We start from the raw sequence: 64,014 nt of genomic DNA on the forward strand, positions 1-64,014 counted from the left end.
CTGGATAAAGCAATCTTGGCTGTAGGTCTTTGGATTTCATGACTTGGAATACTTCTTTCCAGCCCCTTCTTGCCTGTAAGGTCTCTTTTGAGAAATCCGCTGACAGTCTGATGGGTACTCCTTTGTAGGTGACTGTCCCCTTATCCCTTGATGCTTCTAGGATTCTCTTCTTCATTTTGGTCTTGGCTAATGTAATTATGATGTGCCTTGGTGTGTTCCTTCTTGGGTCCAACTTCTTTGGGACTCTCTGAGCTTCCTGGATTTCCTGGAAGTCTATTTCCTTTGCCAGACTGGGGAAGTTCTCCTTTATTATTTCTTCAAATAAGTTTTCCACTGGTGGCTGTTTCTTTCCCCCTTCTTGTACCCCTATAATCCGGATGTTGGAACGTTTAAAGATGTTCTGGAGGTTCCTAAGCCTCTCCTCATTTTTTTGAATTCTCATTTCTTCATTCCTTTTTGGTGGGATGTTTTGTTCTTCCTTCTGGTCCACCCCCTTGATTTGAGTCCCAGTTTCCTTTCCATCACTATTGGTTTCCTGTGCATCTCCCTTCATTTCAATTAGTGTAGCCTTCATATGTTCCTCTAATTTGTGACTATGTTCCTCTAATTTGTGACTATAATCTACCAGTTCTCTGAGCATCCTGATAAACAATGTTTTGAATTGTGCTTCTGAGGGTCTGGCAATTTCTTGGTCGCTTAGAGTTATTGGCTCTGGGACTTTGAGTTCTTCTTGCACCATCTTTTGGGCTGTTCATGGCTGTTCCATAGCAGGATCAGAGCCCTAACGTGTCCACTAGAACAGGGCAACTAAGTCGCTGGGTTGTGACATTGTATGTGGGGGCGGGGTCAAAGAGGGACAACGGCTTCCGGTCTGCCACCTGCCGCTGCAGCCCCGGCGCCGGAGCCACCACCGTCACCAGGCCCACGCGTTTCATTCCACTGCACGCGAGTGTGCCACCGCCGTCAGCCCTCCACCATTGGGTTCGCCCTCTGGGGCCTGTGTGGTCTGTCTCACTGTGCGCGAATGTGCGACCACAGTCAGTCTGCCCCATACCCCGACTGGTTCCGGGCTGCCTGCACGCCTAGGTCGGGGATCTGTCCTGCCCGACCCAGCTCCGCTGCTGGCTCCGCCTCTCTTACCGTCCCGTTGAACGGTTCATAGTTGTCGGACTTCCGTATAATTCCATTTTCTGGTCTTTGGGTGTGTCCTAGTTCTCCAGATCTTTGTTGTGTTCAAACTTGGTTGTAGGAGAAGGCACAGTGTTTCCACCTATGCCTCCATCTTGGTGGAAGTCCCCAGAACTCTTATCTTACAACCTTGTTAAACTCACTTATTTGTTTCAAGAGGTTTTATTTTTCATTTTTAGGCTCCCTGATATTTTTCTATATGGATAATAATAATACCTGTGAATAAAGACGGCTTTATTTTTTAAAAAAGGAATATCTACAGAGGGGCTTTGGGAAATGTTTTCTCTTTTAAAAAGATGTAGAGAAAAAGATGGGCTCTTTCTCTGCTGAGTCTTTTTAAGTCTGTTGAGGTTGATCCACAGATGGAAAAGACCCAGGTCCTGGACCCATGGGTTCTATGGATTGGGATATGCTACTAAATGAACCAGCCCTGGGACTTTTTGCTAGTTGCTAATTGTTGCAACAAATGTCCCTTCTTGTTCAGGTTCCCTTGAGTTACTTGTAGCCCAAGACTTCCTAATTGATTCTCTAACCTTCCTCCACCAAAGTCACTTTCTTTTGGGATCAAATTGATAGCTCTGCTACAGGAAAGGACTCAAATGTTTCTGGACCTTGGAATATCTAGTGAGAAGTGATTTAGTTCATTGCAGTGAAGGAAGTTTTACATGCCTGGCAAGTGACTATGGTTTACAATCCCAAGTTACTCCTTAACTATCTATTGCATATTTTTCTCTACAAACTTCAACGTTTTTGTTTACTACAAACTCCACTGGCCAAATGTTTTTGTAAATAATGTTTTATTGACACACAGTCACACTCATCACTTACGGATTGTCTGTGATACTTTCACACAGTAACAGCAGAGCTGAGGGGCAAAAGAGACCTCTAGCCCACAGAGTCTAAAATATTTACTAGCCAGCCCTTCATGGGAAACATTTGCCAACTTTTGGTATATTCCATCAAGCTTTCTTAAAGAAAAATACTGAGCAAAGGGAATATATAAATTACAAAGGAATGTATTTGCATATTCTTTTTTTACATATATAACTTGACTCTAATCCATTCTTCTTTTATTCAATACTATATCTAAAACAGCAGTGTAGTATTTCATCATATATGTAGCATAATTTCTTAAACAAATCACCAAGAAATGGACATTTCAGTTGGTTACTTCAGCATTATTCAAAGGGGAAGGATTTGACTTCCCACTCTATTCATCTGGGCTCTGGCACCTGGGTGGTAATTGTTTAGAATATGGTCTTTGCCTTGCACTGAAAGTCTCTGTGAGAAGTTGGGAGCATTAGATACAGATGCAGAAGCCTGCCTACTTGTGGTGGACATGGCCCCAAGCTACTTAGAGGCATTTGGGCTTATTGAGAGACATTATTGATAACAGCCAAGTTAGGAAACAGATCTGTCTCATGCAAAGACTTGTCCAGGCTGAACAGAGGACCTCTGTGAGATAGCGGTCAGCTGTCATTGAAAGGACAACTGGACAATGCAGGCACAATCTCCGCATTCTGTGGGTGGTCATGCCCATCCTGCAGCATTGAGAAACTCAACAGTAGATGATCTCCACTGGCATGGAGCAAAGGAAAAATACATGGGTCAGAAAGAATAGCTGAATCTTCAGTTTCCAGAGAAACACAAGGCTTTTCACCAGCAAGGACACTTCCTTCAGATCAGAGTCATGACTTAAGGCCCAGAAGCCCTGCCCAAACTTATTTCTCTACCTTCCCAATACTGTGAATTTTTAGAGCAATATTATTGAAGGGAAGTGTGCCAGTATTGGATCTTCTTTATCTGAGGGGGCATGCCATGAGAGGGTGGACCTGGAAGAGTACAGAGGTAGAAAGTGTCCCCTGTGGCACAGATATGAGAGCCCCTGGCTCCAGACAAAACCCACTCTCTCCCCATTTCTGTATCTCTACTCAAGACATATGGCTGCTCAGTCCTGAACTGGGCACTACCAGGATATCAAGAATAAAGCATGAGAATACCTTGCCATTCCTCAGAGAGAAGACACACTCAAAGAAAATCACAAAGCATCAGTCAACATGCTTTGAGCACTTTTTCTGAGCCAGGCACTGTTATGGGAAAAGAAACACAATGCAACTCCAAGCTCTCAACAAGTTCACATTCTGGAGGAGAGAAGAGATGTGCAAATACAGTGACATGATATATTCTGAGAGGTTAGAGTCTAAATTCACACCAGGCAAAAATGCAGTACAATTATCCCTACATTCATTTCCTATTGCTGCTGAAAAAAAAAACAGCATACATTTACTGGCTTAAATTGCAACGCGAATCTATTGTATTATACTTCTATAATTCAGAAATCTAAAACAGATCTCTGTGAGCTAAAATTGGAGTGTCTTCAGGGCTATAGTCCTTTTGAAGCTCTGGGGAAGAATCCATGTCCTTGCCTTCTTCAGCCTTGGAGGGGGCGCTGCTGGCACTTCTCAGTTTATGGATTCTTCCTCCATCTTCAAAGCCAACAATGATATTGTCCTGACTTGCTCCTATTGGCACACCTCCCTTTCTGACTCCCTCTCCCACTTATAATGAGCGTGTGATTACACTGAGTCCACCCAAATATTCAGGATATTTTTCCCATCTTAAAGTAGGCTGATTAGCAACCTAATTCCCCTATGCCATTAAATTTTAGATTGTTGTCCCTCAGTATTTATGGTGACTGGTTCCAGGACCTCACCCATTCCCAAGTCTGCCTATGCTCAAGTCCCTTATATAAAATGACACAGTATCTGCCTATAACCAATGGACACATCTCATTTACTTTGAAATCATCTCCAGATTATTTATAATACCTAATATAATGTAAATACTATGTAAATAGTTGTTATATTATACTGCTTAGGGGATAATGACAAGATAAATATTTGTACCTGTTCATTACAGACACAACCATCATATTCCTAACTACATAGTACATATCAGTAACAACAAAACATTTTTTCCTGAATATTAATCCATAGTTGGTTGAATCCGTGGATGCAGAACCTGTAAATATGGAAGACCAACTGTGTATTACAGGTTCTATGGATTGGGATGTACAATTTGGGGAAACCATTATCCTGCCTACCACATCATCTAATGCCTAAGACTGCCCGTGAAGTTCATCTGTACACAGCCTGTGCAGGACTTCATGTGAACACCAAAGTTTGGGCACTATCACAGAAAACAATGGCAAGTGTAAATGTAGGTTCATAATCAGTAACAGCTGAAGTTCCAGAGACCTCTGTGACATCCCTGAGGGGAAGAGTGAGGAGGAAAGGCTCCTAGCTGTGGGATTACTTCCATCCACCTTTAACATGAAGACTTTCACACATCTCACAGGAGTCAAAGAAGTGTAGTAACAGCTAAACACAAATTATCACATAAGTTAAATGTTTCTCTGGTACAAACAAAATGACCCAAACAGGTGAAGGGCACAGAAGGGACACCATGGTTTTAAGTAGTCCTGGGAGGGAGACTCCTCTCACAAGCAGGTGACTAGCATCTTGGGTTTGTTAGATAGACAAGAAAGAGTAAGGGCATTCCAGGTGCAGGGGCAGCCTGTGTAAAGGCCCTACCATAGAAAAGGCCCAGTTGTGCACGTACAAACAGAAACTTTGTACAGGCAGCACAAGGACAGGTGGCTGGAATGGCAGGCTGAGCCAGGTGGAATTGGCTCTGGGTGTGAACTCCCAGAAGCCAGCATGGAATTTTATGAAAATCACATTGGTGGCCACACCTTGGTGTGAACAGGAACAGGCAACCTGATAGGAAGCTGTTGGCAGAGCCCAACTAAGTATGGTGGAGGCCAGTTAAGTTTGTGAGAGGAACAAAGATAATGAACTCTACTTCAGGCCAGTGGTAGAGTGGAGTGGAGTGGATGGGACTTAGGACTCCCACTCCCTGCTGCCTACCAGTGTGGATTGGACAGGTTGTTTTACTGCTGCATCTACATTTGTTCACCTGCACCATCTCCCTGCAGCAAGAAGATGAGGTGAGATCATCTGCTGAGCTCCTACACAGCATCAGGCACAAAAAAGTGCTCAGAAGTATTACATGCTGTGGCTATTAGGCAGAAGGTGAGGGGAATCATCATGGCCCCAGCCTTCTGTCTGATAGCTTCCCACCGTGTCCTGAGAGCTTTTCCCATACCCCATATGATGAAGGTGAGCTCCCTGAGGTCCCATAGCTGTCCCTTTGTTTCCTAGGGTCACTACATTAGAAATTTCTTTCTTTTGAAAGATAGGGGTTAAGGACCAGACTGAATTTTATTTCTCACTTTGTAAAAGCAAAACTATAGGGGGAAAAAAACAGAAATCTCTTCACTTTTGCTTATAAGTAAAAGTGGAGGGAGAAGATGGCAGCCAAGTAGGTGGAAGCTGAGTCCACTTGCTCTTGCTACTAACTGGATTCTTGGCTGATCTTCCAACAAATATCCTGAACAATCAATGGAATCATAGCTGATATGAACTTTGGAAGCAAAGGAATACAGAAGACACTTCACAGTAGCCAGTAAGGAGATTTTATAGTATGAAGGAGAAATAACCCATGCAAGGGGCCTGCAACCTCAGAAAGTCTAGTCAGAAATGACACATTTGCACCTCCCTCCCAGGGCAGGGAACACCCAGACCCAGGCCAGTGGTGACTTGGGGGGATATACAGAGTCAGGGAGATCTAGGCTACACACACACAGGGGGCAGCACATGCATAGCTGCAGTGCTGAGTATTGAGATTAAGATGGTGACAGAGTAGCACAGAGGGAACCCAGCTCCCGTGCACCTGGTAGAAAATCCAGGCGGATCTATTGAAAAACGGTATAATCAACCAACAAGTCCCCATCATTTATGAAAATAAGAGACCAGAGAGTGTGACAGAGGAACCAGACAGCTGCAGGTCAGCGAGGACTCCAGAAGGCGAGTGAGGACAAAAGTGGCTGCACCCACGGCCTCCTCGGCGGCGGGCTGCGCCCAAGGCAGGCTGCACCTACGGCGGGAAACCTCCGGCTAGTGCGTGAGTACATACAAGAAGCAGCAGGCGATCTGGGCCTGCGGCATCAGTGGGAAACAGAGGCCCCATCTGGATCCAGTGCCGGGGCACCTGTGGCAGAGGGAACTCTCGAAGCCCGGCACCGGTGGGTCTGCAACAGACTCTGTGGGAGCCATGGGCCTGCTACAATGTCTGTGGGAGAGAACTGACTCCCCCCCTCCCCGTCTAGGCAAGGCTGGGTAATAACTGGCAGAGACCTGTGGGCTTAAGTTAACCTACAGGTGGCAGGGGCGGAGGGCCCTGTTCAACTGCAGACTCTGTGGTCGCCAGACCGCCAGCCCACCCGCCCACCAGCCTGGGGGATTTGAGAAGGACACTGTTGTGCCGGTCTTTTGGGATTGGGATGGTCTGGGAGGCAAGTTTTGAGGAGAAGTCTCTATTGGAAAGTGAACTGAGGTGTTCTGCGACAGCAACTTACCTCACGGCCCAACCACCCAGCAGCCATCCAGGGGAGGGGCGGGAACACCTGGGTCCCGACACGGGACTGAGAGGAGAGTGCCAGATACCGTGGGACCCAGGCAGCCTGCCAGGGGTGCGGGCACCCACCTGCATACCAGCCCAAAGAAAGGTCCTGTGGCAACCAGAAAAACCGGTTTGGACAGTTTGAAATCGACAAAGGAAGGGTTTTTTTTTTTTGTTCTGTTTTGTTTTTTTGCTTTCTCAACTTCTTTTATAAGTAATCTTATATCTTTTAAACTGTATTGTTGCTCTATCTTTCAATACTTTGTCCCTCATTATGTTTTCTTTTTGCCCGGTTTTAGTCCTTCCGTTCTTCCCAAACTTTCTGCTGATTCCTCCTTTCTCCTGACTTGCATGTGTGTGTATGTGTGTGTGTGTGTTGGACTGTTTGTTTGTTGTTTAGTTTTCTTTTCCGTGTATTATTATTTTTTGGAATTATTCTCACTTCTTTTTGTTATTTTAATAATATCTTTGTATTCCTCCTCTTTCTGTACACGTTTCTTAGTCCTGGCTGGGTATATTGTACTACCTGACAGGTTCCCACTGCTCCTTCCTCCACAGTGTATTGCTAATTTTCTGTACTTCGCACCACTTGCTTTCCTTTAGCATACTACCCAAGCTCTATAACCCTCATTCAGACAGATCACGTAGAGTCTGCCATACGATTGTTGCTCTAATATTATTGTAAATAATAGCTATTCTATACAACTGTAAATACTTTACAACACATCTCTCGGATCTCATACCACTTTACAGATTCCTGAATTCTATTACTGTACTGATTAACTCTATTTGCTCACAAGCTACACCTAGTTACTATTCTTTACTCTCACCTTACCTCAAAATCTGGCCGCCCACAACGTCAGTGCTTTTTAGATTCAACTCACAAGCCTTCCCTTCCCAACAAGAGACTTATCTTCTGTCCATGCTTTCTTAAAACTTGCAATTTGGGTTGAAGATTACAGTTAACCCTATATATAGCCTAAAGACTTTCTATTTCTTCTCTACCAACTGTAACTATAAATAACATAAAATACTTTTCTGCTGTCATAAACCATTTTGCCTCCCCCTCCAACTGATCACCAAAGCACACACACAAAAAAGGAGTAGGTGGAAGTGGAGAACATCAAGATGCCTGCAGGAGATGGCACCACTGAATTTCACAGGTATTGTACCACAGGGGTTCACACCATAAACCCAGGGAGTCAGAACAGATCAATTTAAGAAGCGGAGACTAACAAGAAGAGTCTCACAAACAACGGGAAGACAAGGAAATAATCCCCAAATGAAAGGAAACGTGGAAGTCTAAGAAAGAATATTAGATGAAATAAATGCAAATCAACTGCCAATATTGAATTCAATGCAATGGTTATCAGGAAATTCAAAGAGCTCACAACAAGCTACCAGAAACTAGAGGGAAGCTACAATGAACTCACCACAAACTATATCAACAAAAGGAAAAAGGAAATTATGAAAAAGGAAATAGAAACCATCAGCAAAGGCCAAGGGGAAATGAAGAATACAATTTTGGAACTGAAGAACACAGTAGAAGGTAGGAAAAGCAGGATTGATGAGGCAGAAGATCAGATCAATGAGTTGGAGGACAAAGTAGAAAGAATCTCCCAGAAAGAGCAAGAAAAGGAAAACAGGCTCAGAAAGAATGAGGAAGGATTAAGAGAAATGCAAGACAGTACGAAAGGTAATAATATCCGAATAATAGGAATACCAGAAGGAGAAGAAGAAGAACAAGGGATAGAAAACCTATTTAAAAGAGTAATGATGGAAAATTTCCCTAATTTGATGAGAGAAAAATACATGAATCCAAGAATCACAGAGTCCCAATCAAGAGGAACCCAAAGAGGCCCACTTCAAGACACATCATCATTAAAATGGCAAAATTCCAAGACAAAGAGAGAATCCTAAAGGCAGCAAGAGAGAAAAAGGAAGTAACATACAAGGCAGCCCCAACAAGGTTGGATACTGACTTCTCAATGGAAACACTCCAAGCAAGATGAGAATGGCAAGTAATATTCCAAGTAATGATAACCAGAGGCCTGCAACTAAGGCTACTTTACACAGCAAGGCTCTCAATCAACATAGAAGGCCAAATGAACAGCTTCCAAGAAAAAAGATGTCCAAAAGAATATGCCTCCACCAAACCAGCTCTACAAGAAATACTAAAAGGACTGCTTTAAGGAAAGGAAGGAAAAGAGAGAGACAGAGAGGAACTCTGGTACAAAAATGGCAATGAATAAGTACCTATCAATAATAATCTTAAATGTTAATGGATTAAATCAAAAGACATAGAATAGCTGAATGGATAAGAAAGCATGACCCACACATATGCTGCCTACAAGAGACCCACCTCAGGACAAAAGACCATCACAGACTAAAAGTGAAAGGCTGGAAACAAATTTTCCAAGCAAATGGTCAGGAAAAAAAAGCCAGGGTAGCAGTTCTAATATCAGACAAAATAGATTTCAAAAAAAGGGCCATAAATACAGACCCTGAAGGTCACTTCATAATACTCAAGGGAAGAATCCACCAACAAGACATTAACATAATAAATATATATGCACCCAACATAGGAGCACCCAAATATATAAGGAAAATCCTAGAGGACTTCAAGAAAGATATTGACAGCAACACAATTATAGTAGGGGATGTTAACACCCCACTGTCAAAGGAGGGCAGATCTTCCAAAGAAAATATCAACAAATATATAGCTGCACTAAACAACACATTAGATGAAATGGAGTTGACTGATATATATAGAGCCCTTCATCCCAAAGAAGCCAAATACACATTCTTTTCAAATGCACATGGAACATTTTCAAAGATAGACCACATGATAGAACACAAAACGAGACTCAACAAATTCAAGAGAATTGAAATCATACCAAGTATTTTCTCTGACCACAAGGGACTGATTAAAAACAACCCCAAAGAAAAAAAAACCCAAACACCCAAAATCATGGAGACTTAATGGTATGCTATTAAACAACAAATGGGTCAAAATTGAAATTAGGGAAGAAATCAAAAAGTTTCTGGAAAAAAAATGAAAATGAACTCATAACAACCCAAAACTTATGGGACACAGGGAAGGCAGTCCTGAGAGGGAAGTTCATAGCAATACAGGCTTACCTAAAGAAGATAGAAACATTTCAAGCAAAAAACCTAAGCCTATGCCTGCAAGAACTCAAACAACAACAACAAAGACAGCCCAGAGCAAGTAGAAGGAAGGAAATAACCAAGATCAGAGCAGAATTAAATGACATAGAGACTAAAAGCACAATTTTAAGGATCAATGAATCCAAGAGTTGATTTTTTGAAAAGATAAACAAAATAGACAAACCTTTAAGTAGGCTCATCAAGAAAAGAAGAGAGACGACCCAAATAAACACAATAAGAAATGAAAGAGGAGAAATTACAACTGATACCACAGAAATAAAAGGGATTGTAAGAAATTACTATGAAGAATTGTATGCCAAGAAATTTGAAAACCTAGGTGAAATGGACAAATTTCTAGAAAAATATAATCTTCCAAAACTCAATGAAGAAGAAGTAGAAAGCCTGAACAGACTGATAACAGCAGATGAAATTAAAGCAGTAATCAAAAAACTCCCATCACACTAAAGCCCCAGACCAGATGGTCTCACAGGATAATTCTACAAAGCATTTAAGGAAGAGCTAACCCCTATTCTTCACAGACTATTCCAAAAAATCCAAAGTGATTGGAAACTCCCAAATTCTTTTTATGAAGCCAGCATCATCCTAAATCCAACCCAGATAGAGACACAACAAAGAAAGAAAACTTTAGGCCAATATTGCTGATGAACATAGATGCTAAAATCCTCATCAAAATATTGGTAAATCAGATCCAACAATACATCAAAAAGATCATACACCACGACCAAGTGGGATTCATCCCAGGGATGCAAGGATGGTTCAATATCCACAAATCAGTAAATGTAATACACCACATAAACAAAAGCAAAGACAAAAACCACATGGTCATACCAATAGATGGGGGGAAAGCTTTTGATAAGGTACAACACCCATTTATGACAAAGGTACTCAGCAAAGTGGGAATAGAGGGAGCATTCCTCAATATAAGAAAGGCCATATATGAAAGACCTACAGCCAACATCATACTCAATGGGCAAAAATTAAAAGCTTTTCCACTAAGATCAGAAACAAGACAAGGTTGTCCACTTTCACCACTTCTATTCAATATAGTATTGGAAGTTCTAGCCACAGTGATCAGACAAGAAGAGGAAATAAAAGGCATCCAAATCAGAAAGGAGGAAACAAAACGGGCATTGTTCACAGAGGACATGATAGTGTACATGGAAAATCCTAAAGACTCTACCAAAAAACTGCTCAAACTAATAAATGAATTTGGCAAAACAGTGGGATAAAAAGTCAATATCCAGAAATCAAAGGCATTTTTGTATGTTAAAAATGAATCAGCATAAGCAGAAATCAAGAAAAAAATCCCATTCGATTTAGCAAAAACAAAAATAAAATACCTAGGAATAAACCTAACCAAGGAGGTAAAAGACCTGTATACAGAAAACTACACAACACTGTAGAAAGAAATGAAGGAAGACACAAACAAATGGAAACATATACTGTGTTCATGGATTGGAAGAATTAACATCATCAGAATGTCCATACTACCCAAAGCAATTTACAGATTTTATGCAATACCTACTAAAGTACCAATGGCATATTTCACAGACATAGAAGAAACACTTCAAAAATTTATATGGGATTGAGCACAGGCCGGCGAACCACACAATTGCATTTTGATTCCCAGTCAGGGCACATGCCTGGGTTGCAAGCCAGTTCCCAGTTCCCAGTTCCCGGCAGGGGTCGGATAAGAGGCAACCATACATTGATATTTCTCCCTCTCTCTCTCTCTCCTTCCCTTCCCCTCTAGGATAAATAAATAAAATCTTTAAAAAAAAAGAAAAATTTATATGGAACCATAAAAGACCCCGAATAGCAGCCGCAATTTTAAGAAAGAAGAACAAAGTAGGAGGGATCACAATACCTGATATCGAACTGTATTACAGGGCCACTGTAATAAAAACAGCCTTGTACTGGCATAAAAATAGGCACATAGACCCATGGAATAGAACAGAGAGCCCAGAAATAAACCAAAATCTGTACAGTCAATTAATATTTGACAAAGAGGGCAGTAACATAAAAAGGAGTAAAGATAGCCTTTTCTTTTTTCTTTTTTATATATTTTATTGATTATAAAATTACAGTTGTTTTATCCCCCCCCTTTCATTCCCCTCCACCCTGCGCACCCCCTCCCCCACCATTCCCCCCTTCAGTGTATGGCCACGTCTCAGGTTCTTTCGATTCTATATTTCCCCTATTCTTGCCCTCCCACCTATTTATTTTCTACCTACCACTCATGCTCCTTATTTTCTGCATCTTCTCCCCCCTTCTCCTCCTGCCACTCTTCTGTTGCTAACCCTCCAAGTGTTCTTCATTTCTATGGTTAAAGATAGCTTTTCAACAAATGGTCTTGGGAGAACTGGACAGCTACATGCAAAAAAATGAAACTCAAGCACCAACTTACACCATACTCCAAAATAAATTCAAAGTGGTTAAAAGACTTAAATATAAGCTGTGATACCATTAAAGTCCTAGAGGAGAACATTGGCAGCAAAATATCAGATATTTCATGCAGCAATATTGTTACTGATATGTCCCCTAGAGCAAGGGACATAAAAGAAAAAATAAACAAATGGGATCTCATCAAAATTAAAAGCTTCTGCATGGCCAAGGAAAACAGTATTAAGATAAAAAGAGAAGCAACTGTTTGGGAAAACATATTTGCCAACGATATCTCAGGAAAAGGTTTAATCTCCAAAATATACAAAGAACTCACAGACCTCCACTCTAAGAAGGCAAGCAACCCAATTAAAAAATGGGCAAAGGACTTGAACAGACACTTCTCCAAGGAGAACATACAGAGGATCCAGAGACACATGAAAAGATGTTCAACATTGCTAGCTATCAGAGAGATGCAAATTAAAACCACAATGAGATGCCACCTCACACTGGTCAGAATGGCCATCATAAACAAAGCAACGAACAACAAATGTTGGAGTGGTTATGGGGAAAAGGGGACCCTGGTTCACTGTTGGCATCACAGACTGGTACAACCACTATGGAAAACAGTATGGAATTTTCTAAGAAAACAAAATGATCATACCTTTTGACCCAGCAATTCCACTCTTAGGAGTATATTCTAAGAACCCTGAAACACCAATCCAAAAGAACCTCTGCACCCCGATGTTCATAGCAGCAAAATTTACAATAGCCAAGAGTTGGAAGCAACCTAGGTGCCCATTGGTAAATGACTGGGTCAAAAAACTATGGTACATTTACACAATGGAATTCTATGCTGCAGAAAGGAAGAAGGAGCTCCTACCCTTTGCAACATCATGGATGGAACTGGAAAGCATTATGCTGAGTGAAATAAGCCAGGCAGTGAAAGACAAATACTATATGATATCACCATTAACAGGAATCTAAACAACAAAACAAACAAGCAAGCAAAATGTGACCAAAGACACTGAAATACAGAATGTGCTGACAGGGTCCAGAGGGGAGAGGGGGGAGAATCACAGGGGAAAAGGGGAAGGACTCACATGAACAAGTATAAAGGACACATGGACAATAACTAAGGTGGGGAGCAGAAATGGGAGGGAGGTGGGGAGCACGGGGGGGCAGGGCTGGGAAAGAAGACAGAAAACTGTACTTGAAGAAGAATTAAATAAATTTAAATAAATAAATAAAACCACATTTCATGTCAGAAAAAAAAACAAATTCAAGAAAATTGAAATTATATCAAACATTTTCTTTGTCCACAGGGGCCTGACTAAAAACAACATCAAGAAAAAAACTCAAAAACTTTCAAATTAATTGAGAATGAATAGCATGTTATTAAGCAATGAATGAGTTAATAATGAGATCAAGGAAGAAATAAAAAACTTCTGAACACAAATGCAAATGAACAGACAACAGTCCAAAAAATATGGGACACAGTGAAGGCAGTTCTGAGAGGAAAGTTTATAGCAATACTGGCCTACCCAAAAGAAGATAAAAACATTTCAAATAAACAACCTAACCCCACATCTACAGGAACTGGAGGAAAACAACAAACAAAGCCCAGAGCAAGTGGAAGAAAGGAAATAACCAAGATCAGAGCAGAATTAAATGACAGAGAACAATTCAAAGGATCAATAAATCCAGGAGTTGGATCTTTGAAAAGACAAACAAAATTGAAAAGGCTTTAGCCCTGGCTGGTGTAGCTTAGTAGATTGAACACAAGCCTGCGAACCACACGATCGTGATTCGATTCCCAGCCAAGTCATATGCCTGGGTTGCAGGCAAGTTCCCAGCAGAGGATGCACTAGAGGCAACCATACATTGGTATTTCTCCCCCTCTCTCCTTCCCTTCCCCTCTAATGATAAATAAATAAAATCTTTTTTTTTAAATAATTTTTTAATTTAATTCTTCTTCAAGTACAGCTTTCTGTCTTATATTCCCAACCCTGCCCGCCCCCCGCTAAATAAATAAAATCTTAAAAAAAAGCAAATGCTTTAACCAGACTCATCAAGAAAAAAAGAGAGAGAACCAAGTTAAATAAAATCAGAAAGAGGATAGATTAAAACTGATACCACAGAAATACAAAAATTGTAAGAAATTGCTATGAAGAACTACATGCCAAGAAATTTGAAAACCTGGGTGAAATGGACACATTTCTAGAAACATACAATATTCCAACACTGAATCAAGAAGAAGCATATGAAAGGATGCTCAGCATCACTAGCCATCAGAGAGATGCAAATTAAAAGCACAATGAGATACCACTTCACATCAATAAGAATGGCCATCGTAAACAATTAAACAAACAACAAGTGCAGGAGAGGTTGTGGAGAAAAGGGGACCCTAATATACTGTTGATGGGAATGTAGACTGTGCAGACACTGTGGAAAACATTATGGAATTTCCTCAAAAACCTAAAAATCGAACTGCTTTTTCACCCAGCAATACCACTGCTGGGTTATTGCATCCCAAAATACCAATTCAAAAGAACCTATGCATCCCAATGTTCATAGCAGCACAATTCACAATAGCCAAGTGTTGCAGTCTAAGTGCCCATTAGTAAATGAGTGGATCAAAAAACTATGGTACATTTACACAATGGAATACTATGCAGCAGAAAGAATGAAGGACCTCCTACCCTTCAGGACAATGAAGAGAGCATTATGGAACTGGAGAGAATTATGCTAAGTGAAATAAGCCAGGCAGTGAAAGACAAATACTATATGATCTCACCTATAAGTGGAACCTAATCAACAAAACAAACAAGCAAGCAAAATAGAACCATAGACATTGGAATAAAGAACAGACTGACAGTGACTAGAGAAAAGGAGGGAGAGAGATAATGGGAGGGAATGGGAGAACATCCATCAAGGAACATGTAAAAGGGGCACATGGACAAAGACAAAGAGGATAGGTTTGAGGGTGGGAGGTAGGGATGGTTGGGGTGGAGGCCATGGTGGGGTGAAAATAGAGACAACTGTACTTGAACAATGATAAAAAACAATGGAAGCCCTCAATAAAACATAAATTAAGTATTTACCATATCATAATACTCAATAAATATGTTTGAATGAAAAAGAAGAAGTAGAAAGCCTGAATAGACCAATAACAACTAGTGAAATTGAATCAGTAATAAAAAAAACTCCCAGCACACAAAAGCCTTGGACTGGACAGTTTCACAGCTGGATTTCATAAAACATTTTAAAGAATAACTAACTCCTATCATTCTCAAACTATTCCAAAAAAATTCAAAAAGGAAAGATTCCCAAAAACTTTTTATGAGGCCAGTATCATCCTAATCCCAAAACTAGGTAAAGATACAACAAAGAAAGAACACTACAGGCCTGTATCTCTAATGAATATAGCTGTAAAAACCTCAACAAAATATTGACAATCCAGATCCAGAAATACATTAAAAAGATCATACACCATGATCAACTGGGATTCATCACAGGGATGTAAGGATGTACAATATTGACAAATCAATAAACTTAATACACCGCATTAAAAATGAAGGACAAAAATCACATGATTATATCAATAGATGCTGAAAAAGCATTTGGTAAAGTCTAACATATATTTGATAAAAACACTCAGCAAGTGTGAATAGAGGGAACACACCTTAACATAATAAACACCATATACCAGAAACTTACAGCCAACATTACACCCAGTGGGCTAAAATTAATAGCTTTCCCCTTAAGAGCAGGCACAAGACAAGGGTGTCTGTTTTCACCACTCTTATTCAACACAGTACTAGAAAGTCTAGCCACAGCAATCAGACAAGAAAAAGAATAAAAGGGATCCCAAGGGGAAAAGAGGAAGTAAAATTGGCATTATTCGCATATGACATGATAATAGACATAGAAAACCCTATAGTCTCTACCAAATAAGTACCCAACCTAACAACTGAATTGGGGGGGAAAAGCAGGTCACTATGTCAATATGCAGAAATCAATGGCATTTTAGTCCACCAATAATGAAATATCAGAAAAAGAAATTAGGGGGAAAACCCCATTTACTGTAGCAATAAGAAAATAAGGAACATAGAACTAAATTTAACCAAAGTGGTAAAAGACCTGGACTCGGAAAACTATAGAACACTGAAGAAGGAAATTAAGGATGATACAAATAAATGGAAGCTTATACCATGCTTATGGATGGAGAAAACTATGGGATAATTAAAATATCCATACTACAAAAAGCAATCTATATAGTCAACACAATTCCTAGTAAAATGCCAATGGAATATCTACAGATCTAGAACAAATATTTCAAAAATTTACATATAAGAAACAAAAAAAGACCCCAAATAGCCTCGGCAATCTTGAGAAAAAAAGAACAAAGTAGGAGGGATCATAATACCTGGTATCAAACTATACTACAAGGCCATTGTAATCAAAACTGTCTGGTACTGGCATAAAATTAGACACATAGTTCAATGGAACAGAATAGAAAGCCCAGGAATAAAACCATGTCTCTATGGTCAATTAATATTTGACAAAGGGGGCATGAGTATACAGTGGAGTAAAAATAACCTCTTCAATAATTGGTGTTTGGAGAACTGGACAGCTACGTGCAAAAAAAATGAAAGTAGACCTCCAACTTACACCATACACCAGAATAAACTCAAAATGGATAAAACAATTAAATATAAATTGTGACACCAAAACAGTTCTAGAAGAGAACATGGGCAGGAAACTTTCATATATCCCACATAGCAATAGTTTTGCCAGTGTATCTCCTAGGGCATAGGAAATAAAGGGAAAACTAAAGAAATGGGACTACAACCAATTAAAAAGCTTCTGCACTGCCAAAGAAAACATCAGCAAAATGAAAAGGAAATCAACCATATGGGAAAAAATATTTGCCAATGGTACTCAGACAAGGGTTTGATCTCTGAAATATATAAAGTACTCATATGATTCAACACCAGGAAGACAAAAAATCTAATTAAAAAATGGGCAAAGGACCTGAACAGACACTTCTCCAAGGAAGACATACAAATAGCCCACAGATATATGAAAAAATGCTCAACATCACTGGCCATCATAGATATGCAAATTAAAACCAAAATGAGCTATCACTTTACACTGTTCACAGTGGCCCTCATTAATAAATCAACAAACAAGTGCTGGTGAGGATACAGATAAAAGGTAAACCTTGCATACTATTGGTGGGAATGCAGGCTTGTGCAGCCACTATGGAAAACACTATGGAGACAACTCAGAAAGTAAAAATAGAACTGCTTTTTCACTCAGCAATTCCACTGCTGAGAATATACCCTCATAGAGACTTCCGCCAAGATGGAGGCATAGGTGGAAACACTGTGCCTTCTCCCACAACCAAGTTTGGATACAACAAAAGTTTTGGAGAACTAAGACACACCCAGAGACCAGAAAACCAAATTATACGGAAGTCCGACAGCTACGAACCATTCAACGGGGACAGTAAGAGAGGCAGAGCCAGCAGCAGAGCAGGGTCGGGAAGGACAGACCTAGGAGCACAGGCAGCCCGGACCTAGTCGGGGTGCGGGGCAGACTGACCAAGGTCGCACATTCGCGTGCAGTGAGACGGACCATGCAGGCCCCAGGGGGCGAACCCAATGGTGGAGGGCTGACAGCGGTGGCACACTCACCTGCAGTGGAGCGGGGCGTGTGGCCCTGGTGACGGTGGTGGCTGCGGTGCTGGTGGGGGTCACGGAGGCGGGCGCCGGAGGGAAGCCATTGTCCCTCTTTGACCCCGCCCCCACATACAACGTCACAACCCAGCGACTTAGTTGCCCTGCTCTGGTGAAAACCTAGGGCTCCGTTCCTGCTACTTAACAGGCACGAACAGCCCAAAAGATGGCACAAGAAGAACTCAAAGTCCCAGAGCCAATAACTCTAAGCAACCAACAGATTGCCAGCCTCTCAGAAGCCCAATTTAAAACACTATTTATCAGGATGCTCACAGAATTGGTAGAGTACAGTCACAAATTAGAGGAACATATGAAGGCTAAACTAATTGAAATGAAGGGAGATGTCCAGGAAACCAATAGCGATGGAAAGGAAACTGGGACTCAGATCAATGGAATGGACCAGAAGGAAGAACGAAACATCCCACCAAAAAGGAATGAAGAAATGAGAATTCAAAAAAATGAGGAGAGGCTTAGGAACCTCCAGAACATCTTTAAACGTTCCAACATCTGGATTATAGGGGTACCAGAAGGGGGAAAGAAACAGCCACCAGTGGAAAACTTATTTGAACAAATAATAAAGGAGAACTTCCCCAGTCTGGCAAAGGAAATAGACTTCCAGGAAATCCAGGAAGCTCAGAGAGTCCCAAAGAAGTTGGACCCAAGAAGGAACACACCAAAGCACATCATAATTACATTAGCCAAGACTAAAATGAAGGAGAGAATCCTAGAAGCAGCAAGGGATAAGGGGACAGTCACCTACAAAGGAGTACCCATCAGACTGTCAGAGGATTTCTCAAAAGAGACCTTACAGGCAAGAAGGGGCTGGAAAGAAGTATTCCAAGTCATGAAATCCAAAGACCTACAGCCAAGATTGCTTTATCCAGCAAAGCTTTCATTTAGAATGGAAGGACAGATAAAGTGTTTCTCAGACAAGGTCAAGTTCAAGTAGTTCATCATCAACAAGCCTTTATTATATGAAATGCTAAAGAGACTTACATAAGAAAGAGATGATGAAAAATATGAACAGTGAAAGGACAGCAAACTCACAGTTATTAACAGCCACACCTAAAACAAAAGCAAACCAAGAGGACTGCTAGATCAGGAGTGGAACCATAGAAATGAAGAACACATGGAGGGTTAGAAACAGGGGGGTGGGAGGAGGAGAAGGGGGGAGAAGGTACAGAAAATAGCATAGATGGTAGGTAGAAAATAGATAGGGGGGCAAGAATAGTGGGGGAAATATAGAATCTAAAGAAGTTGAGACACGTGGTTATAAACTAACGGGGGAGAAAGGTGGGGGAGGGAGTGTGCGGGTGGAAGGGAATGAAGGGGGGAATAGAACAACTGTAATGGTATAATCAATAAACTATATTTAAAAAAAAGAATATACCCTCATAATCTCAAAATACCAAATCAGAAGAACTTATACAGCCCTATGTTCATAGCAGCACTATTTAGAATAGCCAAGTGCTGGAAACAGCCCACCTGCCCATCAGTAGATGAGTGGCTCAAAAAACTATGGTACATTTACACAATGGAACACTATGCAGCAGAAAGAAGAAACTCTTATCTTTTGCGAAATCATGGATGGAATCAGAGAATATTATGCTAAGTGAAAAGAGACAGTTGGTGAAAGACAAGTACTATATAATCTCACCTATAAGAGAGGAAACTAATGAACAAAATAAACAACGAACAAAATAGAACCACAGACATGGAAACAGGGAACAGACTGACAGTGACCAGAGGGGAAGTGGGAGGGGGATGATATTTGAAAGAAGGGGAAGTGACTAGTCAAAGAACATGTATGAGTGACCCATGGACATGGATGACAATGTTGGAATTGCCTGTGGGAGCAGAGGTGGTGGCCTGGGCTGGGTGGAGAAGGGCTAAAGGGAAAATACTGGGACACCTGTAATAGAATAACAATTAAAAAATAATAATTACAATTGTCTGTATTTTCCCCACTCCTCCCTCCCACCCCTTCCAAACCTGCCTCAACTATAATTGAACAACAATAAAATAATTTAAATTTTTAAAAAGTACCTAACAGAGCAAACAAAAACAAACTTATAGACAGCAGTTACCAGAGGAGAAAGGGGGTGAAGAGAGGGCAATGTGTGGGAAAAGGGGGTCAAGTATATGATAATAGAAGAAAACTAGACTTCCATAGTTAGAACAGATGTTGAATTATAATCTTGTACCCCTGGAAATTATATAATGATGTTAATTGATGTTATCCCAATAAGTTTATTTAAAATAATAATAATAGTAATACAAGCCATACCTATAATGTAAAATTACCAAGTAGCCAAATTTAAAAAATGAAAGTAAATGGGTAATGGGTGGGAATAATTTTAATAATCTGTTTTATCCAAAATATTTTCATTTCAACATATAACCAGTACAAAGTTATCAATGGGATATTTTATGTTTTCTTTTTCATAGTAAGTCCCCCAAATCATCATATATGTTGTACTTATCACATTATGGCACATTTCAAGTGCTCAATATACTTTTCCTCTAAGACAGCTATTTTCATTGCCCCTACCCACTAAACAATACAATAGTACCATGTGCACACATCTCCTCTAAGACTAGTGCAAGCACTAATTCTCTGGTGCACCTAGGGGAAGGATGTCTTGCTCATACTCAAGCAGCCTGTGTTTGCCAGCTCCCTGCTGTATGGCCGTGCCCACACCATCTCCAGGAGGCACTAAGGTGTCACTGACTACCCAACCCTCTAACTTTTGGCATTACCCGCCACTCTAATATTTGTCAGTAGGATGATTGTAAAACGATGCTTCCTTGTTATTTTTTATTTTTATTTTGCTAATATCTAATCAGTTTCAGCTGTGCTGCATTTAAAAGAATTTTTCCAACCTAAATGAGCATCAAAAACAGATTAGCTAAATAAATTATGTTGCAACACTTAATGACCTTGTATAGAGCTGTTCCAAAAAAAAAGGAAAAAAAATAATGAAGTCCATGTGCAAAACCAACTAAGAGAAATCATTAAGTGGGTAAATCAAGGTGCAGAACAGAACAAATAGGGAGGTACCCTGACCCAGAAGTAAAGAGATAACTGCACATGTGCAGAACGTCCCTGGCTGCTAGAGTTACCATGCTGCAGGAGTTGTATTATAGGGCATTTTGCACTTACTAGTCCTATGCCTCAGTCGTTTCCATTCATTATGTGCACAGCTTTTAAATCAGAATAAAGAAATTAAGACACAGCATATACACCCTCTAATTACCAGTGCTCCATTAAAAAAAGTTTTCTGTCTCAAAAACAGGCCCACCCTAGTACCACCTCCTGCCCAATCTCACTCTGGCCCCCAGTTCAGTAAACTGGCACACACAGAGGGGCCTAGTAGCCATTCTCCCTGTCTGAGGCTGGGATTGCAACCTAGCAGGGAGCCCTGCTCTGAGGCAGAGGCAAATCAGGCAGGTCTGAGTGAGCAGGGTCTTTGGGTCACCAGTTCCCATCCCAGACCCCCAGACCCTAGCTGTGTAGCCTTGGGCACTTCTTCTCCTCTCTCCCAGCCTTGGAGTCCTTAGCTGGACAGTGACTAATAATTCCTACTTCACTTGCAAGGATATTAGAAAATTGAATGAGAGAATTGAACATGGAACTCCCCTTGGGGGATAGCATTCCCCAACATGCCAGAGTGAACTTGAGGGCTGATTCCAGTAGCAGCAGGGGCTCTTTCTGCCCACAACCCTCTGGGGCCACATCCAGTACCACCTCCACTCTGCCAGTAACTCACTATGAGACTCAAAACCTCTCTGTGTTTCAATTTCCCCATCTGCAAAAAAAAAGATAATAATAATATCTTTCTCATAGGATTTTTGTGAAGATCAAATGTGTTTAGAGCTATGAAGAGATCAGAACACCAACTAGCATATTTTATTACTCTGATTTCGCTAGCTCTCCATTCACAACACCAAGATTTTTTTATTCTTGCAACATACAATTTTTCAGTATTTATTAGTGCAGGCACTGCTCCAGGAACTACCCTCTTTAGTCATTTCAGAACATAGGAAGCTAAGCAAAATGAAAATATAAAAACGAGAAGAAGAAAAAGAGGAGAAGGAGGTGGAAGAAATTATTAACTGCAGAGAAAATAAACTTAGTAAGAGAGAAAAATAACAATAGGTTACTACATGGCTCAGCTATAACTGGGGTTTGCATCATTTTACAATAATATGAATTCTGAGCCAGAATTAATAACCTAAAAGAGAGGATGAAAGGAGGGGAGGGCAAAGACATGAGTGAGGATAACAAAAACAAACAGATGCCCTCCATGTTCATAACACCATGGGTTCTTCACTATTTCTGGAAAGGACTTCCACACCTGAACCACTGAAGGAGATTCAGGGTGGGACCCAGGTTCCCAGGAGCTAATTGGAAGGCAGATCTGGGGATATCTGAACCAGCAAACCTTAAAGACAGCTTTGGCATACCACAAGCCCAACTCCCTCAACCACCAGAAGGGTCAACCCAGGCCAGAGAGGAGCTCACTCCAAGAGCTAGTGGCCAAACCAGACACAACGATCCAGTGTTCTTTCCTTTGGCCTTCCTTACTCATTCCCCTGGATGAGGCTGATTAAATGTCATGGTAAACACACAGAGTGGAAAACCTTGGCTTGCTCCCTAAAGACAATAAATTAGCACCAGTTGTGTGGTTTTGGGCTTCTTGGGTCCCTGTTGCTCCATCTGTAAAACTGGGATACAGCAATCCCTCACCTATCGCAGAAGTTATGTTCCAGAGAACCCCGTGATAGGTGAAAATCCACAAAGTAGCAGCATTATATTTATGTTATTATTTATATATATTTTCAGGCTTTATAAACCCTTCCCACACTCCTATAAACCTTTCCCACTCTCTTATTAACCTTTCCCACACTCTTATAAAGACTTCATATGCTCTTAAACACTTTCTACACTCTTAAACCTATGTAATTTTAACAATACATAAAATTCTATATGGGATCCCTGGCTGGTGTAGCTCAGTGGATTGAGCGCGGGCCTGTGAACCACAGGATCGCGGTTCCATTCCCAGTCAGGGCACATGCCTGGGTATCTGGCCAGTTCCTGGCAGGGGCCAGTTCCCAGCAAGGGATGCACGAGAAGCAACCATACATTGATGTTTCTCTTCCTCTCTCCTTCCCTTCCCCTCTAAAGATAAATAAATAAATATTTTAAAAAATTCTATATGGGTACTCACCAATGAAGTATACAGTTGTCCCTCGCTATCTCAGTTCACTTATTGCGGCTTCACTGTATCTCAGTGTATCTCAGGTTTTAAAAACCCGCAAGGGACTACTGTACATGTCTCTTAGGACTGTACATACCTCTTAGGGATAAGAATGTGAGGATTAAATACATTAATATGGATAAATTGCTTAGGTGAGTAGTGGTCCATAAAAATGTTAGGGGTCTGCATTACCATTATCTTCCCCTCTACTGAGGGGAGACAACCTACGTAGTATGTCAAGTGAAAAAGGCAAGATACAAAATTAAGTACATAAAAGTTTCCATTTGTGGAATGTAGACAAGATCATCAACCCCCCTCAACACACACACTATGTACATACGTATATACTCATCATACACACGTGAGTATGTCCACAAGTATATGTGTGTAAGAGAATATATGAGTAAATGTATAGATGTATGTATATAGGTGTGTGTATGTATATAGGAATGTGTATATGTGTATATAGGTATGTTTCTATGTATTTGAATGTATATAACTATGTGTATGTGTGTGTTCATATATATGTGTGTGCATTATAATGTGTGTTATACAAATCTATTTTTTTAAGTTCAGGTTTATTTTGCATAAGCATCAAAGTATCTGTATAAGACAGGTTCTTGTTCATTTTATTTTTTTATTTGTTGTTCAGGTACAGTTTTTTGTCTGTTACTCCCATCCTATACAAATCAGACAAAGGTTTAATTTCCAAAATATACAAATAACTTACACAACTTCACCCTAAGAAGACAACTAACCCAATTAAAAAATGGGAAAAGGACTTGAACAGACATTTCTCCAAGGAGGACATACAGAAAATCCAGAGACACATGAAAAGATGCTCAATATCACTAGCTATCAGAGAGATGCAAATTAAAACCACAATGAGATACCACCTTACACTGGTCAGAATGGCTATCATAAACAAACCAACAAACAACAAATGTTAGAGAGGTTGTGGAGAAAAGGGGACCCTAGTTCACTCTTGGTGAGATTGCAGTCTGGTACAACCATTATGGAAAACAGTGTGGAATTTTCTAAGAAAACTAAAAATGGACCTGCCTTTTGACCCAACAATTCCACTGCTGGGATTATATCCTAAGAACCCTAAAACACCAATCCAAAAGAACCTATGCACCCCAATGTTCATAGTAGCACAATTTACAATAGCCAAGAGCTAGAAGCAACCTAGGTGCCCATTAGTAAATGAATGGATCCAAAAACTATGGTACATATACACAATGGAATTCTATGCAGCAGAAAGAAAGAAGGAGCTCCTGCCCTTTACAACAGCATGGATGGAAATGGAAAGCAGTATGCTGAGTGAAACAAGCCAGGTGTTGAAAGACAAATACCATATGATCTCACCTTTAACAGGAAGCTAAACAACAAAACAAACAAGCAAAATAAAAACAAGCACACTGAAATAGAGAACAGACTGACAGGGACCAGAGAGGAGAGGGAGGGAACTTCAGGGGGAAAACGAGAAGGATTTACAGGAAGTAGTATAAAGGACACATGGACAACAACTAAGGGGGGTGGAAATGGGAGGGAGGTGGGGAGCACGGGTGGGGAGGTGGGCTGGGATGGGAGTAAAAGACAGAAAACTGTACTTAAACAGTAATTAAATAATAAATTAGTAAATTCATAAATAAATATGGAAAATCCTTTGGTGCAAAAAATATAATAATACCTTTTTTCCACTTTAGTATTTCCTTTAGAAAAGTTGAAACTTGAAATGCTACCTCTGTTTCAATGAGCTGTATGTAAATCATTTTTCAAAGCTAACTGAGCTTCTTGACAGTTTTGGATCCCAAGACTGGCTTCCTCAGAGGCTGAGAACCCTTCTCTAAAATGTCAACATCCAAAAGAGTAATGCCCGTCTTCTGTCTTCTCAGGGGTTTAAAGCCCAAGTCCCAAGATGCCACTTCCTGTTTGTCAATACAAGTTTCATTTTTTCCTTGGAACAACTAGCATGTGTGAAGTAGATTGTGTCTGCCAGGCCATATAAAAGAATAAGCTTTTTTGTTTTTCTTTACAATCTTCTTAGCTTATTGCTTGTGATACTCACTGTAGTCTGGTTCAGTGATTATCTAATCACAAAACTTTTCTTTCTCTTCTACCTTTATGGAGAGGTTTTCTGGGTTGGCAGGAGGTTTTAATTATTTTTCTAACAATATACGTGTATATGTGTGTATATGTGTATATGAGCGTCTGCATATATGTAAGTATGTGTATGTGTGGGTGTTTTGGAGTGAAGGGAAGGTGGCAAGATTCCTAAAAAGTTGATACAGTGCAACCCTCCTTGACTATTGGAACTAGGAGATCATTTTTTTTCTGTATACTCTGTGTAGCGAGTGAACTAAGCACATATATTGTCTTAAAGAAAAATACATAATTCAGATCACTTTGTACTATCTTTTGAAGGTTTTTCTCTATGTGATGAACAATTACCACATTTCCAGACCACCCATGGCTGCTCCCAGTAGATCTGCAGCTCTCCACCCAATGCCTTAGCTCTCTCTGTTCAGAGCCACCCAACCAGACTTTCCACATCTAGGGTTTCAGGCAACCTGACTCCCCAGAGCTGGGCCCAGCTGAGTACACCAGCAGTAGCTGTAGTTTAGACAGGAATCAGCAGCCAGTAGGATGTGAAATTTACTGAAGTAAGGACTCCAGAGCCAAGAACACTCCTCTCCTGGGGAGGGAGGTCATGATGCCAGGATTACTCTTTCACTCATTTAAAATCAGGAAGAATAAAGAATGACAGCATATAGAGCAAGAAAGCCTAAGAGCTTCAGTGAAGAAGCTCCTCCCCCTGGTGGCTGGACCTGGCAGCAATTCTTGCAGTGAAGTGGCCCAGCCCTGACACCAAGGGCCTTTTGCCATCTTAACAATATTAAGTCATTTTGACGATGTTAATTCTTCCAATCCATGAACACAGTATATGTTTCCATTTGTTTGTGTCTTTCTTGATTTCTTTCTTCAGTGTTGTGTAGTTTTCTGCATACAGGTCTTTTACCTCCTTGGTTAAGTTTATTCCTAGGTATTTTCTTTTTCTTTGTGCTATATCAAGTGGGATTTTTTCTTGATTTCTATTTCTGCTGTTTCATTGTTGGTATACAAAAATGCCTTTGAGTTCTAGATATTGATTTTGTACCCCACTGTTTTCCCAAATTCATTTATTAGGTCGAGCAGTTTTGGAGTGGAATCTATAGGATTTTCCATGTACACTTTCATGTCATCTAAGAAAGAATATACTAATGGGATCTCATCTAAATAAAACACTTCTCCATGGCTGAAGAAAACAGTATTAAAATAAAAAGAGAACCAACCATATAGGAAAACATATTTGCCAATGACGCCTCAGATAAGGGTTTAATCTCCAAAATACACAAAGAACTTACACTATTACACTCTAAGAAGACAAGCAACACAATTAAAAAGTGGGCAAAGGACTTGAACAGACATTTCTCTAAGGAGGACATACAGAAGATCCAGAGACACATGAAAAGATGCTCAGTATCACCAGCTATCAGAGAGATGCAAATTAAAACCACAATGAGATACCATTTCACACCAGTCAGAATGGCCATCATAAACAAAGCAACAAAAAAATGTTGGAGAGGTTATGGAGAAAAGGGGACCCTAATTGATTGTTGGTGGGATTGCAGACTGGTACAACCACTATGGAAAACAGTATGGAATTTTCTCAGAAAACTGAAAATGGATCTGCCTTTTGATCCAGCAATTCCATTGCTGGGATTATATCCTAAGAACCCTAAAACACCAATCCAAAAGAACCTATGCACCCCAATGTTCATAGTAGCACAATTTACAATAGCCAAGAGCTAGAAGCAACCTAGGTGCCCATTAGTAAATGAATGGATCCAAAAACTATGGTACATATACACAATGGAATTCTATGCAGCAGAAAGAAGGAGCTCCTACCCTTAGCAACAGCATGGATGGAACTGGAAAGCAGTATGCTGAGTGAAATAAGCCAGGTGTTGAAAGACAAATACCATATGATCTCACCTTTAACAGGAAGCTAATCAACAAAATGAACAAGCAAGCAAAATATAACCAAAGACACTGAAATAGGGAACAGGGGCACAGCGATCAGAGAAGGGAGGAGAGGGAATACCAGGGGGAAAAGTGGAAGGATTTACAGGAACTAGTATAAAGGACACATGGACAACAACTAAGGGGGGTGGAAATGGGAGGGAGGTGGGGAGCACTGGGGAGGGTGGGCTGGGATGGGAGTAAAAGACAGAAAACTGTACTTGAACAATAATTAAATTTAAATAAATAAATAAATAAATTTTTAACAAGTAGAAAAGACAACCCTCAGGTGAGAAAATATTTATAAATTATGTTTGTTAAGGAACTTGTATCCAGAATATGTTAAAAAAAAAAAAAACTCTCCCAATTCAACAATAAAGAGATAATTCAAAATGGGCAAAGAATTTGCCCTGGCTGCATGTCTCAGTGGACTAAGTGCTGGCTTGTGAGCCCGAAGGTGCTTTCCATCAGCACCCATGCCTGGGTAGCAGTCCTGGTAGTGTGAGAGGCAACCAACCATGTTTCTCTCTCACACTGATGTTTCTCTCCTTCTCTTTCTCTGTCCCCTCACCTCTTTCTAATAAATAAATAAATAAATAAATAAATAAATAAATAAATAAATAAGGGCAAATAATTTGAATAGACATTCTTCAAATAAAATGGACAATGAGGCCCTGGCTGGTGTAGCTCAGTGGACTGAGCGCGAGCCTGCAAACCACACGATCGCGGTTCGATTCCCAGTCAGGGCACATGCCTGGGTTGCAGACCAGTTCCCAGCAGGGGACTCATGAGAGGCAACCATACATTGATATTTCTCTCCCTTTCTCCTTCCCTTCCCCTCTAAAGATAAATAGATAAAATCTTTTAAAAATATATAAAAGTAATATATATATATATAAGTAAACACAATTTAAAAATAAATAAAATGGACAATGAGCATTAAAAAGAAAATTCTCAATATCATTAAAGGTGCTTAATCAGCAGCCATCAGAGAGATACACATCGAAACCAGGTGAAATACTAGTTTGTACCCACTAAGATGATTTTAGTTAAAAAAAAACAGACAATAACAAGTATTAGTTATTGGAGAAATTAGATGTGGAGAAACTGAAACTACTGTACATTGTTGCTAGGAATGTTAAATGGTGCAGATGATTTGGAATACAACTTGGCAGTTCCTCAAATGTTAAACATAGAGACACCATGTGACTTAGCAATGCCACATTTATGTATATATATCCAAGAAAACTAAAAACAAATATTCACACAGAATCTATACATGAATATTCATAGCAGGATTATTCATAGTGATGACAAAGTAAAATCAACCCAATGTCCACCAACTCACAAAAAGGTGAGTAAAACACACAGCTAAACATTTAATGCAATGGAATAAGATTCAGCCATAGAAAGAATGGAAATTCTGACACATGCTACACCATGGACAAACCTTGAAGACACTATGCTAAGTGAAATAAGCCAGTAACAAAAGACCAGATATTATATAATTCCACTTATATGAAATATCCAGAAAATGCAAAGCTATAAAGACAGAATTAAGGGTTGCCAGTAGCTGGAATTTGGCCAGGGGTGAGGGTAGACTGACAGCTAATGATATGGGGTTTCTGTTTGGGATGACGAAAATGTTCTAAAGTTAGATAGTCATAATATTTTGACAGACATGTAAATATACTAAAAGCCTCTGAATTGTACAGTCAAATTGATGAATTTTATGATATTTGAATTGAGAAATCTCACAAAACAAGCAATTCATACACACAACTGTACCTCTATAAAAGCAAATGTGTTCTGAAATTATTCTTTCAATAGTTAACACTAGGGAAGTTATCATGGCAATCTTGTGGTCTCCTGTGACTTACTAACCTCAGCTGTACTCTTGATAGCTGCAATTGCCACTAAGTGAGTTGAACAAGTGAGGAATCACAGTAAGTATTTTATAAGAATAATGTTGAGTATCATGCACAACCTGCTGACCTAAATCTGATATAGTAACAGTGGATGCTTTTCCAAATCTCAGTGTTGAAGACCACAGATAGCTACTGCAAATTTGGGCAAAATCCGTCATGAAACTCTATCAAATGGAAAATTTGGTTTATTTGTGAATTATAAAATCTTTTATTTAAAGTATCTGAAATTAATTATTTTAAAGCAAACAACTTTGTTAGGACTCTTGTGGCCTTTAGAGAGGTATTGCAACATAATCAAAATATCCTACAGCAAAAGACAGAAGACAACTAACTCAATGTGAGGCCAAGGTAGTTGGAGTAGAAGTTCTTGAATTTCCTTCCAGACTTATGTTTATTTTCACATGAAAAATCCAGGAAACAGACCCCATCTGACCTTGACAGGACCCAGAAGAAACTTCTGCTACCACATTCAGACCTTATCTATCAAGTAAATAAATAAATCATATGGTACCAAAGATTGGAAATCTGATGTCATATTTGCTTCAAATTATTTGGAAGAGGTAGAAGATATCCCAGATTCCTTATGTTTTTGTCCCTTTCCTAGATGCTAAGGATAGTAAATGAGACAGCTGATGGTATTCTCAGCTCCAGGATTCTATGCCCCCACCCTCACAGGAGGGCTATAGTAATTCGTATCTTGAGATTAGTTATTTTTATTTTGTTTAAGGAATGGATATTTTTTAAAAGAGTTTATTTATTTATTTTTAGAGGGGAAGGGAAGGAGAGGAGAGAAACATCAATGTGTGGTTGCCTCTTGCACTCCCCCTGCTGGGAACTGGCCTGCAACCCAGGTATGTGCCCTAGACTGGGAATCAAACCATGACCCTTTGGTTCACAGGCCCACGCTCAATCCACTGTGCTACATCAGCCAGGGCAAAATCAGTGATTTTGAAACACACCACAGTTAAGTGTCCCTGATGTGTGTGGTTTTCATTTGTTCGTCATTTGATGCTTAAATAACCTTGGGAAAATTCCTTAACCTAAGTTACAAAGTTCTTTGTTAAATGGGATTAATAGTACTTTCATCATAGTGTCCATGTGAGGACTGAATTAGTACATGTCAAACAGGACTGCTGCACTGCTACCCCTAGGTGGCAACATCCTCATTAGATTCTGTGTGATTCCCTTAGAGTGGAGCTGTGCAGCAGCATGATCTGAATAGCTAGCCATACTAGACAGTCCTACCTAATAACACATATGGCACACAGCAAACACTCAATAAGTGGTAGCTAGTGTAGTGATAATTATTATTATGGTAACTTTTTCTTGAAAGAAAGGCAAATTTGCCTTTGGATGTTTCAAAGAGGCTTGGTTTAATAACAAAAACAAAATTAGCAAACATTACACTTTCCAAACCAGAAATTTTTCTAGGTGCTTTCATCTCCATTATTTCACTTAATCTTCACCACAATGCCATATTATCACCTCTCCTTGACAGACTAAGAAATTAAGACTCAGATACTTTTTAAATAGATTTTATTGATTATGCTATTACAATTTTCTGAATTTTTTCCCTTTGCCCCGCCCGACAGGCACACCCTCCTCCAGCAATCTCCCCACTTTAGTTCATGTCCATGGATTATGCATATAATTTTTTTGGCTTATCCACCTCTTATATTATTTTTAACATCCCCCTGTCTATTTTGTAGCTACCAATTATGCTTCTTAATCCCTGCACCTTTTCCCCCATTCTCTCCCTTCCCCCTCCCAGCTGGTAACCCTCCAAAATCTACTCCAGAATTAATAGATTACTCCCTATCTACAATTCTGTTCCTGTTCTGGTGGTTTGCTTAATTTGTTGTTGTTGTTGTTTTATTCAGTTGTTAATAGTTGTGAATTTGTTGCCATTTTAATGTTCATAGTTTTGATCTTCTTTTTCTTAAGTAGGTCCCTTTAACATTTCATAAAATAAAGGCTTGATAATGATGAACTCCTTTAACTTGACCTTGTCAGGGAAGCACTTTATCTGCCCTTCCATTCTGAATAATAGCTTTACTAGATAGAGTAATCTTGGATGTAGGTCCTTTCTTTTCATCTCTTTGAATATTTCTTTCCAGTCCCTTATTGCCTATAGGTTTCTTTTGAGAAATCAGCTGACACTCTTATGGGAACTCCTTTGTAGGTAATTCTCTGCTTTTCTCTTGTTGCTTTTAAGATTCTTTATCTTAAACTTTGACATCTTGATTATTATGTGTCTTCCTATGGGCCTCTTTGAGTCAAACTTGTTTGGGACTCTGTGTTTCCTGGACTTGTATGTCTATTTCTTCACCAAATTAGGGAAGTTTTATTTCATTATTTTTTCAAATAAGTTTTCAAATTATTTCATTATTTTTTCAGTTTCTTGCTTTTCCTCTTCTCCTTCTGGCACCCCTATAATTTGGATGTTGGTACATTTAGAGATATTCTAGAAGTTCCTTATACTATCCTCATTTTTCAAAATGTTTTTCTTCTTGTTTATTTCTTCCTTATATTCCAAACCATTGATTTGAATCTCAGCTTCATCCACTACACTATTGGTTCCCTGTAGATTTTTCTTTATTTCACTTAATGTAATCTTCATTTCTTCCTTGGTCTTTTTTGTGTTGTTGCTATACTCAATGAGTTCTTTGAGCATCCAAATAACCAGTGTGTTGAACTCTGCATATGATAGGTTGGTTATCTCCACTTCATTTAGTTCTTCTTCTGGGGTTTTGTTCTGCCCTTTCATTTGGGCCATATTTCTTTGTTTCCTCAATTTGGCAGCTTCCCTGTTTGTTTCTGTGTATTAGGTAGAGATGATTTGAGTCCCTGTCTTAGTAGTGTGGCCTATTGTAAAAATAGGCAATTGTAAATTATTTGGGGTGGAGCCTCAGGTAATCACCAGGACCAGGCGATCTGCTTCACCATTTTGTGGCTCTGTGTTGGGGGAGGGCACAGAGAGGACAATGCCACTGCTTAGCTTCCAGAGGTTTGCCTGACACTTGCCCTGTTTCCAGTCACTTAATTAACATATTTTGCCATATATAATGCACCAGGGGGGGTGCCCAAATTTCTTAGGGAAAAATAAAGATGCACATTATCCCTAGGCATAATAATTCCATACCATGGGTACAATAATGGGTATAATGATCCCATGTGTAATGTGCACAAAAACATGGGTGCATATTGTGCACAGGAGCACATTATACATGGCAAAATATGGTACTTCCTGTATGTGACTGGTGCCCTTCCAGCTGTTTCCCTGGTGCTGAATCCTAGAGTGGGTAGGTTTGCATAAGTTCTAAGTCCCTACAGGCCCTTTAAGCAGAGTCTCCTGTAAATCTGGCAGTTTCATCTGCTGCCCCAACCCCGACTCGTTTTTATAGCCCGAAGTTATGGGGATTTATCTTCCTGGCACTGGAACCCTGGGCTGTGTGGTCTGGCCTGGAGTTGGGATCCCTCACCCTTAAGGTATCCCTCCCAATTGTTATCCACCATACATGAATGTGGGACCAGCTATTCCACTGCCTATCCATGCCACACCATGTCTCCATGCCTTTCCATCCATCTCCACATCTCTGGCCCTCCTACCCATTTAGATGAAATGTGGCTTCTTTAAACCCTTGGTTGTCAGACTTCTATCCAGCTCAGTTTTCTGATGGGTCTGGGTGCTGTTGCAAGATCTAGTTGTAATTTTTTCTGTAGTTGTGCAAGGAAGTGAAGCATATTTACATTCTCCTCATTCTTTACTGGAAGTTCTCAGACTGAGATTTTCACATAAATTACATGGCCATTAAATATTTGAGCTAGAATGGAAACAGAATGGAGAATGTCAATCTGTTGAACTCTATCTCCAATGCTCTTTCCACAGTGGCAAGCAGCAGACAGGTGGCAGCAGGGAGTGGGATGGAGGGAAGATGGTGTATCGTTTTTTGCCCACCCAGCATTCACTCTTCCTTCTTCTGGAAATAGCACCCTGATTTTCCATGATAGATAACACTTTCCCTCTGACATTCTCAATCAATGTGATTTGGATAACATTAATGGCCAGTCGGTTTATTCTGTACTGTATGGTCAGTGATGGTTCAGGGAACACTTGGTCCAAGTCAGTGTGATTAAACTCAATCCCAGGATTTTTGTAAGGACTGTGGGAAGGATTTTTATAAGGACTGTGGGAATCTCTCCTGCTAGATTTTAAACTACGAAGACTGGCACTTTAGAGGGTCACTCTAAGGAGGGGCGCTATATTCAAAAGACAGCAGAAAATAGATGGAGAGAATTTGGGTCTGACATATTCTAAGCCCTTAGATCAATCTTTGTTTAGATCTACATGAGCTAAATAATTCCAGTCTTTTTTCTCAAACGTATTCAAACTGTTGTGTTTTGTTGTTGCTGTTGTTGTTGTTTGGGGTTGTTTTTTATTTTTGTCATGTACAATTGAGAGAATCCTGATGGATTGAGAGAAGTGAAAAAATTAATACAAGGAGTTCTTAAATACATTTAAGCACCAAGCCTTGTCTCTAAGCGATCTGTTAACAATGTTACCACTAGGTAGTAAGAATAAAGATTTTGTTCTTATAATCTTTATGAGCTTTTTTATTTAACTTGACTAAAAGATCAGAAAAAGTAAGAAAATTACATTAAAAATAAAATATTTTTTAAAAATAAAAAGAACATAGCCCTGGCTGGTGTAGCTCAGTGGATTGAGCTCGGGCCTGCAGACCACACAATCGCAGTTCGATTCCCAGTCAGGGCACATGCCTGGGTTGCAGGCCAGTTCCCAGCAGGGGACGCCCAAAAGGCAACCATACATTGACATTTCTCTCCCTCTCTTCTTCCCTTCCCCTCTAAAGATAAATAAATAAAAATCTTTTTTAAATAAATAAATAAATAAAAATAACAAATTCTCGTACAGAAGAGAAAAAGAATGGAAATTTTTAAAAATATTTTAATCAAATATGCTATTACAGTTGTCCTATTTTTCTCCCCTTTATTCCCCTCCATCCTGTACACCCTCACCTACCAGCACCCTCCCCACCCCCCATGCCTTAGTTCACGTCCATGGGGCATAAATATGTTATTTGGCTTCTCCATTTGCTATACTATTCTTAACCTCCCCCCATCTATTTTGTACCTAACATTTATGCTTCTTATTCTCTGTACCTTTTTCCCATTCTCCTCCTTCCCCCTCCATGCTGATAAGCCTCCATGTAATCCCCATTTCTGTGATTTTGTTCCCAATCTAGTTGTTTGCTTAGTTTGTTTTTGTGGGGTTTTTTTCTTTTAGGTTCAGTTGTTGATAACTGTTTGTTATCATTTTACTGCTCATGGTGCTGAAGTTCTAATTATCTTCTTTTTCTTAGATAAGTCCCTTAAACATTGTATATAATAAGGGCTTGATGATCATGAACTCCTTTAACTTGATCTTATGTGGGAAGCACTTTATCTGCCCTTCCATTCTAAATCACAGCTTTGCTGGATAGAGTAATCTTGGATGCTGGTCCTTACCTTTCATAACTTTGAATACTTCTTTCCACCTCCTTCTTACCTGCAAAGTTTCTTTTGTGAAATCAGCTGATAGTCTAATGGGAACTCCTTTGTAGGTAACTGTCTTCTTTTCTCTTTCTGCTTTTAAGATTCTCTCCTTATCTCTAACCTTGGGTAATGTAATTATGATGTGCCTTGGTGTGTGTTTCCATGGGTTCAACTTCTTTGGGACTCTCTGAGCTTCCTGGACTTCCTGTAAATCTATTAAAATGAAAATTTTTTGGTGCCTCTGCAATCCAAAACCTAATTCCTGGATTTGTATCTGGTGGTAATTCCCATGTGAACATCTTATGCCCAGGCTTTTGAATTTGTACGAAGCAGTGTAATGGTGAGTTTTATGTGTCAATCAGGTTTAGCTAGAGTACTCAAGTTATTCAATCAAACACTCATCTAGGTGCTGCTGTAAAGGTATTTTGTAGATGTAGTTAACATCTACAAGCAGTTACTTTAATTTAAAAAGATTATCCTCAATAATGTAAGTGAACCTCATTTAATAGGTTGAAGGCCCTAAGAGCAAAACTGATATTTCCCTGTGGGAGTATAAATAGTTCCTGTGGGTTGCCTCCTTGCTCCTGCTCAAGAATTTCCGGCCTGCTTGACTACCTAATAGAATTCACATTTGCCCAGCCAGACTCCACAATCATATAAACTAATTCCTTGAAATTATATTTGTATATATGTGTCCCTCTCTCAATAGTTAGATGATAGATGGATGGACAGACAGACAGACATCCCACTGGTTCTGCTAGAACCCTGGCTAATCTAAGCAGTCATGGTTTGGGTGTCTCTTGGGTACTCTCTGATCTCTCCCAAAGTGGATCACTTTGGGGATCAGAGATCAAAGGAGGATCCCCTCCTCCTGTATGACTTCCTTTTCCTAACTTCCTTCCCTTCCTTCTGAAGGACTTCTGCCTCAAAAACACAGAATGTCAATATCTGCTTAGAGAACCACTTTAAAACTGAGCCACAGTTGCCACTGCCTTATATATCTCATACATCAAATCATTGGAATGTTTTAAACACAGGGTCAAAATAACCTTTGGATTGGGCCTAAACAACCTGGTGTCTTTCAGAAAAAATCTGTTTACAAAGACAACAAAAAAGAAAATATTACAACTACCAGACTAATAACTACTGGACTGAAAATTTAAAACATTTAGAATTAATATCACTGTTAATTTATTTGCACCAATAGAAATGCCTTCCTTCTGTTGATGCAATTGTTCCCCTTTCCTTTCTCATAAATATCCAATGCCTTTGTCTTTTAATCATAACACTATTGGGGCTTCTGCCTGAATCAGTGTGCTCAAATAGTTACTCTTACTGATCTAAATAAATGCTGCTTTCCTCTCACTTTGAAAGAGCTTTTATTTTTAAGTTAATAATATTAACCACCACGATGAAGCCTGGTTTCTTCATTACAGCTCCACTCCTAGCCTTACTCTTCATCTGTGCCCAATTTCAGAAGTTTACCATATTTCCTCCACTTCTTCCTTCTCACAGCCCCATTTCTCTTCATCAGCTGTCTCCCAATATCCCTTCTCTTCTTCCAACAGTAATTTTGATTTTTAACCAACACGTTACTTTCCAGGATCAAACTACATTTCTCAGCCTCCTTTTCAAATGTGTGGACATAGACAAGGTTATGGCCAATGAATGGTATGTCAACAGAAGTAATGTGTTCAACTTACAGGTTCTGCATTAAAAGGAAAGGCATGACAAAATGTAGAAAGGTGATGAGCCATACTGCATTTTGTGGACCACAGCATCTCCTCTAGGAGAGTGGAGCAATAAAATACATTGTCACTTGGACTTCATCTGGTTTATACTAACTTCTGGAATCTCTACAGCAACATATAAATTTTCATCCTAGCCAGTATACCTCAAAGCTCACCAAAAGAATAACCCACTTCACTCAACAATCTACTTTTCGAACCACTGAGTGTCCTGACTGCTTCTCTTCCTTTCTGCCCTTAAACATGGGTGCCTCCCTCACTCTCAGGGTCTTTCCTTATAGTTAGTTTCTCCCTTGGAAATCACATCCATCCTTATAGAAGATGACTTCACACTCCTCTAAACCTAACTCATCTCTAAGCACCAGTTCTGCTTATGTGACCTCTCGTCTGATCAATTGCTAGCACATCAAACTTTGTATATTTAAAATCACACTCACAATTATGCCTCTGCCTCTCTCTACCTTTCTCTCATGCATGCACACACACACACCATGGGGGTCAGAGTAGACCACCTACTCTCATCCTGATTTCCCTGGTTTAGTAAATGGAATAAATGACACAACCATCCTGCCAGGAGTCCACCATGTTCAAAACTCTGAGGCAGGTGCCACAATCAAAATGCTTATATAAACTAGGCACAATGTGAAGGCACAAGAAGTCAGCAGTCTGCACCCATAAGGTTCTCACCATAACTGAACCCTGCTGGCTTCCAGTCTCCAGAAGTGTTAGAAATAAATTTGTTTATAAATCACCCAGTGATTGGGCATCTGTGGCATTGGGCACCTAAACAAACTACAACAGTTTATATATGTTCAATCATTTTATAGTGCATCGAAATAATGAGCTCTAATAAACATTTTTTGCAAACCATAAAATAAGTATTGACATTTGCATTAAAATATCATTTATAAAGGATAAAACTCTTGAAAACATTTTTCAAAATGGCTAACCACTCCATTTCTGTTTCTATTACAGTGAACATACAGAACTTACTGATTTTCAAACTGCTTGGGCAGGTCTAGCACTTCAAGCTGTCCATCAAGGTTCACTTTTTATTATATAATTTGCAGTTCTTCTATGTATAATAGCAAATAGTTTATTGAGGAAAATATGAATTACTTGACTTAGGTCTTATATTGCTTTATTCAACCTAGTATCCAAAATACTAAATACTAAATACTAAATACTAAATACTATTTTGGATATTTAGTATCCAAAATACTAAAACTTTTTTTCTTCAAAGACTTAATTTATTTACTCATAGAGACAGGGGAAGGAATGGGAGAAAGAGGGAGAGAAACATCGACGTGAGAGAAACACCAATCAGTTGCCTCCTGTACATTTCCTAACCGGGAACCAAACCCACAGCCCAGGCATGTGCCCTGACTGGGAATTGAACCAGCAACCCTTCACCTTCCAGAACGTCACACCCATCAGGGTAAAACACGTTTATGTGAAACATCTTTGTTTCACATAAAAAACCTCATAAAACCTCAACATCTTTGAGGTTGACTTAAAATGTATTGTCTTGATTATGTTTTCCAAAACGTTTTCTTATTGAGGTGCATCTGTTCTGTAACAAGGGGGTCCATAGTAGCCATGTCCATAATTATTCCTTTAGAAGTTCTAGTAAATATTTTTGTGAAAATACTTATACTTACTTATATATCCCAATACTACTTTCTAAGTCTTTTTATTGCTTTATTCTCACTTTAATAACATTTTGTGGAGTTTTAAGTTTTCAAATACTTAATATATGAAATTGTTTTAAATTTCTTCCAATGTACTAAATTATTGTAGTAATTTGTTTTCCTAAAGCAATTAGTGTTTTGTTAACACATGCAACTTAGCCAGAGTCCCTAAAGTGACACAGACCAAACTATGGCATGTTTCTCAAATGTCACTACAACAGGTGGCCCATTTTCTATGGTACTATATCCTAAAACTGTCAGTACAAACCAGTGAGTTTATATTAAAGTTTAATTTTAAAGAGAAAAGAAGAGGGGGAAAAGATCTTTTTAACCTTAAAAAGAGAGAGGGGGACTTCTTGCCCTACCAAAATCCTGAAAGGGGATTTACAAATCTTGGCTACCTGCTGGAAATGGAAGTTAAAGAAAAAGTAGAAAAAAAACAATCCCCAAATTATTATTGCAAAAAAGCATCTTGACACATCTGCATCTCCAACTTCTACCGGTCCAGGACAGGATTTAGCTCCATAAAATCTTCCCTAGTCCTCAGTCAGTAGCGCCTCATCACCTCCTCCTCCTCCTCCTTCTCTTCTTCCTCCTCCTCCTCCTCTAAATTTCACAGCATTGTCCCTTTCTTTTAAATATATTATTTACATATTACCCTTGATTATAGGTGCATCAAAAATAAATCCAAACTGTCCATCTAGCATCCTTTGACTCTTACCCATTGTTCCACCAACACTAAATTTTACTGTTTTTACATAACCTTTGCCTCAGTCAAACGGGCCTTCTTTACCCATAGACCTTAAGACGTCACACCACCACGTCTCCCACACAACGGTTTCCTCAGCCTACAGCACCACCCTTCCTCATTTCTTCTCGCCGGAATCAGTCTGGGTTTGGGACAAAAGTAACTGAACTACTCCAGGAAGCCTTCCGGTATTGCCTAACGGGCCCGACCATTTCCTTAGCTGATCCCGCTTTTTCTCTCCGTGCACTAGTCCCATTGGTCCTCAGAAGGCAGGGGCTCGGCAGGGTTATTTCCGGGACCCAGGACAGACTGAATAACTCGACTCACGCGTGTGACGGCCCTACCAGCCGAGCGCCTAATAGGTACAGGTACTGTGGTCGACGCTGGAACAAAGCCTGCTCAAAGGAGCTTACAGTCTATATGCAATACTGTAAGTGCAGTAAAAGGAGTGGAAGTGACCCGGGAATCTGCCTCGCTCGGAGAACTAAAAGCGCAGGCATCATCTACCATTTGTGTCCGTTTTTCCACCAGCCAACACTGTTCCCACCTCCTGAGATGCAACAAGCCCTTTGTGCTCTTGCATTACCGAGTTGGCTGTCACTCACTCCCAGTCGTAGCCACGCCGCCCTATCTGCTGAGGACCTTCCTAGGGACAGGTCTCAGGAGCCCCTCTGCATGCCGGGAGTTGTGGTCTCCGCGGGCAGCAGTGTGGCACTAGGGCCAGCTTTCATCGCGTGGCAGGAAGCGGAAGTGGCCTAGGGCCTGCACTGGTCCGGCTTCCGCCTTGCCCCGCCCCGCTCACCTCACCGCAGCGTTATTACTGACGTGTCTTTCTGTGGAGGTGCTGCGCCCCTTTGCAAGCTTTGCCGAGGCCAGCGTCGCCTCACGCGGAGTGTAGTGGAGCAGAAGTAGGACCCGGAGCCCAAGCAGCCATCGCCATGGCGAGTGAGTCCCTCGGTGCAGTCCCTGCTACCCCGGAGTGGATCACATTCCCCCTTCCCCTCACCGGTCCGGGCAGGTGGCCGCTCGCCAGGCCTGCTTGGATCCCAGGCCCTCCTCGGGATTCCCAAGCGTTTCAGTACTCGGTCTGCTCCCCTGCCCCTTGCCCTAATACAATCTGGGCGGAAGGGCTTGCCTGGGTAGAGCGAAAGGTTCTCCCAGCTCTAATTCTCCTTTTGTTTCTCCCATCAAAGTCAAATTTCTGGAAGTCATCAAGCCCTTCTGTGTCATCCTGCCTGAAATTCAGAAGCCGGAAAGAAAGGTGAGTTCCCTAAATGGCCCTAAAGGAGGCTTTGTGAAACTCTGGGCGCTTGATGTTTACAGTACAATTAAAAATGGCTTCAACACGCCAATGGAAACTCTCCCTTCTTTTAACCCTAGAGTGCAGTTGTGTGTACTCCTGAACTTTGTAGAAAGGTGACCTTCTTGTGGGAATTTCTACCTAAATCATCTTGCTGTACTCAGAGTATCTTTTGTGGATGTTCGTCCAGTGAACAAAGCCTCGAGTTTGCCTCGTCCCCAAAATTTATGGCAGTGAATGAATAAGGTCTCAAAAGCCTCAGGAAACTCACTTGAGTCACCATTCCATTTTCACCTCCAACAGGAACAGATCGTGAGTTGGATTTTTATATCCAGCTGCTAAAAGGAGCTAAAGCCTGTCACTTTATTCTGTACAAATGAGCTCATTCTATAAATGAGCCTTGTGTAGGCTGCCAAATTAGCTGAGAGTAAAGGCATTTTGTGAACCCTGCTTTTTACAGCAGGCACATTAAAACATGGAAAAATAGAAATGTACACTTATATTGCATCTTTGCCACAATTTCTGCTGCTATGTAGCTACAGGCCAAGATAGTGAGTGATGCCAAAGTAAGTAAAGCTGTCAGACAGTGAAGAAAAGTTTCACTAGGTTCTTTTTCTTTTTTTAAGATTTTATTTACTTTTTAGAGAGGGGAAGGGGGGGAGAAAGAGAGGACGAGATACATCAGTGTGTGGCTGCCTCTGGCACGCCCCCAACTGGGGACCTGGCCTGCAACCCAGGTATGTGCCCTAAAGGTGACCCTTTGATTCCCAGGAGGACACGCAATCACTGAGCCACACTAGCCAGGGCTCACTGGGTTCTTAAAGAGTAGTAATATATTTTGATTTCACGTTCTTTCAGAGTATTGTTTATGCATTCATATATATGTACTTGACATCAACATGGACACTTGGGTTCTTGGAGCATCCTATTCTTTTTTTGGATGTAAAACTGTTTTGTATTGTATAAATAACCCATATATGTACTGCCTTTGATTGGCTAATATGCAAAGCTCTTCCCCCTGCCCTATCCCCAGCATAGTAGAAAGAGCACGTATGGCTCTGGAAGCTGGCAAGCCTGGGACCCACCCTCTACTCAGCCTTTTACTAGCTGTGACATTGGCCTTGTAGCTTAAATGTGATAGATGGAGCAGTGAAAATATGTGCAGAGTATAGCAGTAGCTTCAGAAGGGCTTAACTCTGGAAGATGTGATGTCTGATGATGGTTTTGAAGGAAGAATAGAAATTTCCTTGAAGTAAGGGAAAGGAACTCCAGGCATAAGGAATATATAATGTGCAATCATAATTACATTAGCCAAGATTCAAATGGAGAGAATCCTAGAAGCAGCAAGGGATAAGGGGACAGTCACCTACAAAGGAGTACCCATCAGACTGTCAGCGGATTCCTCAAAAGAGACCTTACAGGCAAGAAGGGGCTGGAAAGAAGTATTCCAAGTCATGAAATCCAAAGACCTACAGCCAAGATTGCTTTATCCAGCAAAACTTTCATTTAGAATGGAAGGACAGATAAAGTGCTTCTCAGACAAGGTCAAGTTCAAGGAGTTCATCATCAACAAGCCCTTATTATATGAAATGCTAAAGGGACTTATATAAGAAAAAGAAGATGAAAAATATGAACAGTGAAAGGACAGCAAACTCAGTTATTAACAACCACACCTAAAACAAAAGCAAACCAAGAGGACAGCTAGATCAGGAGTGGAACCATAGAAATGAAGAACACATGGAGGGTTAGCAACAGGGGAGTGGGAGGAGGAGAAGGGGGGAGAAGGTACAGAAAATAGCATAGACGGTAGGTAGAAAATAGGGGGGAGGGCAAGAATAGTGGGGGAAATATAGAATCTAAAGAACTTGAGACACGTTGTTATAAACTAAGGGGGGAGAATGGTGGGGGAGGGAGTGTGCAGGGGGAGGGGAATGAAGGGAATAGAACAACTGTAATGGTATAATCAATAAAATATATTTTTTTTTAAAAAAAGGAATATATAATGTGGAAAGGCACTGAAGACAAGCAGGCTGGAGATGTTAGGTATAGTTCAGAATTGAGAAGAACATAAAGAAAGGCAGAGAGCAATAACCCAAACAGATTAGAAAATTGCTTTGGAAGTAGGATAGAGGATTGGTATGTTTTAGAAGGTGAACTGTGGGAGTGGGCTAGGAGATAAGGATGGGTCTAAGGGATTGTTAAAAGGCAGAGTCAGAAAAGACTTAGATACAACTTTTGATGTTTTGCTGTTGAATTTGGCCATATACAGGAGAGACTAGGTTATTAACAAATGAGTCTTGTAAAAATTGTCCACTCTTTTTTCCTATGAAGAATTATTTCAGTACAAGCCTGTTATGTTACTGGTTAGCCTTCTCTTGGTCTCCTAATTCCTTGCTGTGATGTGATGGCAGGTGAAAAGGGGAGCATTCTCAAGAGGAGGAAAAGTTTTGTGAATTCACTAAACTTCATATGGAGTATCTGGACATGGAGTTAACACCACGTTTGTATGGTTGTATTATCATGGCCTAAAGTGGTAGGCAGAGACTAGAACTTCTGTTCTGACCAGAGAGCCAGGACTCTGACTTAGAGCTTGCTTAGACTTCTCTTCCCCTCAAATTAAAAAGTATTTTAAGAACACAATTTTGTTCACTTAATACTGGCACTCTAAAGGCATTTCCACATAAAAATCTTTAGTCTGCACAATATAACTGTGTTTGTTAAGCCCTTTAAAGCTATTCTTGCAGTGTAGGCAGCAAGTACTTATGAAGATGCTGAGTTTTAGAGACAGAAGAATTCCCACTCTACTGCTTGGTACCAGAGGGGATTTGGACAGGGCATCTACATTTCTAATAATTCTTATTAGTCATCTGTAAAATGATTCTGAAGTGTAACCTATCCTACTTACATACCTGAAAAGATGTGAAAAGTCTTAGATGCTATTAGTGAGTAGGTTAAATTTGCAACTCTACCTGCCCTCCCACTCCACATTGTTTATTGTTATACATCGTTTTACCCTTAATTCATAGAAAATACATTACATATTTTAACTAAAGATTAATATTGTTTAATATTACATATTAAACAATAAAAGAAGCAGAGAGAAAATAAATCAGATAAAAATGAAAATAATATGTAATATCAGAGATATTACATATTAAACAATCACAAATTCCAAATTTGTTGATTCCAGATTAAGATTTTGTCAGTTACAAAATCCTTTCAAGCAAATGGTGATAACTCATATATTGTAAAGACGTATCTGGTTTAAGAATCCCTTTCTATCACAATATTCTGTGATCTTGGATCTAATCCTAATCCCAATGCTAGTGGTTAAGAGCACATATTTTGGACTCAAATTCACTTCATCTGTGGGATTTGGGACAAATTACTTGTCTTTTCTAAGGTTTAGTTTTCTCAAATAATAATGCTATGTTGTGCAAGGATCAAATGAGATGATGCATATCAGGGTCTTTGCATATGTGCCTTATGCATAGAAAGCCTGCAGTGAATGTTCTTTTATTTTGGTACTTACATTTGGTACCTGGTTTGAAGTGTTCAAGACTTACTTTTCTGGTGATCAGGCAAAGGGGTCTGATCTGAGTCCATTTCTATTAATTTGCTTAAGAAAATAACTTGTTGACTTAATCCATTCTCTTCTACATAGATTCAGTTTAAGGAGAAAGTGCTGTGGACTGCTATCACTCTCTTTATTTTCTTGGTATGCTGCCAGGTAAGCCCAGGTTTCCTGTTCTCATGTGGAAGTGGGGGTCAGAAAGGGCTGAAGAAAGTGTGCTGATTTCTTTTCTCTCTGCTTTTTTCCAGATCCCCCTGTTTGGTATCATGTCTTCAGATTCTGCGGACCCTTTCTATTGGATAAGAGTGATTCTAGCCTCTAACAGAGGTAGAACTCTGGCTCTTTGCACCTCTTTCTGTACAATGTGGGCTTGACTCACCTCCTTTAGTTAATTTACAGGCTTTGGCTTTATGTGGAATTCAGAGAGTGTTCAGGAAGAATGTTAGTGTGTTGTACTGAATAGCCTTAGTAAATGCCAAATTCAGCACCAAGGCATAGAATATTCAGAATTGCATGTGAATGCATTATAAAGCCTGTAATAACAAGATTACTGTAAATCTACATCATAGAGAATAAAAAAAAAACACCAGAAAATCTAGAATATTTTTTAAACAATGAAATCATAATATTTCTACCTATCTTTTAATGTGCTTTGATAATCTTTAGAATATGTAATTTGTTTCTCAACTGCATCTTTTTCATATTTCTAGGTTACCCATATGTGTCAAAAATATATAACAGAATGTTTTATATGCTTTATAAAGTACTGCTTTTGATTAACTTATGTTTTAAATATAATTCAAATTAAGTTTCAAGTCAATTGGAAGTATGTTAGCATAATTATTCAAAATTAGATATAATTATACGGGCTTCTTTTTCAAACTGCGGAAAATATTTGAATGTTAGCCTTTTTATTAACTGATGAAGAGACTAACCTTTCTTATCTCTGTAAAACCAGAATGAATCTGTTTATGGTGAATTTAAATGCAGCCATTTGTTTAAAAGCCATATGACATCCAAAACAATTAAAACATGGCCTGGCAGACTGAACAGAAGGAAATGAATTATACTGTAATCACTGATATTTTGGGATTAATCTCTAAATTAAATGCTGCTAGCAATTAATTTAGAGAAGCACACAGGATTTATATAAGAAGTACACAGTCAGCCCTGGCTGGTGTGGTTCAGTGAATTGAGCACCAGCCTGTGAACCAAAGGATAGCCAGTTCGATTCCCAGTCAGGGCATCCCTGGGTTGCTGGCCAAGTCCCCAATGTGTAGAGCGTGTAAGAGGCAACCACACATTGAGGTTTCTCTCCCTCTCTTTCTCCCTCCCTTTCCATCTGTTTAAAAATGAATAAATAAAATATTTTTAAAAATGCACAGTCAGATATTTTCTAAATAATGTGTTGCTTTTCCAAGATAATATGGGCTGTATTTTGCCTCCCCTGTCCTCAGGCACATTGATGGAGCTGGGTATCTCTCCCATTGTCACCTCTGGCCTCATCATGCAGCTCTTAGCTGGTGCCAAAATAATTGAAGTTGGTGACACCCCAAAAGACCGAGCCCTCTTCAATGGAGCCCAGAAGTGTAAGTGAGATTTTGAATGCTGTTTAAATTTCTGTAGTTGAAGAATTTGAATTCACTATAAAGTTTGGAGCTTCAGAACTGTTTTTTCTTTTGACAGTGTAACTTCTTTGGCCCATCAGTCCTGCAGGTGCTCTTAGGCCTATGTTAGCAGCAAAGCACTTCTCAGGGGGAGGGCTCTAAGGGTCTGTGGAATACCACTTCAGTGAGGGGCTTGGCTGTGGTCACATGGCCTATTGTTTTTCTGGGAGCCTCTCTTTCATCCTAACTGATGCAACATGCCAGTAGCATGGCAGCAAGTCCTCTCATGCTCTTGGGCACTCCTTTGAGTAGCACCCTCTTTTTATGGCAGAAGACTGGTGGGAACTATGGGGAAAAAACAAAATAAGAAGAACGTGGAGAAGTTGCTAAAAAAGAAAGGAATGGAATATGTGGTGGGAAAAGTTCTCAATTGTAGAGTGGTAAAGAGCAAAGTGGAGTAATTCCTAAAGTGGAAGGTATTCTCAGATGAGAACAACACATGGGAACCAGAAGAGAACCTGGATTATCCTGACCTCATTGCAGAGTTTCTACAGTCACAAAAAATAGCACTTAAGACTGATAAATCAGAGGGAGGCAAGTGCAAAGCTGAAGATAGGAAGGGGAGAGCAAACCAAAGACAAAGAAAGAAGAGTCAGAACAGCCATGAGGCTTTGCCCAGAGTTTGGAGCTGGGATGGATTATTGGAGCTACAGAATCCAGTGGAGAACTCGTGTTCCTGATGTAATGGAAAAACTTTGATGAGGCTGACCTGGTCCCTGACAAGGAAGCCAGCCTTAACTGCTCCCATGTTTTCATATCCTTATGTAAGGAAAAGCTCACATGGCATTGCTAACCCTCAGAACATGATGATAAAAAAGATGACATGGATTAACTCTTCTGGTACCAGCCCCTGTCTTAATCTGACTGTGGGTTTCAGTTGGGGCAAGGAAGGACTTCTACTTGTCTAGACACAATAGCAAAGGTGGGAAAGGTGTCCTTTGAAGAACCAGTATAGTTTCTGTGCCCTAAAACAGGCCAAGTGCTTTAAAGCTCTTCCATGTAGTATAGTTTATACATCCATCCCAATGGACGAGAGGGAGGATAAGTGTCTCAAGCAACTCATTATATGAGGGGCCTTCTAAGGGTCGTGGGAGAACAAAAAGATATTGTAGAGTTTCAAAGAGTATCTTCACAACCCACAGCCTTCTTCCCAATAGTATTAATTGCCTTTTAACAGCATAGCATGGATGCATGTTTTGGGTTCTTATTGTATTATTTCAGGGTGGGAGGGATGAGGTGGCAAGGGAGATGGGTGGGATTGGGTTTTTTAAATAATTTGGAGCCTGGTTGGGGAAATGGTGAAACAATGGAAAGAACAAAAGTAATGATTTGGTTCTGTGCCCAGATTATTTCATCTTTACCAAAAACATTACCAGCAATCTAAACGAGCACTGTGAGAGACTTTAAAAGTTATGAACGCTGGAAACTTACAAGCCAAGATGTTCCCTGCCAGAGCTTAATGCTGTTCCCAGCAAAGAATTAAGCCAGCTGATAAGTTACCAAAGCTGCCATTTTGGATATCAGAACTGGTTGAGAAGGGACAGTCTTTTATTGGAGCATGTACATAGGTAGATTATTCTGTTTTAGTGGTGCTAATTCTTGAAATTAAAAAGATATTTTCCCAATTATGAATTTATAAATACTAGAAAGAGAGAGAAACTTTTGGAAGAGCCCTGGTACTTGGATAGGCTGGACAAGGCAGCGGGGAGTATGTCCCCTGTTCTAAAGGCTCCATGATCGAGTGGAAGGAGCAGGTCTTGGAGGTCCTCCACCACCAGCCACATGTCCTTAACTTAGGAGGAAATGGTGTGTACTTCAGAGGTGTTAGAAGAATTCAATGGAATCACATTTGTAGAGCATCTCTCAGTCCTGGCACATAATAGTATTGGGCACGTATTGTTTTTCTTCTGGGAGTTTAAAAAGATTCAACTTAGGGGAAAGGTGATTCTCTCAACCCAGCTCTAGTATTTACCAGCTTTGTGACCTGGACAATTTAGATGACAGCTCTTACATCTCAGTTTCTTCATTTGTAAAAGTGGTAATAATAATATTTGCCTCATAGCAAATAACTGTCACTAATAACAATGACCAGCCATCAAAATGATTCATGTTCAGCCTCTGACTGAACTGAAATATATTAATTAGGATGTGATCGAGTTTTCTACCTAGCATGTGGAAGAAATCTGTTTAAGTTAGTAGGTTAAATAATTGAGCAAAAAAAATTAATCTAATTTAAACTTGTAAGTTTCAGATACAAATCAGGGCTTTAAAATATATACATGAATTATTTTTCAAAATTACAAATTGCCTGAGGTTTTTTTTCTGTTCTTGAGAGCTTTTTAAATTTCTTCTGCTTTGAGAATTCAATGTCAATGAGCAATTTTTTAAAAGTCAGATAGGGACAACATTTCATGGGCACTCTGGAGTAAATTTTTATTTTACAAATCAGGTTTGACAAACTAAACAGAAAAGTCAATCGTGAAGCCCAATCTCATACTTAGAAATTCACTTAGTATTGTGGAACTAGTAAAAATGTGTCAATTCCATTGTGCCTAACAATGAAGTACTGAATATAATGATATAAAAAACAGAAACAGTCTACAAAAAGAAAAGCTTCTGAAAACGGGACAAGTGACTATATTGATGCCATCTTGAATGGGGTTTTTTTTCCCTTAAAAAAAATACATATGAACTGGGAAGAGATCCCTTTCCTTCAGAGTTAAACATTTGTGTTCTGGACTTAGACTGTAGAGGTGGTCCAAGAATGTAGTTAAAACTAAGGAGCTCTCCAGAACCTGAGCAACTTGATCTGACTTTGTCTTCAGTAGATATTGGTCTGTGAATTGTTTTCCATAAAAACTAATTTGTCATATTCCAACTCTTTCCTCTTTCCATCACTGAAAGGAGAGTACATTTAGGAGTGAAATTAAGGAGTTCACCTTGTGTTACCGAGCATTTGAGTTATTGTGTACTTTGACTATTGGGTATTTCTTAGACCAAGCTCCTTGGAGGCACTATTAGTACTCTTAATTTTTGTTCTTCTTGGTGCCTTGCACAGAATAGGTGTTCAGTAACTGTTTCCTCCATGACTGTGTAATGTCCCACTTTGAGAACATAGTTTTGTTGTTGTTGTTGTTTCTGATTTCTAGTATTTGGCATGATCATTACCATTGGCCAGTCTATTGTGTATGTGATGACGGGAATGTACGGGGACCCTTCTGAAATGGGCGCTGGAATCTGCCTGTTAATCACCATTCAGGTAATTGTTATGCTAACATTTACCCCTTCTGAATAGCTCCTCCTACTCACTTACACTTTCCAAATAACAAACCTGAACCATTCATAAAAGAAACTTTTACTTAGAAGGAGCCAAACCACCTGTGTTGGCTCTTCTAAACTCACCAGAAGAAGGCTTTACTGTGTGTTGTCCACTCAGTCTTTAGCATTTATATCAGAGAAGCCCCTTACTAACGAAGGGACGAGTCATGCCTATAGGGAGAAGGAATAAAGTCTATTTGGGATTCTTTACTTTTATTTTTTAAATTTTTACAGCTCTTTGTTGCTGGCTTAATTGTCCTACTCTTGGATGAACTTCTGCAAAAAGGATATGGCCTGGGCTCTGGTATCTCCCTCTTTATTGCCACTAACATCTGTGAGACCATCGTGTGGAAAGCGTTCAGCCCCACCACTGTCAACACTGGTCGAGGTAAGGGCCCTGGGCTTTCCTGGGGACAGGAGTTGGTAAAACGTACTGACATATGCAAAGCAGAAAATGAAGATTCCCCCATCCAAGGAAAAATCACCTCCATTTTAGGTACATTACTTCTGATGTTTCTGTGTGCATCGGCAAAATTTTCTTAAACACAGATAGGCTTCTATTCATATGATACATTAACTTACATATTCCATGTCAGAGCATTTCACAGATATTTGCCATACCAGAATACAGAATCCTGCCTCATTTTTCCTAGCATGGTATGGACTTTATGGCAAGGATGAAGCATTTATTTAACAAGTCTTCGGACGTACTTGTAGGACATTTCTAGTTTCAGTTGTTATTACAAAACAGTGAACAGCCTCATACATTCATGATTATGTATTTTGGCAGTAGCTCTCAGTGAATATGTTCCTGAAAATGAAATCACTGAACCAACGTCCTTGGTCATGCAAGGGGCAACTTTGTGAGAGAGGCCTAAACTTGGAGTTCACCTCCTGGTTGTTCCTATTAGTAGTATATATATGGCTTTGGGCAAATCCCTCTACCGCTGAGCCTCATTTGCCAGGATGCAATGAGAAATAACATGAAGTGATGTGACACCAGGCCCATAGTAGATACCTGTAAAATTTTAGCATTCTATGCTATACGCACAAAGAGTGCCAAGGACATCTTGTTTCAGAGATGTTTTTAATAATTTCTAAACATACAGAGAAGTATGACTTCTTAGGAAAGGCAGTCAGCATTCTTCATCATTAAATATGTTATTTACTTGTAAGAATCCTTTGAGAAATAAATATTAATACACACTTGAGTGTTTTCTTTGAATTGAATGCTGGAGTCACAGTACTTGGCTCCAGAGACCATATAATCTCAGTGAGACTCAAACTAGGTCCGTGGGCACATCCAAGACCACAAGTGCCAAACAGATTACAAAGAAAAGAGGGAATATCAGAGAAGAGTGGGCAAGATTAAATTTGATTCCTCCCTGGGCATGTCCTGGAACTATAGGAAATCCAAGGCAGATGGGGAAACTAGAGGCCAGAAAGCAGGGCTTTTCTGGAATGGGTGTCAAAGTCAGGAGGATAAAGGGTAGGATTTCAGGTATATGGCAAGATCATACTACAACTGGTGTGGGGACATTCTGAGTTAGGAGGAAGTGATGCCAGGATGGAGCCAAGCAGCCACTTCTGTTTAGGAGCAGGCTAGTGAGGCAGGGGAACTGAAGTCTGGATGGAAGAATCCGTCCCAGATTGGATTGGAAGATAGAGAATGCAGTGTTACGATGTCAACTGGCAATGTTTGAGAACTGCCTGGAGAGAGGTGCTACCAGGAAGGGTGATTCTACAGCCATGTGAAGTAAAACTAACACTTAGAAGCCGTGTCTTGTTGTCAGAGAGTCTGCAAATAGTGAATTTCAAGAAATTTTGTTAAAATTAGGAAAACTAGAGCCTATACCTGGCATTGCCTTTCATTCAGCAAATATTTATCAGGTGCCTTTTAAGGGCCAGGCACTGGAAATACAAGGTGAACGAGCCATGTGTTATGTGTGTGTCGGGTGTTATTGCAGGTACCAAGGAGAACAAAGCAGAGGAAGAAGATAGGAATACCAAGAGTGTTGTACAGACTTAGTCTGGGTAATTGAAATCCTGAAGAGGGAAGGGAGCCCTATTACTGGGAGAAGAATGTTTCATTTGGGGGAACTAGCAGGTATAAGGCCCTGAAGTAGGAATATACCTGGTATGTTCAAGGTCAGTGTATGTGGCTGTGACAGAATGAGCAAGGGAGAGAGTAGTCCGCTGAGATCACAGGTAACGTGGGAATGTTGAGAGTTGGCAGAGCGTGAACAAGTTCCTCTTCCTTTCGGGGAAACCCAGGTGTCATCCTCTGAAATAAGGCTTTATCTTGGCTTCAGCTTTAAGATACCTGAGTTCTGTCCATTGGTTATAAATAGGCCAATGCTGTCACCTGATCAAAAGGAAGAGGAAGTGCTGGTAATTAGGAAAGAGTGCTTTCCCATCTCAGAGGCTTCAAAAGAAATCAGCAGTGGTGCCAGTATCTCCAAATGGTCCCGTAACAGCCCAGGGGAGAAACAGCAGGTAGTTCCACTGTCATGTGTTAGAAACTTGAGGAAAGTGCCCTCACAGGGCAGTAGTACCAGGTGCACTTCACAGTACTAATACCAGGGCCTTGCACCTGCCCACAGAACACAGCTCTGTATATAGCACTGGTTCCCTGTATGTGGCCAAACTTTTGTTGTGGGATAGTTACACTGTCCTGGAAGGACATGAAGTAATACAGTGCTCCTGTTTCTTACTTGAGCTAAGGCTTAGGGGATATTTTTTTTTAACTTCAATAAATTTGTTGAAAATTTATAAGACTTCTAGGCTTTATGAATGCCATGTGCTCCCAGCTTCCTCTTCTTTGCCCTCTACTGCCTAATCCTCAGGTCTGTCACCCATTCTTGTTCTTGATTCCTTCAGTCCCTCTTTAAGTTGTTCTGCTTCCTGGCCGTGTTTTCCTGGCTGTGTTCAACACTGTTTCATAGGGGTGTGGATCAGGCCTTGTGGTAGGCATGCATGTTATCCTTTCTCCTTGATCGTCAATGAAAGAAGCAGAGAGGTCAGGCCCTGTCTTGTCAGAGGCAGCCTGCACATCAGAGCTGGGGATGCTCTACTGCCTGGGGGTTTTCCAGGAAAATGAATGGAACAGCTCCAAGCTTGCTCTTCAGTGTATGACTCCTTCAGCTGGAATTCAGCAGATCCTGCTTTTATGATTTTATAATTGATGATCATTCCACCTATCTGGTGGCCATTGACATACATGCCAGCAAAATGAGATAACTCAAAAAGCTAGAACCTATTTCTGCAGGTTGAAATCTCTACAGAAGAAATAGAAATGAGGGATGAGAAAATACCACTGTACCCCTGTGGTTATAGGAGTAGACACTCTGAATCTTAAAAATAATTCTGTTGTTCACTCTCTGGCCACTAAGAAGCTGTTTGTCTCTTTATCACATATGTCCCCTCCTTCACCAACAGGGATGGAATTTGAAGGTGCCATCATTGCACTGTTTCATCTGCTGGCCACACGCACTGACAAGGTCCGAGCCCTTCGAGAGGCTTTCTACCGCCAGAACCTACCCAACCTCATGAATCTGATTGCCACGATCTTTGTCTTTGCAGTGGTCATCTATTTTCAGGTGCGTCCAAACCCACCATGGTAAGCTCTGATGATCCACATTTAATTTTTGGAATGCCTTGATGTGTGTACACCCCCACCTACACCCCAGGGGTGGTGTACATCATCATATAGTAATGAAGTGGTGGGATGGCATTTGAAAGGAGCAAGTTTCCATGGGAGCTGCATATGTGTGTTCTGTTGAGTCATGGGGACCTGCCTAAACTAAACAAGACTGAGACAGATACAGCGTTTCTGAAATTATGCTCCTTTGGATTGGGTCTAGCAGCAGATAAAGAAGATTCATCTTTAAGTTCTTTGTTCAAGAGAAGTGAAAAATCTCTGCCCCAGCTGATGTGGCTCAGTGGATTGAGTGCCATCCCATGAACCAAAGGGTTGCTGGTTTGATTCCCGGTCAGGACACATTCCCAGGTTACAGACCAGGTCCTCAGTAGGGAGTGCACAAGAGACAACCACACATTGATGTTTCTCTCCTCTTTTGCCCTCCCTTCCCCCTCTCTAAAAATAAGTAAAATCTTTAATAAAAGAGAGAGAGAGAGAAGTGAAAAATCTTAAGCTTTAAAGCCTCATCACCATCTTACCCAAAATTTACAGAGTCTTTATAGGTAGTGTCTTCTTGGAAAAGGCTTTTCCTCTTCAGAGCTCTTAACCTTTCAAATTTATTAGTTTGTGTCTCTCCTGAATAAGAGACCTGACCTGTCAGTTGCTTTTCTGTAGTTGCATTAGTCTTTGTATTTTTTTCATCAGCCACTTTGCATTCTGATATTTATTGAAAAGAAGGAATAGCAGTGAAGAAGACAGTTTAGTGCTTGTGGAAAGGTTCTGTATAACAGCCAAGTGCTTTTTCTGAGGACAAGACAGGTCTGTTTCTTCAGCTGAAACTTTTAGTTAGATGCCTAATTAATAAACTTTAGTGCCACAATAAGCTTGGTGGGTATTTGTGGTTAGGTCATCAAAAATTTATTTTGAATCCTCTATATTCTGAGTCCTGTTCTAGGCACTGCAAGTTTGTAAAAATAAAAGAAAACCTTTCTATTCTCCAAGGATTTCAGAGGGAGAGGCTGTATTCATACAAAAGCTTAGCTTTTCTGTTTATGATTTAAAATACTGTAAAGAGCTCTTCTGGGGTGTGAGGTAGAGGCCATGGTGTCCTTGTCTTGGGGCCACTGTAAAAGTATAGGAGAGGAAATACCAAAGAGAACCACTGTTAAGACTCACTTGGGCATGTGTCCTTCAGGCTTTTGGATATTCCACATTGATGCAGATTTAATGTGGTGGACTTTGATAAAAATGGGATTATTTCAATGTGCTGGGCTTTGGTGCATTTTTTTAAGCCTGTCTTTATTGGGAACCCTCTGCTAAAGTGACCACAAGCACAGTGGTGGGTCAGGAAGGGGCATAAGAGCTGTGGAATCAATGTAGGCCTGGCTGTCCCCAGCTGGGTTGTGTCTGCGCAGATACTGCAGTGAAGCACTGAGGGAGCCCTGCTCTGTTTGGCTTCTCAGGGCTTCAGAGTGGACCTGCCTATCAAGTCAGCTCGTTACCGAGGCCAGTACAACACCTACCCTATTAAGCTCTTCTACACCTCCAACATTCCCATCATTCTGCAGTCTGCCCTGGTGTCCAACCTGTATGTCATCTCCCAGATGTTGTCAGCCCGCTTCAGTGGCAACCTGCTGGTCAGCCTACTGGGCACTTGGTCTGTAAGTATGGCTGGTTGAAGAAATCAGTTTTGATTCTGTGGCTGGTTGCAGTGGTGTACATCCATATGTCTTGCTTATGACCAAACATTTTACTTTTTAATCATGTCTTTTACAAATTCAGCACATAAATATTCTTTTCAGTAAAAAAACTGTACTACAGATACTTGAGTAAAATTTTATTTCTTTTCATCCTCTCAGAACTACTTTTGTCCTTATGCTAAGGCATAATGAAACAGCATTCATAGGCTTTCTGTGTATTCTTCCCAGGATACGTCTTCTGGGGGTCCAGCACGTGCTTATCCAGTTGGTGGCCTTTGCTATTACCTGTCCCCTCCAGAATCTTTTGGATCCGTGTTAGAAGACCCTGTCCATGCTGTTGTGTACATAGTGTTCATGCTGGGCTCATGTGCATTCTTCTCCAAAACATGGATAGAGGTCTCAGGCTCCTCTGCCAAAGATGTAAGTATAAATTACAATTTAATTAAACCAGGAAACAGTAGTTCTCACTAGTGAGTCACTGGTGTAAGGGGTCTCAACTTTTCACCTCTTCCTAAAAAAGTGGTCTGTGAACACACACAGCCGTTTCCTCCTCATTGGGCCAAAGTGTGTATGGCCGTAAATGGAGTCTAACAGTAATTAGTGTTTGCCTGGGGAGGTGGAGCCAAACTAAAACTAGACTTTGTCATGTGGTTTCTTTGCAGCAGTTTTTAAGTTATCTATTTAAATATTGTTAGTATGCTAAAAAAAAAAAAGGGAACCTGTGAGTGTTCAGTGCCACCATAAAATGTCTACCTGGCTTTCAGTTTCCAACTTGAAATTGAGCATTGTCTTCTCCTCTGGCATCACACAGGTTGCAAAGCAGCTGAAGGAGCAGCAGATGGTGATGAGGGGCCACCGAGAGACTTCCATGGTCCATGAACTCAACCGGTGAGTGCTGGCCCTAGGTCCCAGTGGTTTTCTTCTGTTTGTGGTTTTCTTACACTTCAAGCATCTTGATAGGGCTTATGGATTTCTGGTTAATTAAATGTTATCCTTGGTTACAGGATAGACAAGGTTCCTGTATCCACAAGAAAATCAGCATTGTAAATTTCAGTCTGTTTTTCCTACCCCTAGCAGGGACATTAGGCAATTTTGATCATTCTTCTGAGGATTCGCTGAAGCCTCTAGATTCAGGAGAAATAAAATGCAAGCCACATACGAAATCCTAAATTTCAAGTAGTCACATTTAAAAAGTAAACATTTGTAATTAATGTAAGAAATACCATGAGATATTTTATGTTCTTGTCTTCAAAATCTCATGTGGCATCTTTAATATCTCATCTTGGACTAGGATAATTTCACTAGCCACATGTGGCTTGTATGGCCACTTATGGGACAGCAGCCCTAGTCTGGACCATTAAGGTGTGTGAGTAGGTGGAGTTTCAAGGAGATAGTGGGGTGACCTCTACAGGATTTAGGTTCCTTAATCAGTGGTAAGCATGTCAGAGTGCCTGATCCTACAGACAGGTGGCCTGAGTCAAGGGTGGGCCATGCTCGAGGTATCTGCATGGTGGCACCTTGCTGACCAATCTCCCATTCCCCAGGTACATCCCTACTGCCGCAGCCTTCGGGGGGCTATGTATTGGGGCCCTCTCCGTCCTGGCTGACTTCCTGGGTGCCATCGGGTCTGGAACTGGGATCCTGCTGGCAGTTACAATCATCTACCAGTACTTTGAAATCTTTGTAAAGGAACAGAGCGAGGTCGGCAGCATGGGGGCCCTTCTGTTCTGAGCCATGTCTCCCCTGGACTAGAAAGAGCCATGCTCTGGATTTGCCAAGGAAGCAGGAATAACGAATCCATCATGGGGTGCTGCTGTGGCGTGTGGACATTTGCTTATTTTTTTTTATTTCATAATTCTTTCATTCCACTTTGTAAAGTGCTAGGAATTTCCAGTTTGAAATTTTGCTTTTTATTCTGGCATTGGCAATCTAACCTTAGAAGTGAAGTTTTATTCAGCTCATGGCCAGGGATGAGAAGGATAAATGACTGTCCTCATGTGTCCATGTAACATTTGTTTTAACCTTTGCTTCTTCTCAGTGCCATAGGTGGCTGCAGTGATCCCACCTGTTCCCAACAAGGGAGTGTCTTACTGGTTAGAAGCACAAACGTTGAAAGGACTAGGTTTCATTGTACTGGCAGTGTGTGAGGCTGGTAGTAGACCACGTGTTTTCTGGTAGATGTGGGTGACTAACCAACATGTTGCCTCATGGTCAGGCGTAGGAACAACTGTTTAAAATTTGTTCTCTGGAAGATACAATTGTCTTCCCTTTTTAAAGTAGTTTTTTAGGACAGAGCTACTTTTAAAAGAGAGGGATGAATTTCCTGACAGACAGACACTCTTGGTCTGTCTGCTCATTTTCTGCTGGTGACGTTGGGATTCTTCAGCTTTATAAAATCGTGCCTGGCCAAACTAGGCAAACATGTGGAAGACCCCTGAAGTGATGTCTGTCTGTCCAGTTATCAGTGGACCTGATCCTCTGTAGTTCCTTGACTCCTCACTCAACCCTAGCAAAAGAAGGCACCGTGGCAGATTCTTAGACTTGAAAAGACAGTGACTTACTTGGTACGCACAGGCCACCACTACCCTCTAGACTGAAAACATCCCACTTGCATTTTTTTAGAACAGATAGCAGAATGACCTCTACAGGAGTTATTTTTGTTGTGTTTAGGACTAAACACAAGTATGCTAAATGACAAGATGCCACTGATCTCATCTCAACTTCTCCAGAAGAGAAGGGTGCAGGCCCTAGAGCTATGATGCTGTCAGAGCCAGAGAGCTTGTGTTTTTCTTAAGCTGTTCTAATGTTTGATATAAAAAGATTCACAATTATGTGTAAAATAAGTTCTGTTTGAAATAACAGGTGATCTAGATCTGAGGAATTAGAATCTTAGTTCTAAGGCCTTTGGGAGGTCCCTCTCGGGACAGGTACCTGGTAGTGCTTGGCAGCAGGGGCAGCAGAGTTGGGCACTGCAAGCCTGAAGAATTCTTGGTAGATGGTGCCCCAGTGCTAAGAAGGGAGCACTATGGGTAAGTGCAGCCCTGTTGGAGAGAGATGCCCCACCAATAGCAGGTACACAGTGGCCTCAAAGTACAGAGACATGATCATAATTTGGTAGAAGTGGCAAGCTTGACAGCTGGTCAGGAGGGTTCCTAGGAGTCTTCATTGGTGGTGTTAACCAAAAAGCAGACTGCCAAGGAACAAGAAGCAACTTATTTAAAACCACTCAGTAAATCAGCCACATAACCAGGATGGGCCTGGCTGGTCTGTCCACCCCAAGTCCAGAGTGTACAACCATATCACACGTGGCCTTGTCAGACCCAGTCCTGAGCGGAGACCTGATGCCTCCTCTGTACTTAGTTTGCTCAGCTCGACCCATGGGAATGCTGCAGCCTCTGGCAGGCACAGCAGCAGTGTCCAGGCTTATGGGCTGTGATCTGGAGAGTGCTGGGCCTCATCAGGACCCCCAGAGCCCTGCCTGCAACCTGTGGGGCTTGTGAGGCTTGTGCTCATGCTGTGTGGTTAATGACCACAGTGGATGGGGGCTGACTGTAGCTTCCAGGGACTATCACTGTGGATGCCAAAATGGCATAACTGAGATAAGGTGAAAATGTAACAAATAAAGCCAACTTTTTACAAGCCATTTGCACATGTTCTTTTGGTTTTTCATTCCCAAGAAGGCCATTAAGAGAAGACACTTGAGGCTTGGTTTAGTCCTGATTATGTACAGGATCCTAACTAAGGTCTCCCTAGGTGTAAGTTCCTCCTCAGAAATACATTTTGCCTGAAAATTTTCATTCTGGTGGTAGTTAACTACACGCTCAGGCTTTTGGTAATTTGAAACACAAGTGTTTGAGCAGAAGCACTGGTACTGGGCTGATGTGCAGGCTGCTTGAATCCCTCCTAGGACCTCGGGAGTGGACCAGTGTGTCCTATGAGGTGCAGAATCTTCCCAACAGAAGTCTATAGCCCTATGCCTCACAGCCCTTTAAGTCCAAGATAAAGGATCTTGCTCCTGGCTGTGACAATAGGGCATTAGAACCCTTCCAGTCACTGATCATGACGTGGCTTGGCCAGAACTGTAGGTAAACCAGGAAAGTCTCCACTGCACCCTAGAACACAGCGTCACGTGGACAGCAGTGGCAGGTATGGTGCTTTTCTAGAATGTGCCATATAGGAAAGTCTTCTAACAGCTTTTACTCAGAGCCAAATTAAAGAGTATGTATCCAGGGTAAAGTGAGAAAAAAAACCTTCCCACTCACCCAGATTTCGAAGCTGACATGCTTGTCCTGAACAAAGCCTTACCCCAAGCCCTCCATCCCTACTCCCTACCTGGTGCTTCTCAGTGACCCATAATAGAGACACTGAGATAGGAGCCTAGTTAAGGGAGAAAGTACTGCCCACCTGTCATTATGGCTCACTGAGATAGTGTTGGTCAGGGGAGAATGTCCCTCTGGGGCCACTTGAGGGACCATATTGAGGCATGGCCCTACAGAAGCCATACATCAGCAATGTGCTCCAGGACAAGATGTGCAGCCAGTCTGCCCTGCAGTCCCTCTACCAAAGGGATGGGCTCAGAGATGCAGAACAGGAGCCAGCAAGCAAGCTCTGCAAAATGTGGAGACAGGCAGGGTGCTCTGGTCCTAAAAACTCAGAAAACCTGTACCAAAGAAGCACTAGACCTTCTCTTGTTGCCTCTGCCTGTGGCCAGACAAACCTCACCTGGGAGTAAAGCCAAAGGAGCCCACATTTGAGGTGACATATGGTTTGGGTGAGGCCCAGCCTTGGCTCATTGTGAGGCCAGGCTGGTCCCTCTACACCTCACTTCCCAGTGTGCACTAGAAGTTGAGCAGTGCCTCCCACTCATAATGGGAGTAACACTCTTCTTTTTCCTGTGGGGGAAGGCACTGTGGTAGCCACCTACACATGATCTCATCTACCACTCCCACCCCCTAGCTACTAGAGGCCATGGGAAGAAACTGTCCTCGTTTTACAGGTGCAGAAATATAGTGTGGCCAGAAGTCACACAGCCTCTTAGGAGCAGAGCCAGGACAAAATGCTCAAGGTCCTCTTCCTACTTCAAGATCCTGTTTGTCTGCAGGCATCTCTGATGGAGGCCTAGTTGGGAAAGGAATGAGGGGCTCAGAGAAACCACTTACTCCGAGGAGCCTCACCATGCTACCTTTTGCTGGGTCCCTATGCCCTTCCCCATCCTACTCCTGCTGAAAGCCCTAAATGGATGCAGTTTAAGGAAGCTCAGGAAGCTCATGGGCAGTGGGGGGAATGGTTGAGCCTCCCACCTATGCCCAGGGAAGAGCGTGTCTTTTTGACATGAGGGCCAGGGTAGGTAGGTATTGACACCACCTGAGGGTCAGCAACAGCCCCAGTGCAAAAAATCTTCAATACCCACCACTGCCTGCTTTTGGAGAGTCATAGTGATATCCCTTTAGTGGCAGTGCCCAACTCATTCCCTGGCCTGAAACCCTCTGGGATACCCCATTACTCTGCCCCAGAGCCTTTTGGCAGCACACCCACACAATCACCAACTCCTTTCCATTCAACACATATTATGGAGCCATGGAGTAAATGGGTCAGGAGATACTGCTGCTCTCAGAAACCTATGTCCCTGCAACGGGGGTTCTGCAGGATCCACCAAGAATCTGGATCTTCCCAGTTTCCCTACTCTGTCTTGCAAAGCCCAGCTCAGTGAAGCTAGGAACATAAATCTCCACCAGAAGAAAGCTGGCTAAATTACAGCACCTCCCTCCTTTGGAAAGGAACTCATAGGACATTCTTTACATGCTGAGTTAGCAGAATCTCCAAGATGTGATGAGGAAAAATTTAAAAGGCAAGAAGCAGAAGAGTATATACAACTGTTTGTCTTTTAAAATACATTGCAGTAGAGATTAAAGAAATAGACTGCATCAGGAAAAGATTTAACAATTTCTTTTTTTAAAGATTTTTATTTACTTATCTTTAGAGGGGAAGGAAAGGAGGGAGGGAGAGAAATATCAATGTATGGTTGCCTCTCATGTGTCCCCTGCTGGGAACTAGCCTGCAACCCAGACATGTGCCCTGACTGGGAATTGAACTGTGATCCTCTGATTCACAGGCCCGCGCTCAATCCACTGAGCTACACCAGCCAGGGCTTTAACAATTTCTCATGAAATTAAACATACCCACCCAAGAGAAATTTTTAAATGTTCATTGCAGCTTATTCCTAATAGTTTAGAAGTGGGAACAGCATGTGAATGGATGAGTAAAGTGGTGGTCACCCATACAATCACCTCATAGCTAACTTCAAAAAGAACAAGCAAGATACACACCAGCATGTGTGATCTTGAGAGCATGAATCTCACTGTCCAAAGTGGATTGAAAGAAATCACAACAGAGCACATACACACCACATGATTTCATTTTTATGACATTCTAGAGCAGGCACAGCTAATCTATAGTGAGAAAAACCAGAATACTGTTCCGTTTAGTGTGGTAAAGATTGGAAAGAGGCATGAGGAAACTTTCTGGGGTGACAGTTACATCTTTGGAAGGTTTGGGTTTCACTGGTCAAAACTCACTTAAGATTAGTGGACTTGACTGTGTATAAATTTAACGGAAAACAACAACAACAACAAACGACCCTTGGTTGGTGTGGCTCAGTGAATTAAGTGCCGGCCTGCGAACCAAAGGGTCACCAGTTCAATTCCCAGTCTAGGGTACGTGCCTGTGATGCTGGCCAGTCCCTAATAGGTGGCGCACGAGAGGCAACCACACATTGATATTTCTCTCCACTTCTTTCTTCCTTCCTTCCCCTCTCTAAAAATAAATAAAATTTAAAAAAAAATTAAAATTAAAAAAACATACAGGCCTTCCCATGTGCATCCAGGCCCAGCACCTATAGCTATCAAACCCAGATTGCTTTGTACCTCCTAACAGCCCCAGGCCAGTCACAGGCAGCATCTGACATTGACCTGCACTGGAGTTCATTCCAAGAGGCCTCAAAACCAGTACACCAGGTGGGTGACTTCACACCAAAACAAAGCACCACCAAATTTTCTCCACAAGTTGACCATGCAAAGAGAGGTCTTGGCAGGTACCAGACCCCAGTGGAAGAATACCACTGTGTGGGGTTAGTCCCAGCACAGCTTATACACTAGTCATGGCCAACCCTCACAGCCAGTCAGCCTAAAGTCAATCCCACCCACTGATGTGCCAATAGCAATCAAGGCTCAGTTACAACAGGAGGGCACACACAACCCACACAGGGACACTCTTGGAGCACCTGGCTCAGGTAATCAGGTATACTATGCCACAGAGTACCACAGGACACCTACTACATAAGGCATGCTGCCAAGACTGGAAGACATAGCAGATCTACCTAGCATGGAAACAGAGAAAGGTAACCAAAATGAAGAGAGAAACATGCCCCAAATTAAAGAAAATTAATCTCCAGAAAAAAAAATAATTGAAGGCAAGCAATCGACCAGATACAGAGTGGATTGTTTGAGGAACTTCAAAACACCAGTTACTACAATACTTGAGGAACTTAAGGGAAAAATAGATAACTAAGAATTTCAACAAAAAGATAGTACGCTTAAAAAAAAAAGGACATAGCACCCATAAAGAACTGGTCAGAAATGAAGAGTACACTAGAAAGAATCAACATCAGATTAGATGGAGCAGAGGACTGAATCAGTCATTTGGAAGACATGATAAAAGAGCCAATTAGAATAGCAAAAAGAAAAAAGAATTTTAAAATCTAAGGATTTTTAAGGGACTTCCAGGACATCAACAGTAGTAACATTTACATCACAGGTATGAGAAGGAGAAGAGAGCAAGGGATCAAGAACCTATTTGAAAAAATAATGACTAAAATATTCCTTAATAGGGTAAAGGAAAAAAAAAGAAATAAAGTCCAGGAAGGGCAGAGAGTCCCAAACAAGATGAACCCAAAAAGGCCCACATCAAGACATATCATAGTCAAAATAAGAAAGGTTAACCACAAAGAATCTTAAAAGCTGTACGAGAAGACAATTAGTTGCCTACAGGGAGCTCCCATAGACTGCCAACTGATTTCACAACAGAAAATTATCAGGACAGAAAGGATTCTGTCCTGATGTATTCAAGGTGATAAAAAACAAAATTTTCAAAGTGATGAAAAACAAGGAACTTCAACCAAGATTACTCTACCCGGCAAGGCTATCATTAAAATTGAAGGAGAAATGAGCTTCCCAGACAAGAGAGAACTGAAGGAATCCATCACCACCAAACCAGAACTACAAGAAATGTTAAAGAATCTTCTTTAAGAAGAAGAGGAAAAACCATAAATATGAAAAATAAAATGGTAATAACTAAATTGCTAAAAATAATCACTTTATATAAATGAATTAAATGCTCCAATCAAAGCAAAGGGTAGCCTTGGCCAGGTAGCACACTTGGTTGGAGCATTAATCTATACACTGAAAAGTTGCGGGTTTGAACCCCAATCAGGGCACATACCTAGGTTGCAGGTTCAATCCCTGGTCAGTGCACATACCTAAGTTGTGGGTTTGATGCCAGGATAGGGCATGTATAAGAGACAACCAGGCAATGTTTTAATGTTTTTTTACTCTCATCAATGTTTTCTCTCTCTCTCTCTCCTTCTTCTTCTCCTTCTTCCTTTCTCTGTCTCTCTCTCTTCACCCTCTGTCAAAAATTAATAAACATATCCTTAGGTGAAGATTAAATTAAAAAGACAGGTGAATGGATAAGAAAACAAGACCCATACATATGCCTATAAGAGATCCTATTCAGATCAAAAGACAACAAAAACTATAAGTAAATGGATGGAAGAAGATATTTCATGCAAACGGAAATGAAAAAGAAAAGCTGAAATACTTAAGTTAGACAAATAGACTTTAAAGTCTATAATAAAAGACAAGGACATTACATACTGATAAGAAGTCAGTTCAACAAAAGGCTATGACCTTTGTAAACATTTATACACCCAGCATAGGAGCACCTAAATATATAAGGCAGATATTCATGGATATAAAGGGAGAGATCAACAGTAATACAGTAGTAGTAAAAAATCCTTTAACATTCCATTGACATCAATGGGTAGATCCTCCAGACAGAAAAATCAATGGAAACAGCAGTCTTAAATGACACATCAGGCCAGATGGGTTTAATTGATATTTTTCATGTACCACATTTTGTTTATTCATCAGGCAATGGACACTTGAATTGTTTCCACCTCTTAGATATTGTGAACAACAGGATTCAGAACAGGTCTTCTCAAGATGTGCCAGTTTTTGTTTAAGATTTGTTTTTAGAGAGTGGGGAGGGGAAGGAGAAAGATATCCATGTTCCATAGAAACATTAGTCGGTTGCCTCTTGCACACCCCGAACTAGGGACTTGGCCTGCAACCCACACATGTGTCCCAACCAGGAATTGAAGTAACCTTTCAGTTAGCAGGCAGGAGCTCAGTCCATTGAGCCACAACATCCAGGGCAATGGATATTTTTAGAGCATTGCACTCCAAAGCAGCAAAATATACTCTACTTTCAAGTTCACATGAAACATTTTCCAGGATAGACAACATATTAGGCCAAAAACTCAAGTTGCAATAAAGTTAAGAAGATTGAAATCATATCCAGTATCTTATTTGACCATAACAGTATGAAACCAGAAATAAATTAGAAAAAACTGAAAAGCACAAACACTTGGAGACTAATAGTATATTACTAAACAATGAATGGGTTAACAGTGAAATAAAGGAGGAAATCAGAAGATACCTTCAGTGTGGCTCAGTTGGC

At 40.7% G+C, this 64,014-nt stretch overlaps 1 protein-coding gene and 1 pseudogene across 1 annotated transcript; both read left to right on the plus strand.

Annotated features, from left to right (window-relative positions):
- The first annotated feature begins 39,791 nt into the window (after nt 1–39,791).
- On the plus strand, nt 39,792–57,862 carry SEC61A1 (SEC61 translocon subunit alpha 1). The gene is made up of 12 exons (XM_037030133.1): nt 39,792–39,965; nt 40,214–40,281; nt 43,985–44,050; nt 44,143–44,221; nt 45,352–45,483; nt 48,711–48,820; nt 49,114–49,267; nt 52,318–52,478; nt 53,983–54,180; nt 54,448–54,639; nt 55,031–55,107; nt 55,764–57,862. Exons 1-12 carry the CDS (start codon nt 39,959–39,961, stop codon nt 55,948–55,950), a joined length of 1,431 nt encoding a protein of 476 aa, XP_036886028.1. The 5' UTR covers nt 39,792–39,958; the 3' UTR covers nt 55,951–57,862.
- LOC118975909 (chromobox protein homolog 1-like) lies at nt 45,681–48,693 on the plus strand (annotated as a pseudogene).
- Nucleotides 57,863–64,014: the final 6,152 nt, after the last annotated feature.

Source organism: Sturnira hondurensis, unplaced genomic scaffold, assembly GCF_014824575.4.
Source record: "Sturnira hondurensis isolate 20B ecotype Veracruz unplaced genomic scaffold, ASM1482457v3 Scaffold0001538, whole genome shotgun sequence".
In the NCBI taxonomy this organism is placed as follows: Eukaryota; Metazoa; Chordata; class Mammalia; order Chiroptera; family Phyllostomidae; genus Sturnira; species Sturnira hondurensis.

What these genes read in the sequence shown, in the direction of transcription:
- SEC61A1 (XM_037030133.1), top strand. An exon ending in CTTCAATGGAGCCCAGAAGT is followed by an intron (nt 45,484 to 48,710) that starts GTAAGTGAGATT and finishes TCTGATTTCTAG; the next exon opens with TATTTGGCATGATCATTACC. An exon ending in CAGTGGTCATCTATTTTCAG is followed by an intron (nt 52,479 to 53,982) that starts GTGCGTCCAAAC and finishes TTGGCTTCTCAG; the next exon opens with GGCTTCAGAGTGGACCTGCC.